The sequence below is a fragment of the Mesoplodon bidens genome (genome assembly GCF_964165515.1).
Source record: "Mesoplodon bidens genome assembly, chromosome: X".
In the NCBI taxonomy this organism is placed as follows: domain Eukaryota; kingdom Metazoa; phylum Chordata; class Mammalia; order Artiodactyla; family Ziphiidae; genus Mesoplodon; species Mesoplodon bidens.
The window spans coordinates 60,733,574-60,805,662 of NC_138163.1; the positions used below are offsets into that span (position 1 = coordinate 60,733,574).

General features: G+C 33.4%; 1 pseudogene across 1 annotated transcript; it reads left to right on the forward strand.

Moving 5' to 3' along the window:
* Positions 1-14,523: 14,523 nt before the first annotated feature.
* On the forward strand, positions 14,524-36,036 carry LOC308609346 (annotated as a pseudogene). Its single transcript has 2 exons — positions 14,524-14,554; positions 35,710-36,036. The product of its transcript is annotated as an uncharacterized misc_RNA (transcript).
* Positions 36,037-72,089: the final 36,053 nt, after the last annotated feature.

Below are 72,089 nucleotides of genomic sequence, written 5' to 3' on the forward strand. Positions count from 1 at the left end.
TTACATCAACCAAGTATTCTTTTCCTTTTCTAATTGTTGCCTTAACAGTCACTAAGTGGCCTTGACTAAAGATTTATAAACATCTTTTATTACCTAAAAGAAGGCATCAGCACTGAGCTCCCTTTCATCTTTTTAACATTTTCCCCAAAAGACAAGTCAGAGTGCCTCTGAAATCCTATCTATCTTGGATGCTTACAACATAAGCATTCATTTAAAAAATATAGTCTTTACAGATAAAGGTGATTCATTGGAACTTTCTTTAATTTCAGATTATTTCTTTAACAATCCAGAGATGATGATACATGTTCAATTTCATATATTTCCTTTCAAATTGCATTTTCTAGATATGTTTGCTATCAAATGATATAAATCTTTAATAAAGCTTTTTCATTCTAAATGACAATTCTTGGTTAGTTGGGAGTACTTCTTTACTTTTAAAGGTCACGTCATGTTCAAAATGGGCCAGAACTGTACTTACTATCTCATTCTGACAAGTCCGACATGCATATATTTGCTTTGGCAAAGATAACCCACAGCTCATGTCATTGATGTGGATGATAGAAATGAAGATAAAAAGAATAAAGGGAGTAATATCAAGAGGTTGCTGATTTTATTTCTTTTCATTACAATATGAATAAAATTATGCATTGTACTTAACAGTGTTACAAAACATTTTTAAAATAGATTTTGCTCCTAGACTGTTAACTTTTTATTTCACAATCCCATTTCAAATGAATATCCCTTTTTATTAAGGGTTTGTATGACACTAAAATAATTAAAGGATTAGTTTAGATGAAGGATTAGTTTCTCTTAAATCCAAAGTGCACTGCATGTATTTGTACATAATAAATTGGCCAATCATTTTCAAACATGGTTTTCAAAAACATACATGTTCATTGAAGACAACTAGAAATACATAAAAACATAAAGAGGAAATTAATAATCACCCATAAACCCAACCCCCAGAGATAATCATCAGTAACATTTTGATGCATTTCCTCCCAATGTCTACATAATCTTTTTTTTTTCAGTTGATGTGTTATTGACCTGAATCGCTATATTAGTTCTAGGTGCCCAATATTGTAATTTGATATTTCTATAAATTACAAACTGATCACTATAACATGACTAGTTACTATCTGTCACCATGCAAATATATTGCAATATAATTGATGATATTCCTCATGCTGTACATTTCATCCTCATGACTCATTTATTTTTTAACTGGAAGTTTGTACTTCTTAATATCCCTCACCTTTTTCGCCCATCCCCCAACATCTCTCCCCTATGGTAACCAACTCTTTGTTCCCTATATCTATAGTCTGTTCTGTTTTGTTATATTTGTTCCTTTGTTTTGTGTTTTAGATTCCACATGTAAGTGAAATCATATCATATTTTTTCTCTGTCTGACTTATTTCACTTAGTATAATACTCTTAAAGTCCATCCAGTATAATACTCTTAAAGTCCATCCATGTTGTCACAAATGGCAAGATTTCATTCATTTTTATTGCTGAGTAATATTCTATCATATATATATATATATATAATATTATTTCATATATATAATATTCTATCATATATATATAATATTATTTCATATATATAATATTCTATCATATATATATACACACACCACATCTTTATCCATTTATATATTGTAAATAATGCTGCAATGAACATAGGAGTGCATATATATTTTTGTTTTGTTTGTTGGTTTGTTGTTAACATATTTATTGGAGTATAATTGCTTTACAATGGTGTGTTAGTTTCTGCTTTATAACAAAGTGAATCAGTTATACATATACATATGTCCCCATATCTCTTCCCTCTTGCATCTCCCTCCCTCCCATCCTCCCTATCCCACCCCTCTAGGTGGTCACAAAGCACTGATCTTATCCCTGTGTTCTATGCAGCTGCTTCCCACTAGCTATCTAGTTTATGTTTGATAGTGTATATATGTCCATGCCACTCTCTCACTTTGTCTCAGCTTACCCTTCCCCCTCCCTGTACCCTCAAGCCCATTCTCTAGTAGGTCTGTATCTTTATTTCCGTCTTGTTCCAGGTTCTTCTGGCCATTTATTTTTTCTTTTCTTTCTTTTTTTTAGATTCCATATATATGTGTTAGCATATGTTATTTGTTTTTCTCTTTCTGACTTACTTCACTCTGTATGACAGTCTCTGGGTCCATCTACCTCACTACAAATAACTCAGTTTTGTTCTCTTTCATGGCTGAGTAATATTCCATTATATATATGTGCCACATCTTCTTTATTCATTCATCTGTTGATGGACACTTAGGTTGCTTCCATGTCCTGGCTATTGTAAACAGAGCTGCAATGAACATTTTGGTACGTGACTCTTTTTGAATTATGGTTTTCTCAGGGTATATGCCCAGTAGTGGGACTGCTGGGTTGTATGGTAGTTCTATTTTTAGGTTTTTAAGGAACCTCCATACTGTTCTCCATAGTGGCTGTATCAATTTGCTTTCCCACCAACAGTGTAAAACCAAACAACCCAATCCAAAAATGGGCAGAAGACCTAAATAGACATTTCTCCAAAGAAGATATACAGATGGCCAACAAGCACATGAAAGAATGCTCAACATCATTAATCATTAGAGAAATGCAAATCAAAACTACAATGAGATATCATCTCACACCGGTCAGAATGGCTATCATCAAAAAATCTGCATATATATTTTTGAATTTGTTTTTTTTTGTTTGTTTGTTTTCTTTGGAAAAATACTCAGAAGTAGAATTACTGGATCATATGATGTTTATTTAATTTTTCACCAAAAGATCACTTCCATCACTCATCAATTCAATTTTTAACCTTTATAGAATAACTAATACATACTATTTTGTATAGAGACATTATCTCATCTTTCAAAGAATGTTTAAATGCTACATATTTTAATAAACAATTGAGTGGATTCTACAAAGAGAAAATGTTTTCTGTTGCTGTATTACTGTTATTAATGCCAATTATAATTTATAATATGAAATAATGGAATAAAATTAAAAGTGGCAATAGAATTAACAAAAATAAAACCATGAAAAATAACAACAATAGGAAAAACAGTAATAGCTTTTGGAATATGACTGAAATAAAAACATATGTATGTTGTAAAAAAAAAGAATTACTGGATTATATGGTAGTTAAAGTTTTAAGTTTTGAGGAAACTCCATACAGTTTTCCTTAGTGGCCCTACCAATTTACATCCCCAACAACAGTGAACTAGTGTCCCCTTTTCTCCACATCCTCACCAACACTTGTTATTTGTTGTATTTTTGATAATAGCCATTCTGCCAGGTGTGAGGTAATAGCTTATTGTGGTTTTGATTTGCATTTCCTTGATGATTAGTGATGTTGAACATCTTTACATGGACTTTTTGAATACCTATATGTCTTCTTTGGAAAAATGTTTATTCAGGCACTCTGCCCATTTTTAATTGGGTTTGTGTGTGTGTGTGTTTTTTTTTTTTGTGTGTGTGTGTGTGATACTGAGTTGTATGAGATCTTTGTATATTTTGGCTATTAACTCTGCATTAGATATACGGTTTGCAAATATCTTCTCCTATTCAGTAGGTTGCCCTTTCATTTTTTTGGTCATTTCCTTTGCTGTACAAAAGCTTTTTAGTTTGATGTAGTCCCATTTGTCTACTTTGCTTTTATTTCCCTCACCTGAGAAAACATACCCAAAAAGCTATTGCTAAAGCCAGTGTCAATGAGTGTATTGCCTATTTTCTCTTCTAGGAGTTTTGGTTTCAAGTCTTACAGTTAAGTCTTTAATCCAGTTTGAGTTAAGTCATAGGTTAATTAATCATAAAATTGTGGGTTCATTCCTGGGCTCTCTAGGCTATCCCATTGTTCTCTATATCTGATTTTGTGTCAAGACCATACTGTTTTGATTACTGTAGCTTTGTAGTATATTTTGAAATCAGGGAACATGATAACTTCAGCTTTGTTTTTCTTTCTCAAGATTGTTTGGCTCTTCGAGATCTTTTGTTTTTCCATATAAATTTTAGAAATAATTTTTCTAGTTTTGTGAGATATACCACTGATATTTTGATTGAAATTGCATTGAACCTGCAGATTGCCTTGGATACTATAGTAACTTTAACAATATTAATTCTTCCAATCTATGAGCACAGTTTATTTTTCTATTTGTTATGTCATCTTCAATTTCTTTCATCAGTGTCTTATAGCTTTCTTAGTAGAAGCCTTTAACTTCCTTTGGTTAAATTTATTCCTAGGTATTTTATTCTTTATCATACAATTGTAAATGAGATGGTTTTCTTAATTTCTCTCTCTGATAGTTCATTTTTACTCTATAGAAGCAACAGATTTCTATATATTAATTTTGTATCTTGCAACTTTACAGAATTCATTGATGAGTTTTAACAGTTTTTTGGTGGTGTATTCAGGATTTTCTATATATAGTATCATATCATCTGCAAACTGAAAGTTTTATTTTTTCCTTTTTAATTTGGATGTCTTTTTTTCCTGTCTGATAGCTGTGCTATGACTTCCAATACTTAAGAATTTCTGTTTGGTGTTTTTTGGAGTTTCAATCTCTTTGGTAAATTATTCCTTCTGTTCAATAATTTTATTCCTGAGTTCATTGAACTGCCTTTTTTGAGTTTTCTTGTAGCTCATTGAGTTTCTTCAGGACAGCTATTTTGAATTCTCTATCAGTTAAATAGCAATATTCCATAACTTCAAATTTGGTTTCTGGAGAATTGTCATTTTCTTTTTGTGGTACAGTGTTACTGTGGTTCTGCATGGTTCTTGATTACTTGTTCCTTTGCTGGTGCATTTGAAATAGCAAGCACCTTTTTGTTTGATTCTAATGATTCAACAGACTAGAAATTATAGGTCTTTCTTTTATTTTTCAGTAGGTGGTGCTAGAGCACAAGTTTTTGGTTTCTTTTTAACCTGGTCTGTCTCTAGTTATATTTGAGAATTTGTACTTCCCACCCTTCCATTTCCTCTGTCAAACGTGTGACCCTATGCCCTTGTTATAGCTACATGTATCACTGGGATCAGTGATGTTTTGTTTCTGCCAGTGTCTCTGACATCACCACCTGGTGCACAGGGGTGATGGGCTGTTCTGCATCTGAGATCCCTGTCACAAGCTCTACCCCTGTAGGGGGAAGGGGAATTACACAGGTGCCTCTGCCATGTCCAGTGTTATAAGGTTTGTGGGCTCCACCTCTGCGAGTAAGGACAGCAGGCCAGAGTTGTGGGCACCTCAGCAGTTGGGTGGACAACTTCCCAGGCCAATGGCAGAATTCGTAAGCTTTTATGTCTTCTCTGGTTCTTACAGCTCACCATGGTGACTACTGGAAACCTCTCTTTTGTTTTCCTGAGGTGGATTTATAGGTCAAGTTTGTGGTTTCTCACTTGCCCACACATCCTGGCCTGTGTACTTCCTATCTGCTTGTTCTTGCTCTTGCTGCCACAATTGGGAGTGTGCACAAAGAGCCAACCACAGATTGGAGAGAGACGTGGGTTTAGAGCTTGGGACTCTGGGGGTGCCCAGGAACCTGGAAGGGAAATCCCTACATGTAGTATTACCAGAGGGTCATGATTAGACTTCCTGCTGAGCAGTTATCAGGAACTGTGTCCCTTCAATGCCCTTTGATATTCTTATTCACCTCTTTCCTGATCTCCTGCCTCTGCCCAGTCATAGAGGTCCCACCTTAGTACTCTGGGTGGTGCTGGAAAGGAATGGGTTTACTCCTGCTCTGTCCCACATCACTGAGGTAGCCAGACATTCACTCACTGCTCTCCTTTTCCTCAGCGGGAAAGATAGATGCCACCTGATAGTTGAGATCCATGCAGTTTCGCTTTGGTTGGGTGGGGGATGGTACTGGTAATGTTCTTCTTCTTTTTTTTTTTTTTTTTCGGTATGCGGGCCTCTCACTGTTGTGGCCTCTCTCCTTGCAGAGCACAGGCTCCGGACGCGCAGCTCAGCAGCCATGGCTGACGGGCCCAGCCGCTCTGCGGCATGTGGGATCTTCCAGGACCGGGGCACGAACCTGCGTCCCCAACATCGGCAGGCAGACTCTCAACCACTGCACCACCAGGGAAGCCCATAATGTTCTTCTTATAGTCATCTCTGTTGCATCCAAACTTTAAAATCTCCCCACAGGAAGACTTATTTCTGCATACTATTTCTTTGGTATCTGCTCAACTCAGCACTCTCCAGGTTTTTTTCCAGCCTTGACAAGAGAGGTTAGAGTAGGTTCATTGCTTGGCTTGGCCCCATAATGAGGTCTGCTTGTCTATTACTGGACTCACAGGTAGATGAGATTACTCCTGGGCCCCTTGGCATATGGTGTTGGATCCCATAGCTCCCATAAAGGTGCTTTTGTTAGTGGATGAATGTCTAATTCTTTGTTGAAAAGGGGGGACAAAAAAGAGGAATGTCTTATTCCACCATGATGCTGAAGTCACTCTCAGAGTCTCAAAACTATTTTCGATTCTATTATTTCATCCATAAAAAGCTCTATAAAGGCAGGAAGGCTGTATTATTTCTACTCTTACACATGATATAAGAAAGCTTTAGAGACTTGGTGGTAAGTATTACCTGATCTGATTTTTCCAGGGTCATACTCAGTAACTAGGAATTAGAATTAGAGCTCACATCTCCAAAGCAATATATTTCACTCCATTTTATTTGCTAGATGTGTAGTAGTCTAGTCTTTTATGTATTTATAAATAAAAAAATATTTATAAAAATGTATTTTCTTTTCTTTTTTACTTAATTTTTATTGGAGTATAGTTGACTTACAGTGTTGTGTTAGTTTCTGCTGTACAGCAAAGTGAATCAGTTATACATATACATATATCCATTCTTTTTAAGACTCTATTCCCATATAGGTCATTACAGAATATTGAGTAGAGTTTCCTGTGCTATACAGTAGGTACTTATTAGTAATCTATTTTATATATAGTAGTGTGTATATATCAATCCCAATCTCCTGATTTATCCCTCCCTCCAAAAATGTATTTTATAAATGAATGGAATGAATATTTATTTGTTTTCCCAAGGAACTGCCTCAAATTCCCCCAAAATAAACATAACAGATTTTAAAACATCAAGTTTCATTTTGCTCAGGTTTTGAGCTAAATGTGGTCAAACAGCAAGGTGAACATAAGTTCTGGTTTTCCCAGTATGTCTTGATTTTTACCTGTTTCCTTTATTTAATTAGCAACAGTACTCCTTCACTCTGAAAAGTGTCTCAATTTTGATAAGAAATAAGGTGGTTATCCTATAAATATCAGAAACCTCTTATGCTCTGGTGGGAAGAATCTAAAATTAATCTTGATGCCCAAAAGTCAGTAGTTAGTCTGCTCGAAGTAGGAGCTAGATGCTGTATTTCCATAAAGATCTAGCTTTCCCCTCATCTTCATTAGGCTCCTTAATCCATATTCTAATTTCACTTCCCTTTCAGAATCTTGTCAGTTTGACTATGAAACTCATCACAGCAAGATAGCCTTACCTCTCTGACCCAAGGTAGACCTTTTATCATGCCCAGTGACCCAATCAACATATGTTCAGTGTGGGGTGCTGATAAACTGTATCAATAGCCTCATTGCCTACTCAGTCTCTAATTTCTCCCCCATATCAATTCAAATACAGTGCTACTGTTCTTACGTTTCTGAAACACGTCATAAAACAACCCTCATGCTTGAAATAGTGAATGCTTCTAAATTGCATTTATAATGTATTCTTAAATGTCTCTCTGATTCAGCCTCTCCTTGTATTTAAAAATTATTTTTTATTTACCTCATTTCCACTCTCATTCTATATTCTTTTATATCACCATACATATCACCATACATATAATCTTAATTATAACCCTGAAAGATAAAAATTGTTATTGCTATTTTACAGATAAAGACATTTAAAGTGGATAAATCTCTTGTCCAAGTTAAAAACAAAGAAGAACAAACACAAAAATCCCTCACAGTTAATATAGAAGATTTGAACACTTATCTGACAAACTACTAGGACTCTGCTCTTTCTATTAATCTATGCTTTATATATTTCCTTGTGAAAATATTACTATTGTTAAGATAGACAATCTGTAGATAAAATTCCTCATATGTCACTGCTTTTTGTCATATACAGAGAATGCCTGATGCCAAATCTCTGATTTGTGCTCTGTGTGGGAGTTGAAAGATGGAACAAAATTAAAAGACTCAGACAGTGATTTTAACCTTGTAATCTTAGTACCACAACATGAGAGCTGAGAATGACTATAGAATGATGAGGTAAAAGAGAAGTCAGAATTTCACACACATGAAGAGATACTGAGTCAGGCTTTTTGAGTCCCTGGTTGACACTGTATCAATTAACAGATATTTTATTTCCAAATCTACTTTTTGGTCTTATTTTACACTCTTGTATAAGTTAGGACAGTCTCAAAATACTATTCAAGAATGTTTTGGTCAGAACTAAGAGTAAATATTACTGCAGGACTGTAATTGAGAAAGTACCATAGAAAATGCTAGTCTGGAACTTAAGCATTTAAGATTAACTGTTCCAAACTGTTCATTGAGGAGATAGAACATGAAATCTTTTGACTTTTGTATAGTCTAATGCCCTTTCTACAGAAACTGATTGGCTTTTTATTTACTGAAACCTTATCTTTCAGTGCCAGGTAGTCCCTTCTTAAGTCCTTGCATTCAACATCATCAGACAATCATCAAACTGGATAAAGGGCAGTTTGGGGTTCTCTGTTATGTTTTCTGCCTGTGTCCAAAGTAGCAATTGCAATTTCAGCCAACTCGGTGTGAAAAGCTCAACTAAATATACAGCAGCCTTGATGAATCTTCAAATTATTTTTACAATGCCACTGTCACATTATAACCCACAAAGGGTAGTGTCAATGAGATTTTTCATTGATAAAATATGCATTCACATTAGAGAATATTTCAAGCTTACCTTGATAGAAAAAGTTTGATGGAGAATCTTGCACCCGTATGGTTATGAAAAGAGGTAAGGAATACCATTCTTAGAAGACATTCTTTTAAGCTAGGAAAGTTTTTCTGACAAGCTGTCAGGATAAATAGATCACTGATATTCTTCACTGTATTCATGGTCCTTTTACTTAAGAAGGTGAATTTCCTCGTATTTTGAGTACTATTTTCCTATTTAAACTGTGGGGAATAGATTTTATTCAGTTTTAAAATTTGTTGAAAACTATAAGAAATTTGGTTAAGGTATTTGTCAGTGATGATTGAGGAGACTTTTAAAATGAAATAAAATTTTGTCATGAAAGAGAAATCACCTCCATTGAGGCATGTCATATTTTTACCTCGAGATATTTGGCATCGTTACCATCATTTAGTCTAACTTAACTTAAAAAAAAATGAACAAGAAAGTGTTTTCCATTGAGCCTCTGATATTGCCTAATAACCTTAATATAACTTCGCTATATCTTTGACATCATTTCTGAGAGTGCCCCCTCTCCTGCATAACATTTTTTAAGATATGACTTTATTTCCCTACAGTCAAAATTTCTCAGGATCAGGGGGGAAAATTATGTGCATATTATCTCCTTATTCTCTATTGCCCTTTCTTTTCCAGTGTATTAGCTTCTATCTCTTCTGAGAAAAAAGTATACATATGATATATTAATGTTATTTATTAATATTAATATTATATACTATATACTATATTATATAATGTGTATATATATAATCTCCCTGCTTCTTTAAGGGACATACCTTTTCAGTATATCAAGCTCTTCTCTTCCTTGTCATTATCATCTACAGACAATTCACCTATCTTCTTTTATTAAAAGCTCTGTCACTATGCTGTCTTCCTCACTATCTTACTTCTTAGCATCACTGAGGATCAATTCAATGTCTATGTGCACATACCATTCAACATCTTTGCCTCACTGTTCTCTTACTTCTAGTCAGTAATTACCTTCTGCTTCACCCTACATGAGTCAGCCTCTCCTATGATCACTCTCTGATTTTGTCATCACCAAAAACATTCTACCTACAGGCTCACGAATTCAAGCATCTTAGTCTTTTACCATAATCTTTTTTTGTAAACCATGTTTTTCAGCTACAACTTTTGCAATTTATTTTTTTACTTTACATTATGTCCAGTACATAGAAATATCTTACCATCTCCACTCCCTTTTATGCATGTGTCATTATGCTGTATTACTCACTGCACTTACATGATTCTGTCATTTTTAGAATTTGAGGTCTCTCACTTTTATTCATTGGAGATTTTAGCTTATGGCTCATTAGTATTGTCTCTTATATTATGTTTACCAAAATATTAGGTGACTTTAATATAAATTCAGATGATCCATACAACACTCCAGTCTCTTGGTTCACTTCCTTTTTTATTTTTTTGTCTTTTATACCACTTAAACCATCCATTCCCATGGTTATATGCTAGTCTAGTCATTACCAGTAATGTGTCCTCTCCAAAATCTCAGTTTCAATCATCCTTCCCACTGAACACAAGCTTCTGACTTTCCTGCTCACATCTTCTAGAAGAACCACCACAATTTTTCCACCCCATTATGACTATGAATTTCTTGATCCAATCAACTTTGCTGCCTAACATCACCACACATCCTTGCTTTCTTTGTTACCCAGCTTTGTTAGTATAGTATCTGATTATAGTCACTCTCTTGGATATATACTCACATATCTTGCTCTCTTTCCCTCATCCTATTTGAAAATATCCCACCTATAATTAAATCCAATTTTGCACTGACTCCACATCTACATCAAAGCTGGTAAGGGAAAAACACACAACCATGCTGATTATACTCCCTGATTATAAAGTTAAGACCGCAATGTTAAATGGCCATCAGTGATGCTCAGAAATTCTATTACATTTCTGTGTTTATTTAATTCACTCTCTTAATTTATCAGTCACATATTTTACAGTTTCTCATTTCTTTCCAAATTCCAACATTACTGTCACTCCCCCATATGCACTCAATAATCATGCTTATTAGCTCACTGAGAAAAATAAGAACCATCAGAGAAATTCTATGTTCTTGCACTACCAGATCTTCTACCAAACTCATATAACCTTATTTATCTTTCTATTACAATGGATGAACTCTCTGTTCACCCCAAACCAACACTTTCTCACATGCACTGGATTCCATCCCCACCCCACTCCCATCAATTCAATGACTGTGCTTTGGAAGTCATCTTTTCTCTCTTGCAACGTTAGTATTTTTTCTTTTTTTTTCTCAGTGGTTCATTTTCAGCAGCCTATAACCATCTTTTTAAAATCCCTAATTTTCCCCCAAGTCTCCTGAACTACTGCTCAAATCTATGTTCCCTTTTCATAAGAATCCCTCAAATAAAGTAGTATATCCTCACCTTCTGCAATTCTGGTCCTCCTACTCTGCTTTGAATACATTATGATTTGGCTTTTCTCCATATCACTCCAGTGAAATAGAACTGTTGATTTGAAGACCACTAGTGGCCTTCACATTGCAAAATCCAATAGTCACATCTCCATCTTCCCATTATTTGAGCTTCAAAGAGCATTGGACATAGTTATCACTCCCTGCTGTAGATTACATATTTGTGTCTCCCCAAAATTCATATGTTGAAACCTAATGCCCAATATGACAGTATTGGGAGGTGGAGCCTTTGGGAGGTTCTTAGGTCATGAGGGTAGAGACATCCTGGATGAGATTAGTGCCCTTTATAAGAGACTCCACAGAATGTCTAATCCCTTTCACCACATGAGGACACAGCGAGAAGTTGATAGTCTCAGAAGAGGGCGTTCACCAGAATTCAACCATTCTAGCATCCTGATATTGGACTTCTAGCCTCCTGAACTGTGAGAAATAAATTTCCATATTTTATAAGCCCCCCAAAGGAATTTTGGCATAGCAGCTTGAACGGACTAAGACTAAGATAACCCTTACTTCTTGAAAGCCTTTCTTCTCTTGACTCTAGGTACTATGCACTGCTTTCCTTCATGTGTCACTTGATACTCAACCTCATCCTTCTTTTTTTAAAATTTATTTGTTTAATTTATTTATTTTTAGCTGCATTGGTATCTTTGTTGTTGCGTGCAGGCTTTCCCTAGTTGTGGCGAGCGGGGCTACTCTTCATTGCAGTGCGAGGGCTTCTCATTGCAGTGGTTTCTCTTGTTGCAGAGCACGGGCTAGAGCCAGAACGGACTTCTAGAATAATTATATTGGCATTTATACGAGTCACTGAATGACACGCTTGGATTAATCAAGAACATTTCCTTTACACAATTTGAATAATAAAAATAAGTCCAGGGCTTCCTTGATGGCACAGTGGTTGGGAGTCCTCCTGCCAATGCAGGAGACGCGGGTTTGAGCCCTGGTCCGGGAAGGTCCCAAATGCCGCGGAGCAACTAAGCCGGTGCGCTACAATTACTGAGCCTGCACTCTAGAGCACACGAGCCACAACTACTGAGCCTGTGTACCACAACTACTGAGCCCGTGTGTCACAACTACTGAAGCCCGCACGCCTAGAGCCAGTGCTCCACAACAAGAGAAGCCCACACACTGCAATGAAGAATAGTCCCTGCTTGCCGCAACTAGAGAAAGCCTGCAGGCAGCAGTGAAGACCCAACAAAGCCAAAAATAAATAAGTAAGTAAGTAAATAAATAAATAAATGAATAAATGAATAAATAGATTGAGGATTGACTTCACTAAGTTGCCGTTATTAAAAAAATAAGTCCAATATCCACTTTATTAAGTTGTAAGTGGTTGAACATTTATGGGAAACAAATATATTTTTTCTCCTTTCTCATTACCAATTCCACTCTAATGGGGAAGGCACTTAAAGATATGAAACATATTTTATACTGAAAATAAATTAGTATTAGACTTTCAGTTAAGACAGATATATTGCCTTGAGCCAGGGAGGGTGTGGAATAAAGTTTCTGAAACTCTATTAAACATAAGTCTGGCTGTGCTTTCATGTCTCTAGGCCAATAGTCATTCAAATTTAAGTTAAAGACTGAATTAAAGATAAGCAACTTGAGATAGAACTGGCAATTCATTCTTTTTGGGTAATTTCTGTAATTAGCAATTACAGTAAAGTACTATCATCTACTTCAATTTCAAAAGATTATGTTGTAGATAACGTAAGTAAAGAAAGGAGAGGTGATACATTTCCTAAATTCTGAATTTCAGGGAATATTGCCAAGGTGATTATGTTTTAGATATTTGGCAGGGGATATCTAGACTAAATCCTAAATGGGAAATCATTTAAGAGAAGCAGATGCTTTACGATTCTCTTGGTGATATGTGTTTTTACTCTTTCTGTTTATAGTTTGAGAAGTAATGTGAGTCAGTAAAATTCACATCAAGGCTACGAGAAACCATAGAAAGATATTTTGAGGAACTAAGAGGCAGAAAAATTGGTCCCAGTTGAATTACTGTGAAACTGATGAAAGAACCATGCTGAGTTGCAATGTTAATTTGACTTAATCCTCCTTTTCTTTTATAACATCTCTATTGGAGTATAATTACTTTACAATGGTGTGTTAGTTTCTGCTTTATAACAAAGTGAATCAGCTATACATATACATATATCCCTATATCTCCTCCCTCTTGTGTCTCTCTCCCACCATCACTATCCCACTGCTCTAGGTGATCACAGTATCCTTTCATGTGTTTGTTTTCAATCTGCCTATCTTCTTTGGAGAAATGTCTATTTAGGTCTTCTGCTCATTTTTCTATTGGGTTGTTTGTTTTTTTGATATTGAGCTGCATGAGCTTCTTGTACATTTTGGAGTTTAATCCTTTGTCAGTTGCTTCATTTGCAAATATTTTCTCCTGTTCTGAGGGTTGAATTTGACCTAATTCTAAGGAAACAGGTAATACTCAAGTTGATTGATTGTTTTTGCTAAGCTAACTGTTCCAAGCTCTGTTGGCACAGACCTGAGATAATTTCAGCATCTATAAACTCCTTCATGTCAGGGATTGGGCTGTTCATCTCTTTTATATTTATCTATAGTCACACAGTAGAATTAGTTAGTATTGGCAGGCTGACAGTAGGAATGCTTAAAATTTTCTCATATGATTAATATTGCATTACATTATTTGGAATATTTCCAGTACCTCTAAGATATAATGATTTGAAAATAGAGAGGAATAAATGAAAAGGGTTTAGCACTCAAGCTTATCTATATTAATCAAGAATTCTAAGAATAGAAACCTCATTGAGGAAAAGCAAAATACTTTTATTTGGGGTTTGTTAGGACTGCAGACTGGAAGAACATATCCAAGAAAACACTTCAGCTGTGTTCCACTGGACTACAAAATGGGGGAAGCTTATAAAGGCAAAAACTGCAAGGTTACACAAATTGTCAACAATTAGGATTGGAGCTGGCAAGAAATAAGGGTGCTTGTTAAGCAAGTATTGGTTGGGGTTCAAAGTGATTACATATTTGTGAAGGGAAGGGGACTTTGAAACTACAAGGTTGTAGCTAGCAACTGCTAGCATATATTGTTTTGAAAACATGGGTGTTGTTGACCTTGAGTTTGATACAGGTCAGAGAGTTCAAGTTCTCAGTGATGCAGAGATATGTCTGAAACCTTATCCACAATGACCTCTCAGCTCCATTTTAGATGCCTGAACCATTGTTACTTCATTTTAATTCTTTAATGATCTTAAATATGTCATCACCTAAAATATATTAAAATATATGTTGTTATTCAGGCCATAACTCTTATTCTCATTTATTATTAAAGTTAATTGAATATATCTTAATAGTGAGGAAAATTGAAATCCAGTTCAACCCCACAATTTAATTCCTTACGGTAGTAAAGTCCATGGTATTCCTTTATGAGGTCACTGGCCATATTTTATCCATATGCATGTAAAGCACACATGAATCAATCAGCTAAGTGTATTGAGTACAAACTTTACGATGGATAGAGTAAGTGATTAAAGAAAGCTCTAATGAAAACTGAAATCTAACTGGAGTACAAAAACTAAATCATGTGACATGATTAGAGAATAAGAAATTACTAAACTTTATGGTATTGACAACTATTAACTCTCTAAGAGTCAAGGATTGTAACTTTCTTTCATTGTTGATGAAAGGATTTCTGCCCTAGAGTTATGGGAATGACCAGACACATGACACCAGAACCTGGACAAACGTACGGACAGCAGTTTATTAGTTACATATATTTACAGTCAAAATGGTGGTTGCACTCAGGATCAGAGTAAATCATCAAGGTTTGTCATAGGTAAGGTTTATAGTATCAAAATGATGAGGTATCCCCTGGTCCCCCTGGAAGATGTGACTGGCTTCTTGAATTCCACAGGCTGGCAAGGACCTGAAACCCACTACTCATGGATAAACTGGAACTGCACTTAGTCCTTTTGATAAGGAGCGTTGTTTGACTGAGAGATCTTATCTGTGGGAGAAGAGTGGGGGAGCACATATTGAGCCTTAATTTTAGGCCTTGCACCACAGTCATTCTCTCAGCTTAAATGAAGAGCTGTCATTGTTGCTTTATTACTTTAGGTCTCTCCAACCTAACAAGGAGATATTTCTCTAATAGTTTTTGCTATTAAAATAGGTTTATGGCTATTCACTGAGGTGGGAGAACATTTGCATATTTTGACTTTCCATGTGTGTTTCCATCAGGAAAATGATTATGTTTGCTTCACCCTAGTTTTTTTTAATTATTTTGTGGCTATGACCAGAAGTAGTTCATAACCTAGAAACTTGTAGACCTCTTGTTACCATATTGTTTAACTTCCTACTGAATCAGCTGCCATCGCAAAGTTAATTTCAACACCTCGCCAAAATGAGGCTAGCTGGGAATTAACAGAATTCATTCTGAATTCAGATCTACTTTTTATCAAGCTCTGTACCACTGAACAAGGAATTTAGCCTGGACCTCAGACAAAATTAGAATAATACCTATAAAGTTATTTTGAAAATTAAATAATTTAAAATAATCAAAGTATTTAGCCAGGACTTACCATGATGGAATTGCTCACTAAATGTTAATCTTCTCTAGTCACACTCTTCCAATGCTATTTAGAAGATTCTTGCATGAAATCAAACTACCTTTTGCTTTTTGAAATATCTCATCTGCTTTCTCATTAACAATATATATAGGTCTTGCACCAATATTTTATATGATGAGGTTTGTTTTCCCCTAACTCACCGTTCCAGAATTGAATGCTCTCTAGTTGTAAATACAGGATATGTTCTCAAACCCTCTGGCACAGAATAAAAGAATAAACATGTGGTTCACATGCAGGAAAACTTGTAACCTTTTTTCCTGATTTGTAAAACTTAGATGTTTTAAGACCCATTACAAAACATATGAGCTTTCTTACCTTCCTTTCAACCATTATACTCTACTATACCAGGATTTTCTTCAGGCTTACTTTCTGTGGCTGTGTTTAGACTTATTTTTTTGACTTTAGGAGATGCTAAAAGTGAAAGTGTGAGATTTTATCTGAGATGCAGTTGTTCTAGACCCAAGTTTAGCTTTTGATTATCCTAGAATATTAAAGATATGTTTTAAAAAATAAGATTGTCAGCAATAATCATGACTCTTACAAAAAAGAAGAATGAGACAGTTCTACAAGGCTATAGCTTTATTTCCAATGTGGGTCTTTTTAGGAAAGTTGTAGCTATAAAGGATATAGGTGAAAAAATAGATTACAGAATTTTCAATGAAACAAAACTCAAAATTCCATATGAATTAAATAAAAGATCTTAATAAAATAACGTGTCATATTTTTAAAGTAAGTGTAAAAGTCTTGAATGTCCTTTGTTATTTATATATGATGTTGAAAAACTTATCTTGACTGCTGATGTTTCATCTTTACCACAATACTACTTATGAAAAACTATTATTGCATTCTGTAGTAATGGCCCAAAGCAATATTGTAAATTAATGATACTGTAGCAATCCCTACTTTTACAGACCATTACTGCATAGTTGAATCATCTGTATTACTAGCAATGTGTGACTAGCCTGAATGAAAGCTAAACATTCATGTCATGATTCTACTAACTGCTTACACTATTTATTGATTCCAAGATACCAGTTTCGAAATATGTGAGGAAACACTGCATCATCTGATTCTTTTCTTTTTTCCAGAACAATTACAGAAATATTATGAGTCATTTAAAAATAACATACTAATGTTAATTTTAATTAGTGCCACAAAACTTGAGCATAATCAAGATGTAAGTCATTCATACTTGAATTATATTTTAAAAGATTAATAGAAAGACTGCAAAAAAAGACTCTATTGCCTTATAGATTTTTTTCTTAGATTTTATAAGAGCCAGTAAGCCTAAGTTAGTTTCAAATCTACTGTCAAATCAGTGACAACTGCAAAGAAATCATGTTATATTATTTCTGATCAGAGACATCATGCCCAACATTCTTTACCTTAATTTTGTTTATGAAATTGTTCAACCATAGGGAAAATTACAAAAGATAACATAACAAACACCTACACATCTGCAATTACTTTAAAATATATATTAACATTATTCCATATTTGCTTTAGATTTTTTTGAGATTCATGGAAGCAAACCATCGTAACACATCTAGAGTCCCATATGCCCATCCCTCTCACTTTCTTCTTTCCCCAACCATTTATCTTGAATATGGTGCATATTATTCTAATGCATGCATGGTTATATACTGTATATATTTCTGTGTGTATTATTCATGCGTTTACTCTAGGACTGTGGGTGTGCATGTGTGTGTGTGTGTGATAACAGACACATATTTTATTATTTTAAATGGAAAATAGTGTTTTCCCAACTCATTAAAAACTTAACCAGTTTTCCCCGCCATCATTAAAACACATTTAAATGCCTGTATAACAATCCAGAAAAAATTTACATAATATAAAGCATGCACAACAGAAATTACCTAATTATTTAATGCTTAGTCAACCATTTAGTATGTTTGTGTGCAGTTAATCAACAATAATATGTCCTTTTGCATTGCAACAAACATGATATAACATGTTGAAAGGCTAAGAGTAGTTTCTAAACTAAAACTGTGTTTGTAGTGACCACAGATCTTAGAAAAAGTGAAGACTTGGGTTCATAAAGGGCCAAAATATCAGGGAAAGTTTGGGGAAGATAACTGTGATAACACGCAACACATTTAAACCATGTGAGCACAGACATAATGCTATCTGTAGAAGAGCTGCAATACAACTGCCGTACTTTGTATACTCTCAAGAGTACCCATGCACAACTTAAATGTTTTCACCAGTACACACGAGATGATATAATATATATTTTTTTAATTTAGATAGTGAATTTGGGAAAATATTACAAGTTGTTATGGTGAATATCTGATAGCAAAAATCTGAAGGTAAAAAGATATAGCTGTATGTGTGGAAAGCTATGAACAGTACTGAATATATCTATTTATGCTATCTGCACATATATGTACCTATATAAGTTTTATTAATATAATAAACGCTTTGTGTGTCTTTGTAAAATTTAAACAAATGATATCTTACAGCACACACAATATGGACAAAACTTCAAAAGAGTATGTGAAAAAAGTAAGTAAGTCCCAAAGATTTTATACTGAATAGTACCTGTTTTTAAAAACTTAAAATAAAATAAAATTTAACATTAAGGGGTATTATATACATTCAATAAAACTGTATAAGAAGAAAAACAAGGAAATGATAAACATGGATTTCAGGCTTATGGTTACCTTACAATAATTCAGAAGATGCTCTGGGACCATGTATTTAGACAAGGGTTTTCTCAAAGTGTTAGATTTTGGTGTTGGTAGATGGGTACATTGGTACTTATTGCATTATTAAAAGCAAATAAAGAAATGAAAAAAGGAGACAATCCATGAACTAATGATGAGAATGTGTAATGAACCAAAGATTTTGATTCTAATTGTATGCATCTGAGGTAGAAAGAAAGAATAGAAAGGAAGAGACAGGAAGGACACAATAAAAGAGAGAGAGACAGAGAAAAGAGAGCAAAGAAGAATCTTACCACTGATGACAGTTATCAGGTATGTGGGATGCCAGTTTTGTTTATTCAAATGAACACTTCACTCTTTGCCATGTATTTGCAATACACCAAGGAGAAATAGACCTGAAGATTTTCATTTGGTTAACAGTGGAGCATTGGTTTATTAGATAACTCTTATAATGTCAGAACACAATTGACTTTCCTAGAGCTAATTTTCTATGGATGCAGGAATCATTCAGTTTAAATTGTGAACTTAAAGACACACATACACAAATTTATTTTTTTGTGTGCCTATAGAAACTACTCTATAAAACTATGAATACTGCTGGGATTTTTATGCATTCCAGAAATGAACACATAAAATAATCCACACTAATTATAGTGTAACTCAGGTTGACCAGAGTATACATTATACTATATAATTACTTTTTTTAATTTTCAGAATACACTCTAATGTGATTCTAAGGTTATATGTTAACCATCCAGAAACACAACCCAAGTAGATGCGATTATGATGCATGAAATCCTACCCACCATTGTCTTATCACCAACTTCTAACCTAGAGACTATATCCTGAACATGTGTTACTTTCTGTGAAAGAACATAGATCTGGATACCATTTGATATTTTCTTTTGTTGGTTCTTAAATTCAGATTGTGCTGCAGTCTAGTAGGTGTGAGTGGCTCTTACAAAACTTAAATCATGTAAACACTCTCTCTATATCCTCACAGTTCCATCTTCCGTTGGTGAAAAAATGAAGAAAGGAATAACATTTGCAAAATCAAAGACAGGTTAAATGAGGTGATCTTTGAAGAGTCAGCCTAAAAAGCAAAGTACTACCCAAGAAAAGGCACGCTTTACCATGAAGGTTTTCCTAACCACCCTATGCAGAGTAGATGAGCCTCAGAGTTCTTATACTCACTATGAATACTTCCATTATGGCATTTATCCAGTTATCCTGTTATTTTGTTATCATTCATTTGTGTGTCTGTCTCCTTGTGTACTCTATGTTCTCCTCAAAGGCAAGGGTTATATTTTACTTACATTTACATCAAACTAAATTTTTCTCCTAGTGCTTGGCACATAGCAGGAATTTAAAAGAATGTGTTTTTAATGAATGATTACTAACTTACTATAAATAACTGTATCAAACTTTTCTAATTGTTATACAGCCTGCTTTTTTCACCCATAATTTATTTTTGTACCAATCAAGGTTGAGATAATTAACTCAATTTTTACTGCTGTGTGAATTATTATATTATTATATTTTTAGAATCTATCATATTCAGATGATCCAATTCCCTACTGATCAATATGTATCATTTCCAATTTTTGCCTATTCCAGTGTTTAGCTAAACATAATTGTACACATGTGAAAGTTTCTTTATGTATCAATAATATACCTAGAAAAAGTTAGCTTTTAAAAACTTTAAGCGGGCTTCCCTGGTGGTGCAGTGGTTAAGAGTCCGCCTGCTGATGCAGGGGACATGGGTTCGTGACCCGGTCCGGGAAGATCCCACATGCTGAGGAGTGGCTAGGCCCATGAGTCATGGCTGCTGAGCCTGTGCATCCGGAGCCTGTAAACTTTAAGCAATAGCTTTGCCAGTTCTTCTTTCAGTATCCTGACATATCAGTTCCTTGAATTCTTCTTCATCAATGATTTTATAGTCTACCCTACTTTGGTCACTCACTCCCACGGTCTCAATTTCAAGCATCCCTATGTCTGACCAACACCTCCAATATTTTCAGTTCCCTCATGGAAGAATTCCAAATTCAGCAATCCCTTCATCTCTCTAGGAATTATAATTCACTAATCCACCCCCTTTTTATTTTCACTTTCTTCCATACCCTCTTTAAACCAATGATCAGTCACTATATTTACTACTACGTTCTTTGTATTCTTCCTTAACTATCTTGCTCCTCCTTTGTTTCTGTATTCTCATGTAGCTAAACCAGACTCCTAACATCCAGCTCTATCTACCTGATACTTGCAACCGTATAACTGAATATGTCTGTAGAAAAGCACAAAAACATGTTGCTTGGTCTCATTTTATTTTTTTTAATTTTTATTGAGATGTAATTGATGTATAACATTATATTAGTTTCAGGTGTAGATTTGATATTTGTATACACTGCAAAATAATCACCACAATAAGTCTAGTTATCCTCTATCATCATACAAAGTTACAAAATGTGCAATATAATATTATCAACTGTGATCACCATGCCTATACATTACATCCCCATGACATTTATTTTATGACTGGAAATTTGTACCTCTTGAATTGGTCTCATTTTAAGTTGGAGATCATTAAACTATGGTCCAAAATGCCAAATAGGACTCATATTTCCCTAAACTATTTATTATCCTTGTTTCTCAGATGAGTTTTTCTTATACTCTCATATTTCCTTGACCTAAAATACCTATTTTTTCATCATTACTCTCTGTGGATGACTTCATTTCCTATTTTACTGAGAAAATGGAAGCAATTAGAAGAGAACTGTCACAAGCTCCCAGCTAAAGCTAAACACTATCTGTATCTGTTCTTTCCTATTGTACTATGTTTCCTATTATTTTGTGTTACCCCCTGAACTCATGGCTAAGGTAAATTTTTCTACTTGTGTACTAGATCCCATGCTCTCTCACCCACTGTAGCAGACATGGAGGTGTGCTGCTTGAATCTCCCTTCAAGAAAGAACATGATGTTTAACTGTGAGAAGTGCAGTCAGCTGACAGCCTCCAGGTGTTAACTACTTGAGGATTCACCTCAGGCTTTAAACCAAGTCCGTGGTCTTCCTGGGAAGCCCATAGCTAATGGCTGAGCTAGAGTATAAGAGAGGAGTTGGCCAATTCTGTCCAATTCAGAGGACTCATCTAGCACTCAGTATTTGCTATGGATTTTCCCATTTGACTGGGCAAGCCTTTATCAGATCAGCACAGCAATCTAATCCCTTCCAAGTCTCACATCCTCCTTCCTTTACTTTTATAAGTGTCAGTTCTTCATCATATTCTGAAGGAAGTCCCTGACCAATCCTGTTCCTTACCCCTTTTTTAACTTTCACAAGCATCACAGCCTCACCCACAACTGCTTCTGTTCCTATATCCAGCTCAATATCTGCTTACTGGAGCACCCAAAAGACACACTTACTCAAATAAATTGCCCCAATAATTCTTCCCTTCATACATGACCATATGTGTCAGTTTGCTCAGAACAGTTCTGGCTTATACCTGCTGTGCAGTTTTAATTAGTTATATCTGCACTTTCACTCACACAAGTGTCTTAGTTTGGTAGATACATTATTTGGCCACCTTACAGAAAATACTTCTTAACCCTTTGGACTTCTTTTCCTTCCTATTTATGCTCATCCCCTTTGTGATGTCATCCATTCTTATGTTTTGATTACCATTTACATGCTGATGACCCCCATATTTAGTTCTTAAAGCAGGACCAATTATATGGACTCCGGACAGATATCTGATATTTCATCATTTTCACTTAGATGTCCAATAAATATCTCAAATTTTTAAAATTGAAATATTGATCCCAAATCCTCTCATTTCATCACACACCACATCTTTGATGTTTACATGATCTACCTTCAAATATATATCCAGAATCTGACCACTTCTCACCATATCTGAATGTAATAAACCGTTAAGACCTCTCATTTTGATTATTGCAAAAGCATCCTACAAAGTCTCTCTGCTCCTTCCTTTTTCTGCTTCTGTTTTCAATGTAGCAGCCAGAGTGACCCTATTAACATAAAGCAGATGATGTAACAAATCGAATGTTCAAAGCCCTCTGATGTTACCAATCTCGATCAGAAAAAAATTTTTCTTTACCATGCCATATGTCATGACTCTGTGTCATCTATCCCCCACTTCCTCTTAGTATCCTTCCCCCAACTCACTCTCCTACAGCCTAGTTAATCTTAGGCATTAATTTCTGTCCAGTGAGAATTAGGCAAGACAGGAGTAGAGGTACAAGACATTTATTGGAGGAAGGAGCAGAAGAAGTCAGGAGAGCCATCAGACCATGATGCAGATCTGACACCTGTGAGAACATGGGTTTGGTACAAACACCCTGGAGGATATAGAGGGTTAGTAGCTGGAGTCATATGACAAGTATAAGCAGCATATTTTCCTGACCACCACAAAGTACTTTGCAGGATCCCATGTCATGGTTTTGCATTAACTAACTATTCTTTCTACCTGGAATGATCTTCTCTTCTATATCTACAAAGTTTGCTGCCTCATCTCCTCTAAAACCTTACTCAAATGTCACTTTCTGAACTAGGGTTAACCTGTCTGAATATTTTTATTGAAGTGTAGTTGATTTGTAATATTATATCAGTTTAAGGTGTACAGCACAGTGATTCAGTATTTTTACAGATAATACTCCATTAGAAGTTATATAAGAAAATGTATATAATTCCCTGTGTTATACAATATATGCTTGCTGCTTATCTATTTTATACACAGTAGATTGTATCTCTTATCCCATACCCCTCTGCTGCCCCTCCATCTTTACCTCTCCCCACTGGTAACTACTAATTTGTTTTCTATATCTGTGAGTCTGTTTCTGTTTTGTTATATATATTTGTTGGTATTATTTTTTAAATTCCACATATAGGTGGTATCATATAGTATTTGTCTTTCTCTGTCTGACTTATTTCACTAAGCATAATATTCTCTAAGTCCATCCATGCTGCTGCAAATGGCAGAATTTCATTCTTTTTTTGTAGCTGAGTAATATTCCATTATACATATATAGACATATATATATATACATATATATATATATATGTATATATATGCACCACATCTTCTTTATCTGTTCATCTGCTGGTGGACACTTGGGTTGCTTCCATATCTCAGCTATTGTAAATAGTGTTGCTATAAACATTAAAGTGCATGTATCTTTTTAAACCATTTTTTAAAAAGAAATATAGTTAATTTACAATGTTGTATTAGTTTCAGGTGTGCAGCAAATTGATTCAGTTATACATATATATATATTTTTTCAGATTATTTTCCATTATAGTTTACTACAAAATATTGAATATAGTTCCCTGTGCTACACAGTAGGTCCTTGTTGTTTATCTATTTTATATTTAGTAGAGTTTATATGTTAATCCCAAACTCTTAATCCACCCCCTCCCTACTATCCACTTTGGTAACCATAAGTTTGCTTTCTATGTCTGTGAGTCTCCTTCTGATTTGTAAATAAGTTCATTTGTACCATTTTTTAAAGATTCCACATATAAGTGATATCACGTAATATTTTTCTTTCTCTTACTTCACTTAATGTGATAATCTCTAGGTCCATCCATGTTGTTGCAAATGACATTGTTTCATTCTTTTCTATGGCTGAGTAACATTCCATTGTATATATGCATATATTTTTTTGAATTACTGTTTTCATTTTTTTCCGGATATATACCCTGGAGTGGAATTGCAGGATCATATGGTGGTTCTATTTTTAGTTTTTTTCAGGAACCTCCATAGAGTTTTCATAGTGGCTGCACCAATTTGGATTCCCACCAACAGTGCACAAGACTTCCTATTTCTCTACATCCTTGCCAAATTTTATTATCTGTAGACTTTTTATGATAGCCATTCTGACAGATATGAGGTGATATCTCATTGTTGTTTTGAGTTGCATTTCTCTAATAATTAGTGATGTTGAGCATCTTTTCATGTGCCTGTTAGCCATCTGTATGTCTTCTTTGGAAAAATGTCTATTCAGGTCTTCCACCCACTTTTGATCTTTTTTTTTTAATATTGAGTTGTATGAGCTGTTCAAATATTTTGCATATTAACCCCCATCAGTCACATCATTTGCAAATATTTTCTCCCATTCAGTAGGTTACAATTTTGTTTTGTCAATGGTTTCCTTTGCTGTGCAAAAGCTGAAGTGTAATTAGATCCCATTTTTTTTTTTTATTTTTGCTTGTATTTCTTTTGCCTTAGGAAACAGATCCCCCCAAAAATATTGCTACAATTTGTGTCAAAGAGTGTTATGCCTATGTTCTCTTCTAGGAGCTTTATGGTTTTAGATCTTACATTTAGGTCATTAATTCCTTTTGTGTTTATTTTTGTATATGCTGTTAGGAAATGTTCTAATCTATTGTTTTACATGTAGCTGTCCAGTTTTATCAGCACCATTTGTTGAAGAGATTCTCTTCTTTATTGTATATTCTTGCCTCCATTGTTGTAGAATAATTGGCCATAGTTGTGTGGGTTTAGTTCTGAGTTCTCTATTCTCTTCCATTGATCTATGTGTCTGTTTTTTTGCCAGTACCATACTGTTTTGATTGCTGAAGCTTTGTAGTATAGCCTGAAGTCTGGGAGGGTGATACCTCCAGCTTTGTTCTTTTTTCTCAAGATTGCTTTGGCAATTTGGGGTCTTTTGCTGTTCCAAGTGAATTGTAGGATTCTTTGTTCTACTTCTGTGAAATACGTCATGTGTATTTTGATAGAGCTTGCATTAAATTTGTAGAATGTTTGGGTAGTATGGACATTTTAACAATATTAATTATTCCAATACAAGAGCACAACTATCTTTCAATCAGTTTGTGTCATCTTCAATTTCTTTCATCAACGTTTTATAGTTTTCAGAGTATAGGGTTTTCACCTCCTTGGTTAAGTTTATTCCTGGGTATTCTTTTCATTTTGATGAAATTTTAAAAGTGATTTTTGTTTTTGCTATCCCTTTCTGATAGTTCATTATTAGTGTACAGAAAAACAACAAATTTCTGTATATTAACCTTGTATGCTGCAACTTGGCAGAATTCATTTATTAGTTCTAATAGTTTTTGGGTGGAGACGTTAGAGTTTTCTATGTAAAGTATCACGTCATCTGGAAAAAAGTGACAGTTTTACTTCTCCCTTCCAAATTAGATGCCTTCTATTTCTTTTTCTTCTCTGATATCTGTGGCTAGGACTACATTACATAAAAGTGGTGAAAGTGAGTATCCTTTTCTTGTTCCTGAAATTAGAGGAAAGGCTCTCAGCTTTTCACTATTGAGTATGATGTTGGTTGTGTGTTGGTCATAAATGACCTTTATTATGTTGAGATGTATTACCTGTATACCCACTTTGATGATAGTTTTTGTCATAAATAGATGTTGAATTTTGTCAAATGCTTTTTCTTCATCTACTGAGATGATCATGTTATTATCCTTCCTTTGGTTAATGTAGTGTATCACACTAATTGATTTGCAAATGTTGAACCATCCTTGTGTCGCTGGAATAAGTCTAACCCAATCATGGTGTATGACACTTTTTTTATATTGTTGGATTCCATTTGCTGATATTATTTTAAGGATTTTTGCATCTATGTTCATCAAAGATATTGCCCTATAATTTTCTTTTTTGTAGTGTCTTTGGTTTTGCTATCAGAGTAATGGTTGCCTCATAGAATGAATTTGGAATTATTCCATCCATCTTCAAATTTTTGGAACAGTTTGAGAAGGATAGGCATTAGTTCTTCTTTATATGCTTGTTAGAATTCCCTTGTGAGCCATCTGGTTCTGCACTTTTGGTTGCTGGGAGTTGTTTTTGTTTGTTTTTTTTTTTTTTTTTTTTTACTAATTCAATTTCACTGCTAGTGATTGGTCTATTCAGATTGTCTGTTTCTTCATGATTTAGTTCTGGCAGGTTGTATACTTCTAGAAATTTGTCCATTTCTTCTAAGTTGTCCAATTTTTGCCATATAACTGCCCTACCCTGTCTAAATTTTAACTTTATCATCACTACCATTATTACCTCCATTGCTAATATAATTCCAGATTCAATTTTTTCCTTTATTTTCTTCTTTAGCAGTTATTCAGTTCTAATGTACTATATATATTTTATTATTTGCTTTATTTCTTTTCTACCTTTCTCACTAGGTAGAATATAAGCTCCTTGAGGGCTGTAACTTTTTGTCTTTTTCATTCAATGCTGTTTCTGTAGCGCTTAGAATATTTCCTTGTACATAGTAGGCATTCAGTAAATATGTATTGAATGAATAACTAAAATCCCTCTGTTTAAAACTGTCAAATGACTTCCCATTACATGTGGAATAATATTTGAACTCTTCACTATAGTCTTCAAGACCTCATATTATCTTTCTCACTTTATGTCTTAGCATTTTTCCCTCAGTTACTGTGCACCAGCCAGATGATCTTCCTTTATTTACACCTCAAATATTCCAATTCTTCCATATTTTACTGCATCTGGCAATACTTTTGCCTCTTCCTGCAATTCTCCCTTCTCACTCTCCAACAACTTCTATTCATGTGACTGATTTGTATTCAAATTTTGGCCTTAATTTAAATGCTACCTCTTCAGAGGGGATTTCAGGACTGCTATCATGTATGTTTTTCTCTCCCTTGTTTTTTTTCTTTAATCATAACACCTTGTTAATTTCCTTCAAAATAAATATCAAAATGTCTAGGTTGTTTTTTTAAATTGTCTTTGCACTTATTTACTTGCATCTTGAATAATTTTCTGTGTGAGAAGAAGTAAGTTCCATGAGGACAGGGATTGATCTTGTCTATCTTGTTACTAAAGTGTATACCTAGAAGTTAGCACAGTGACTGATACCTATTGATAACTCTTTCAGTACAGTTATTTACTAGAAATAGAAGTGCTTAAGAACATGGGGCTTTAGGTCAGATGAGAACAGGTTCTCCTCACAACCGTATCACTAGCTATATATATGAGGTTAAACAAGTCACTTAACCTCATTTTATAATGATAAATTCACTTTACAGGGCTGGGATGAGGATTAAGAGATAATTATGGAAATCACTTACCCAGAGCCTACCACATGATCTATACTGAACTTGTTAACTGTTATTGTTCATTAATTGTGTTACTATTGTCATCATTATTATCTACCTTCACAATTCAAAGGATTAAATAAAGTCTCCCTTGGTAAGAAGGACAAATGTAGGAAAATAAATGCTTCTGTAACTGCAAGAAAATGAAAGAGAGACTCGAAAATTAAGTTATAATTGGAATCATTCTCTCTGTCCCTTTCCTACTTTTACTTTGTATGTACATATTTCATAATATATGCTTATTATGTTAAAAATAATTATTCATTAATAAACATCATCCATAATTTTGTTGAGGATTCTCAATTTTTTAATAGTTTCTGAAAACTTAAGAATACCAGTTTTAGCAAAACACAAGAAAATATATGAAAATAGATCTCTCCTGTGGAAGTGTATTTGACATTAAAGTCATTCATGATTTGGAGAAAGCAATGGTTAACATGTAATATTCACTTTAGTATCTGTACATTCCATACTTAGCCTTAAAAAAAAATCTGTCCCCTCACAGCTTCTTCACAATTTGTCATCACTGGGCTTGCTACAGCCACCACATGCTTGTATTCATCCACTTTACCTTGTCAAGATTTACGGACACATTAAAAGACTCATTCAAATTCCTGTAAACCATATTTTAGAAATTGTTGTTAAATGGAAACAACTTTAACAGGATACATTCATTTTCATTAAAATGAAATATGATTTCACAGAAACTGATACTACCATTTCTTTATTGTCTCAAAATAAACCAAAATACTAAACAGCACAAGATGAATAAAATATTCCTTAGCTATAGAGTAGACATTGGAGAATGAATATTAATGCTTAATTGTAGTAGTCCTTTTTGGATAATATTTGCTAATATTGGATCTTTTCCTTGGGTTTTGTTTCACATAAGGAGTTCCCCAGAAGAACTTCACCTGGACTATTTATTATAGTTTCTATATTTCATTTTATATTAACAGAAATATTTTTGTTTATTTATTTGTGAAAACATAACGTTAATACAAATTGTTTTGCCTGTCACACAACAGGTGCTCTAGTTCTTCAAGAGTATCTATTAAATGACAAATTAAGTAATAATACATATAAATATAAAAATTAAATATAACCCCAAAATAGAAATGAAAATAATAAAATGAAAATAAACAATCCCCCAAATCCAAGAGAAAACCAATCAAAGGTATATATATCTTAGGTTGTTTTCCACACATATGTGATATAAATAAATACACATATGCACTATGTATATTCTCTTCTATAACCTAGTTTTGCTTAACATGACTTTAAATTTATGTGGCTTTTTAAAAATATTAACACAGTGATAGTCACCTAATTTCTTCCATTAAAAGGATGTAACATGAATTAATCATTATAATATTATTGGGCATAATCTCATTCTAAAGGTGGTAGTTGCTACTCAATTCCACATATTAATGCCATGCAGAAATGCTGGCTCAATATTAAGGGGTCTTCTGATGTTTTGAGAGAAACCAGATATCTGTTTTGTTTTGTTTTCTCTTATTGTCATAACAGCCTATCCCCATTTCATGGGATAATACATTCTCATCCCTCTAAGGAGAATACATTACTTTTTATTGAAATATATTTGACATATAATATTGTATAAATTTAATATGTACATGTTAATTTGATACATTCATATATTGTACTATGATTGCCATTGTAGTGATAATTAGTATAGATAAAACAGTGCATTTTATGCTAGTAGCAAAGCTACTAGCATCTTTGTTCATCTATAAAGGCTCCACCCTTTTACTCCTCCCCTTTTATATTTTTGATATCACAATTTACTTCTTTTTATGCTGTGTATTTGTTAAAAATTATAGTAGCTATATTTATTTTTAATACTCATTTTCTTTAAACTTTATGCTATAGTTAAGTGGTTAACACATCCTCCTAATACAGAGTTACAATTTTCAAATTCTGACTTTATTTTTCACCTTTACCTGTGTTGTGTACTTTCATGTTTTCATGTTGCTGATAAGCATCTTTTCATTTCTGCTTGAAGAACTCCTTTCAGCATTTCTTGTAAGACACATCCAGTAGTGGTGAACACTCTCAGCTTTTGTTTGTCTGAAGGATAGCTTTACCACATAAAGTATTCTTGCCTGGAAATTGTTATCTTTCCACAGTTTTTATATATCATCCTGCCCTCCAGGGCTGTAGAGTTTCTGCTGAGAAATCCACTAATAGCCTAATGGAGGTTCCTTTGTAGGCTACTTTATTTTCTCCTGTGGCTGCCTTTAAGATTCTTTATTTATCATTAATTTTTGACAGTTTCATTATAATGTGTCTCGGAGAAGGACTCTTTGCATTGAGATAATAGAGTGTTCTATTAGGTTCATGGACTTGTATGTTGTATGTCTAAGTCATTCCCCAAGTTTGGGAAGTTCTAAGCTATTATTTCTTTAAATACAACCTCTGCCACCTTCTCCCTCTCTTCTCCTTCTGGAATACCAATTATTGTAATATTTTCCTTTATGATTGATTCCAATAGCTCTCCTATGGTTTCTTCACTTTTAAAATCTTAGTTCTCTCTTGTCTTATAACTGAATTATTTCTGTATTCCTATTCTCCATGTTATGTATTCTTTCTTCCAACTTGTTTACCCAGTTACTGATGCTCTCTATTTCATTCTTTGTTTCATTCATTAAATTCTTCAGCTACAGAATTTTGTTTGGTTCTTTTTTATAATTTCAACCTCTTTGTAAAGAACTTCCTCTGTTCATTAATTTTATTCCTGATCTTGTTTAATTGTGTTTCTGAGTTTTCTTGCAGGTCATTGGGGAATGATCATTTTTTTATGTGATACCATATTTCCTTGATTTTTCATAGTGTTTGTAGGTATGTACTTCTGCTTTCACATTTGAAGTTGCAGATATTCCTTATTTAAGGTTTTATGTCTTATTTAGTTCTTAAATTCAATAGGCTGGCTATTAGAAACCTTTCCAGAAAGTGGCATTATAGCTGAAGTTTGTGGTTTCTCACTTGCCCACTGACCTTGGCTTATTATCCAAGTACCCTCTGAACCTACCTAAGATGGCTCTCCCAGATGCACTCCAGAGAAAGCACAAGTAGCTGGCAGCAGTGTGGGAGGAGGTGTGGGTTTCACACTTGGAGTTCTGGGGTGCCTATGGACCTGGTGGGCAAATCCTCCAGTGGGGTACTTCTGGAGGTTTATGGGTGGACTTCCTCATGAAGTCCAGAAGTAGACAGCAAGAAATGCATTCTGTGAATGCCCTTTGATATTCTTACCTGTTTCCTTCTCTTTCATCTCCCTCCTTCCAGTCATGGAAGTCCCTCCTCAGAAATACAGATAGTGTTGGGGAGAAATGAATTTCTCTAGTTGCAACCCACATAACTAAGATAGTCAGGTGGTCAGTTACCATTTTTGCTTTCCCCCTTCTCCATGGAAGAGGTCACTGCTTTTCACCTCGTCTGCCATAGAAGTTTTTGCTGCTGCCATCAAAAGCTTAGCTCCTTGCGGTATCACCCTGGGAAAGGGGACAGCCCTGGTGAATCCCTTCTTTTCCTTTATGTCCAGACTCATCTCTATCCTGCTCTGATTACATGCTGAAATCTCCCCTCAGGTAGGCTGGACCTCTACAAATTCTCTCTTGTCCATGGGTAACTGCTCAGTTTTGCACTTTTCAGGTTTCCTCCAACCTCCATTCTGGTGAGTGGGGGTGAGGCACGTTCATCAGCTCCTGCGGATCCACATCCCTCACCAAGTTTTATTTTTTGTTTATTTTCTAATGCACAGGTGGGCTAGAAACCTCCCAGGTCCCTTGGAGTAAGGTGCAGATGCACTTTTGTTCAGTTATGGAAGTCTAATAAGTTGTTCCAAAATAGGGTAGGAGCCAAAAAAGGAATGACTTATGCTGCCATGATGCTGACACCACTCTCTGATATAACATTACTTTTAATAAGTTCTCTTTTTAATTGCATATTTAATTTTTGTTTAAAATGTTTGCTTGGCCAAAAAGTTTATTTGGTTTTAAGTAAAAATAAAAGACATATTTTTCATTTTCACCAAGAACTTTATTGAACAACGTATTCAGTAACCAAAGGAACTTTTTGGCCAAGCCAATACTTATGTGAACAAAAACTAATATGTTTAAGTGTTGCTTTTTCTGGGATCTGAACTTAATTCTAACTGATTCAGGTACATATTACCAGATGGTAATCACGAAAATTTGTACCAATTTATTTGCCCAGAAACATTGTTTGTGTCCATTTCCCTACATCTCAAATCAACACTGGACACTGCTAATTTTTTTTTATCTTTGCAAACATGATATTATTTTATATTACATTTCATTCATAGGAAATAAGAAATATTTTCAGGAATATTTTCTCTTTCACATTTCCTTTTTATAACCTTACAATTTTTGTATTTTGGTGTTTGCCATTTTCTATGGATTTTATGGTATTTTTGTATTGAGGCTACTAAATTTTAGCTACAAGTGTATGTTGCAAATGTACTTTCCTAATTTACTACAGTTGACCCTTGAACAGCATAGGTTTGAACTGAGTAGGTCCACTTATATGTGGATTTTTTTCAATTAATATGTACTAAGTACTACACAATCCATGGTTGGTTGCATCTGCAGATGGGGAACTGTAAATATGGAACTACAGATACGGAGGGTGGACTATAAAGTTATATGCAGATTTTTGATGGTGCGAGGGTCAGTACCCCTAACCCCCTGTGTTGTTCAAGGGTTAGCTGTATTTGTTAGTTATTATAAAATATATATTTTTATAAAGGAATTGTGAATTTTTTATGTAGTCAAGACAAATTCTTGATGAGTCAGTTGAGCCACTGCAACCTCATTTTCTTCCAAATAAGGAGTTTTCAAGATATTTATCCCCCATGTGGGAACAAAGCAAGAGTATGCAGCCCAAGGAAGCAGGGAAAATGTCATGGTTAGCTGTTGACACTCACAAAGAATGTTGAAGAACCATACACCAAATGTTAGTCGCTGGTACTTACCTAGCCAAATGCATTTCTCACCGTTCCAGATGGACACTACAGTAAAAGAACAGCTTTCACAAAGCAGCAAAGGGGGAATACAAAAACAAAAATAAAAAAGAATGAGCACACCATCAAGAATCTCTCAAGACTACAGAAAAGCTGACACCATGAAAGTGAAGCAGGGAAGAGAGGCAGCATCCTATGGTAGCTAAGAACAAGAACTCTGGGAGCCAGACTACCTGGATTCAAATCCTGGCTCTGGAACTTGCTGTGTGACCTTGTGTAAATTTCACATCATCCTTGTCCCAGTATCCTCATTTATAAAATGGGATTAATAATAATAACTACCTGTTAAGGTGGCTATGAGGAATACATATATGCATGCATATATATTACATATATCTTGTGATTATTAGTCAATATGTATAAAACACTTAGAATAGCACTTAACATGTAATGATTCTTAAATAAAAATACATAAGCCTCAGAACTAAAGAGTAACAACAGAAGAAACATAAATAACAATAAATGAATGTTATAAAAATAAATGTAATAACCTTAGAGAGATGAGAGTATATCTGTCACATCAAACAGGGACAGGCTGTAATGAATATGAATATATATATATATATATATATATATATATATATATATATATATACACATATTCTTGAAAATGAATTCCCATTGACACTTGTTGTGGTCCCTTAATCACTTCTAGAGAAATCTAGATCTCTAGGTAACAGATTTGAAAGCTCTTGGTTTAGAATAAATCCCAGAGGGCTTCTAGTTTTATGCTGGTAAAGATATGTATTTTTTCCTCTTCTACACAACCAACTTTGCTGTTATTTTCTGCCCCTATGCAAATATATGTAGATTTCCCTAGTCTCTCTCTTAATCTGCTCTACCTCCAAATCTTATTTGGATAGATTAGTAAATTTCTTCCCCAGCTCAGAGATGCTCATACCACTTTTAAGATGATGAGTCAGAGAAAAATAACAAAATAATTACATACTTTCTACTCCACTTCTTTTGCTGCTAAATCTCAGGTTGTTTTCATCTGCAGCAGTGAAAAGGGCTATATGTGTCACTGTTTCCATGTCTCTCAAGAGCCCAGCTATCCTTCTAGATCTCCATCCAAGTTAAGGGAAATTACTGGGTTAGCAGGTTTTGCCTAAATATTTTCCATTTACTTCTAAAAATTTTGTACTACTCTCTTGATGAAGCTGAATATTGGTTCTCTTTGCTCTCAATAATTTTTTTCCAAATTATACTATATATGACAAAAATTACTCAATGCCATGGTGAAAATGTTTTCATCATTCTCTAGCTATAGTATGAAAGGAGATAATTTCCTTTGTTTCCCTTTCTTTGTATCTATCAGTACTTGAGATATTTTGAGAGTTGCAAACCAGCTTTCTCATAGCTATCTTTCTAAGATATTCCATTTGACAGACTCACATGATGAACTATTGTAATGCATTTCCTAATAGTCAGCTATTTTTGCATTTTCTTAATAAATAAAAATTTTCAGGATAAATCATTATTCATTAGAATGTTAGGCTTAATTTTCTGGTAATAATTTCACATTTTGTAAATGCATTCAGTAATATAAAATCCCAATATGCCCTACACCTCACTCTAAAACACATTTTGTATATCACAATATAATGCTCTAATCATTCAGTGAGAATTCTAATTCTCAAAAATGTAAAACAAAATAGAACTTGTGTATTAATTTTTTATCCTGCAACTTTACCAAATTCATTAATGAGCTCTAGCAGTTTTCTGGTAGTGTCTTTAGGATTTTCTATGTATAGTATCATGTCATCTGCAAACACTGACAGTTACTTATTTTCCAATTTGGATTCCTCTTATTTATTTTTCTTCACTGATTGCTGTGGCTACGTTGAATAAAATTGGTGAGAGTGGACATCTTTGTCTTGTCCCTGATCTTAGAGGAAACACTTTCAGTTTTTCACCATTGAGTAAGATGTTAGCTGTGGGTTTGTCATATATGGCCTTTATTGTGTTGAGGTATGTTCCCTCTATGCTCACTTTTGGAGAGTGTTTATCATAAATGCATGTTGAGTTTTATCAAAAGCTTTTCCTGCATCTATTGAGATGGTCACATGGTTTTATTCTTCAATTTTTTAATGTGGTGTATCACACTGATTAATTTGAGGATATTGAAAAATCCTAGCATCCCTGGAATAAATCCCGCTTGATTATGATGTATGACCCTTTTAATGCATTGCTGGATTCAGTTTGCTAGTAGTTTATTGAGGATTTTTACATCTATGTTCATCAATGATATTGACCTGTAATTTTCTTTTTTTGTGGTATCTTTGTCTGGTTTTGGTATCAGGATGATGGTGGCCTCATAAAAGGAGTTTGGAAGGCTTCCTTCCTCTGCAATTTTTTGGAATAGTTTCAGAAGGATTGGTGTTAACTCTTTTGTAAATGTTTGATAGAATTTGCCTGTGAGGCCATCTACTCCTGAACTTTTGTTTGTTGGAAGTTTTTTAATCACAGATTCAATTTCAGTACCTGTAATTGGTCTGTTCATATTTTCTATTTCTTCCTTGTTCAGTCTTGGGAGATTGTACCTTTCTAAGAATTTGTCCATTTGTTACAGGTTGTCCATTTGATTGGCATATAGTTGCTTGTAGTAGTCTCTTATGGTCCTTTGTATTTCTGTGGTGTTGTATGTAACTTCACCCTTTTAGTTTTTAATGTTAATGATTTGGGCAATCTCCCTTTTTTTCTTGATGAGTCTGGCTAAAGGATAGTACATTAAATAAAATACACCAATTATAATACATAAGTCATACTTACATTTGTTCTGAGTGAATGAAAGAAGAATTAAGAAGAAGAAGAAGATGAAGAAGAAGAAGAAGAAGAAGAAAGAAGAAGAAGAAGAAGAAGAAGAAGAAGAAGAAGAAGAAGATGAAGAAGAAGATGAAGACGAAGAAGAAGAAAAGAAGAAGGAGGAGAAAGAAGAAGAAGAAGAAGAAGAAGAAGATGATGAAGAAGAAGAAGAAGAAAAGAAGGAGAAAGAAGAAGAAGAAGAAGAAGAAGAAGAAGAAGAAGAAGAAGAAGAAGAAGAAGAAGAAGAAGAAGAAGAAGGAGAAGAAGAAGAAGGAGAAGAAGAAGAGGAGGAGGAGGAAGGGCAGGAGGAGGAGGAGGAGGGGTAGGTCGAGGAAGGAGGTATACAACCTTTACTGAACACCTACAAGTGCCAAGAATGGTGCTAAAGGATTGATATGCATTAGTACATTTAATCCTCACAGCAACCATATTTGGAAGTAAGTACTATTCCTTTTTTAATATATGAGAAAACTGGGGCACTGAAGTTCAAATTATTTCCCCAAGGTCATTTAGGTAGTAAGGAGTAAGCTAGAAAATGTTCTTCGAAGAAGAAAAAAATTCAAGTTAAAAAATGGGTACCATCTCATAGTGAGAACTACTGCTGCCATTTAGATTATATTATTCTTAATATGATGTATCTGTTTATGATTTGCATCAAGGAATTATATTAATAGTGGGGAAGGGAGGGGAATGTGATGAGCCTCATGATGGTGCACTAGACAGTTTTAGGCATTTAACAAAAAATCTTAAGGTCTCAATGTCCTACAACAAACACATTTTATTTTCATGCCCATGGGCTTGGCCAGGCCAGGCTGGACTCCAAGCTTATGGCTGGGTTTAGGTTGGCTCAAAGCAGATTAAAACTCTCTTCTTCTTCATGCCTTTGACCCAAGAAACTCACATGGCGCAGCCTAACATCAGTGGGATGGGAAAATATAATACACATACTTTAATATAATGTACTGGTTGCTATGAGGATTAAATCACATGGCAAAGGCCATAGATGTATAATTTCATAACAGGGAGGGACTGAATTATTAGAAGTAACAATCCAATCTACCACAGTTATGCTGCACATTCATCAGTGATTTTCAGTTTTGTTGTATATTGTGTTTTTTTAGTATATAGATTTTTTTTGAATTTCAGGGTTAGAATTCTATTATATTCAAAGCATAAACAAGAAGCATTCCTTTTCCTGTACTGTGAAAATGTTTCAGTAACATAAGATTGATCTATTCCTTTAATATTTGAAAGAACTTAGGTGTAAAACTGTCTTAGCCAAATGCCTTTATTGGAAATTGTTATTAGATAAAAATTATTTTTCCTTAAGTAAATTCATTAAGACTTTTTTTGTGTGTGTGTGGTATGCAGGTCTCTCACTTTTGTGGCCTCTCCCGTTGCAGAGCACAGGTTCCGGATGCGCAGGCTCAGCAGCCATGGCTCACGGGCCTAGCTGCTCTGCGGCATGTGGTATCCTCCCAGACCAGGGCATGAACCCGTGTCCCCTGCATCAGCAGGTGGACTCTCAACAACTGTGCTACGAGGGAAGCCCAGGACTTTTAATTTTTGAGCCTTGGTAATTTATAAAGTCATAAAATATCATATAGTTCATGTACATGTTCAAAAGTTATCATATAACTGTATACCACAATATATATATGTATATATAAAAGTATGTATATATCTTCCTAACCTTGATTATACTAGTCTTTTAAAATTATTCACTTCCTGAATATTATTTACAATTATATTCGTAAACTATGAATATATTTCCCTTTACTTTATTGATTACTTAATCTTAATTATCTTAAATTTATATTATGGTTTATTTTCTAAGTAGAAATTTCCTCTCTTTTATTTAATTTTCTGTTATTCAATGAGCTAAAATGTAAGGGAATATTTTGATACATATTGATATTATTGCTATATATTTAAAATAATATTTCATGGATTGGTTTATATTCCCAATTCTTCATTCTGCTATAATAGGATTACAAATCCATACTCTTTGCCATTAAATGTTTTCTTGCCTTTCTCTGTGAATAACACATGCTTCCCCATTCCACTGATATTGTCTCAGTCACAAGACTTCCTATAACCAATGGAATAATAGTACGTATGACATGAGCAGAGGCTTTAAATGTACTGACCTGATTTGCTTGGCCATCTTGCACTGCAGATATCCCATCAGAAAGGTGTATTACAATTAACCCCTTATCCCAGAATAATGAAGACATTTGGAGAAAACCCAAACCTGATGTGAAGCTTGGGACCAGCTGCTATCATACAAACTTTATTCATTATTAAATATTTGTTTTATAAATTGCTGATTTTTGAGGTAGTTTGTTACACAGCAAAAACTATTTACACAATACTATGTCTTTGATTTCTTTTTCATCCCAAGAACTATTTATGAGAATTATTTCTTTACTTTTAGATCACTGAATATTTAATTTTACTTTGTTTATTTTATCTCTTTTCCATAAGGATCTGAATAATTCTTGTATTTTTTAATGTACTGATATATTTCTGTCATTATATAATCAGTTTGTAAATCTTTCATAAATGCTAACAAAAATAATCTTTTAGTCAACAGAGAATATTTTATATACTTTATCATATTATTCAAATAGTCTAAAGTGTCACTTATTTCACCACATGTTTTAAAGATTTAGGATGTTGATCAAAAGTCTTTTTCTACTATTGTTTTTCTGTCAACTACCCTTATATTTCACAGAGATTTTTGCCTATACAGTTCATGATGGTTATATGACATTTTGATATAACAGTTTTGACACAGGTATTTTGCAGTAGCTGTTTTGATTTTGCCTTTTGACATCAAGAATTTTTTACCAAGGTCCTTTAGACATAGGAACATTTTGACACAGTCCATATAAACAAACAATTTACCTTTCAACTTTTCATATTATAAAATAATGTATCAAACACACTTTCTTAAGGATCACCTCAGACATGACTGTCTCCTTCACTGAGTGTCAAGAATGGGATTTGGCCCAAGAATCAAGCAAGGTTTAGATACATGACTAAGTAGAGGATGGGTTTAAGGTGTGGGTTTCCTGTTGCTCATATTACCTAAACATACCTAATGCAATTTTACATCTTTTCTTGGACAATTTGAGATTTAAGAGTGTCCTACATTGTTTTTCATTGTGAATTAAAACACAATTTCTTTATTTTAGTGATATTTTGGCCTTGAATTCTACTTTCTGATACTGACAGCCTGTTTTCTTTTAGTTTGTGTTTATCTGGTATGTACTGTCCAAGGTCTTACTTTTAACTGCATTTTGTCCTATATGGTCTCATAAACAACATGTAACTGATTTGTTTCCTTTGATACTAGAATGACTGTTTTCTTTTAACTGGACTTTTAAAATAATTTACATTTATTTTCATAATTGATGTCTTTGGTTTTATGTTTACAACATGAATGACATTCTACATGTGTATATTTTCTTACAGCTTCAGTTTTTTGTTTTATTATCTTTCTTTAATTTTTAATGATTGGATGGTATATCAGTCAGGATAAGCTAGATTATACTGATGCAAAAAACAACCACAGAATTTCAGAGACATTAGCAACAAAGGTTTATTTTTTGTTCAAAATACAAATCTGTTGCTGGTTGGCTGCATCACTTCTCCATGTCCTATTCATTCCAAGGCCATCAGAGTAGTGTACAACCAGTCTAGAGACAAAAGAAACTGAGTACATAGGGAACCATGCACTGATTCTTAAAGCTTTTAAAGCACATTTTACAACCACAGGAAATCAAACGTCTGAGCTTAATATCCAGAATGGAGGTAAGGCAAGGAATTCCCTGGCAGTCCAGTGGCCCCACGCTTCTACTGCAGGGGGCACAATTCTATCCCTGGTCAGGGAACTAAGATCCCACAAGCCACGTGGTGTGGCCAAAACAAAAAATGGGGGTAATATAATCCTTGCCCAGAGAGGCCCATTGAATGTTTGTAGTAAATAAACTATCTACTGCAAAAGTTATATGTCCGGATTTTTAAAATTCTACCAATGGTTTCCGTATTTCAAAAACATACTTGAATTCATATTTCTATAATTATCAAAAGTCAAAGATGAAATAATTCTCCACTTTATGAGAAAGGTAACTTGCTCTAACTCTTCCTTCCCTCTCTGATTTGTTTAATTAATCTGGTGTTTTAAACCCAAATGAAAAATTTTACAGGTATTTTTCTGATCCATTTTCTATTTCTGCTTTGTGATCTTATTTATAACAATATTTTCTGTCTTTTCAGGTTTTTCTGTTTTACCATATTACCCTCATGTCACTTAATTTTGTATTAGGATTTTTTAAGATTATCATATATGTCTGTTTTTAGTAATTTATTATTTTTATTATTTTTATTATTTTTCAGTTAAAGTACAATATAATTAAATGAAAGTTTTATTTTTATTTTTAGGATTATTTTTTCCAGGTTTATTGAGATATAACAGACATATAACATTGTGTAAGTTTAAGATGTACAATGTGATGATTTGATACCCATATATATTGCAAAATAATGATCACAATAGGTTAATTAACACCTACATCATCTCATATAATTACCTTTTCATGGATATGGGTGATGAGAACATTTAAGATTTACTCTCTTATCTACTTTCAAGTATATAATACAGCATTATTAACTATAGTCACCATGCTGTATATTAGATCCCCAGAATATATACGCCTTATAACTGGAAGTTTGTACCTTTGATTACTCATCTCCCCATTTCCCCCACCTCCAACTCCTGACAACCACCATTCCAGTCTCTGTTTCTAATAGTTTGACTTTTTTAGATTGCACATATAAGTGAGATGATTCAATTTTGTCTTTACCTGACTTATCTCACTTATCATAATGCCCTTAAGTTCCATCCATGTTGTTGCAAATGCTAGAATTTCCTTCTTTCTCATGGCTGAATTATATATATTAGTGGTGGTATCTCTAGTCAGCATTCAATGTTTTTGTTTTTGTTGTTTAATTTCATTTGCTGTGTCTTGAGAACCATTATTAGAGAAAAGCACACTGACATAAAGTATAAATGAGTATCTCAAAACACTGGAAGAATGTGAAGGGCAAACATGATTTTTCTTATTTTCTCTAAATAATCTTTAAGAAAACAAAAGGCAATTTTTGGCTATATATATATATATATATATACTTGTTTATCCATTCATCCATAGATGCACACTTAGATTGTTTCCATATCTTGGCTGTTGTGAATGATGGTGCAATGAACATGGAAGTGCAGATATTTCTTTGAGATCCTGATTTCGCTTCCTTTAAAAATATACCCAGAAGTGGGATTGCTGGATCATATGGTACTTCTATTTTTAATCTTTAAATTTTGATTTAAATTAATTCCTTAAATAGAGAATATTTTCTTTTTGTTGTTTTTATTCAAAGTTATTATTCAATAAATGTTAAATAATTTTGTATAACAGATATGGTTTACTGCTTTAACTAAAGAACAAGTGTCTGGCTGATTATCAAATTCTTGTTTTGTAATTTTATTTTTTCCTTTAGAAGTCGAGATATTTTGTGCTATGATTAATTGGATGGTAGTGTTCTGAAGGGTAGTCCGAATGAAAGCCTATTTTGTTTTTCGTTTGTAAATATATATGGTTGTATAGTTTTTTCTTCAGCTTTGAAATTTAAATGTTTTACCCCCATTATGTGTAAATGTATTTTTTTTCATTTACTTTGCCTGATATTCGTTGAGCTTTTTTTGATCTACAAGCACAGGACTTCATTTAGTTTATGCAGGTTTATTTTAATACTATATATTTTACTGTTAGTACTGCTGATTTTGTCCTGGTCTCTTGTTCAGAAATCCAACTATCTATAGGTTACATTAATTAATTCATTTACTTAGTCAACAGATGATGGATTTTTTTATCCATTATGGATTACACTAAGTATAGTTCTAATGTCAGTTCATATTTTGAGCTTTTAAGTTTAGATTTTTTTACCCTCTTGCCTGAGTTCATCATATTCCTTTTATATGTGTTTATTGGTTTCAACAAGCTAGCTCCTTTTTCATATTATTCTTTTTCCCCTAATATTTTGTCTCTTGTGTCATAGAGTCCATAATTCTATAATTTACTGAACAAACATACATCAGTTTTACTTATACTTTCTTCCTGAAAAGTATTTTGAGTGCAATGATCCTTATTTTACATTCCCAAATGATTTTATAAACCTGCTTTTTATTTTTATTCTTTTTCTTTAATACTACTAAATTAGTAGAAATTTAAATTTATTCAGGCTTGTAGTTACATATAAATTTAATAGGTAAGTTACCTTTTTACCTATCACTCTCCAAATGGTTGCTATTAGAATCCTAAAATCTTAACTTGTCAGGACATTGGTCATATACATCACCTTTGACCAGAATTTCTATATCTAGCATATCTAGTAGCCATACATCTAATTTGGATGATGAACAGTGAAGGTATTTCATGTTCCTGCTGGCTACATGGACTACATGGAACAGAAATTATTCTGAATAATTTCCATGATTCAGTGGTTCTCACTTTGCTTGGTATAAAGTATGAAAATATGTAATAACAAATATTCAATATACCAAAAGATGTTGTTTTCTTTCTCCTTTCTATCAGCTTTGTTTTTGTGATAAAATGTGCTACTTCTAGTTCACTTTTCCCCTTTGTTATAGTATATTATTGTGAGTACAATTGCATTACTGCATTTATATAATCCTGTGTATAAAAAAGAGATGGATCTTTGGGATTGACATGTAGACACTGCTATATTTAAAATGGATAACCAACAAGGACCTACTATATAACACAGGGAACTCTGCTCAATATTATGTAACAACCTAAATGGGAAAAAAAATGTGAAAAAGAATAGATACATGTATATGGATAACTGAATCACTTTGCTGTACACCTGAAACTATTGCAACATTGTTAATCAACTATACTCCAACATTAAATAAAAAGTTTTTTTTAAAAAAGAGATGGATCAAGCTTGGTAAAAGCATAAATTATGTAATAGGCAGAAAGACTTGCTTTTATCATTCAGGTTGGTGTGTGAAATTTCCATGTAAGAGGTGCTATGGGAATCTGTCTGTCTGTTCCCATCTGAACAGAGTCTGAGAGTTCTTTAACCATTTTTCCTAATTTCTAATTCTTCTTGTTTTCTAATTATTTGTGATAGTCCCTTTATTTCTGAATCTCTTCACTCTCTATTGCATTCAACTCTTGTTTTCCTATAGTTTCAGGGAAAATGTTCATTAGAATCAGTAAATTATAAGAGAGGAAGCCAGAAACTAAGCATTTTAATATGGGACTTCATAAGAAAAATGCCTTAGTTGTTGGAAAAATTGGATAATCAAGATGAGAGTAATATAAAAATCAATGAACTGGTGACCAGAAAAAAAATATGGTGTCATATCATTCTTATTGAGTATACTCTGAACTTACAGTTTTGGAAAATCATAATTTTCTATCTTTATTATAAAGCAATTATGATGATGGTGACAAGTTGGGTTAATCTTTGTGCACAAAGATATTTAGGCAAGTCCATTAGAATAATAAGCAACGTATTCTTAGGGTTAAAGGATCTTTGACTACTGTGTGATACAAAGTGCATAATTCATCAAATGTAATTATCAGCATTGTCATTATCACTGTTATTTAGGTAAAATAAAATATATTGTTTACAATCATATAGTGTGCAAGATAACCCATCTAGCAATATTAAGATATCAATAATAACTGTCAAAAATATTATTTCAGGTTGTAAATGTGGAATGAATTGTTCCCATACTCCTATCCATCTTCATTGCATGAGTAAGTGAAAAGAAACAAGTAGTCATAGAACCTGCGTGAAATATAATATGCTGAGTTTTGATGAATATTGTATAATAGAACTTGAAAAGCAATTAAGTGCAAAATGAATGGATTTAACATATTTTTAAAAGTCATTTTTACCCTCTCAAAATGAAATGCATATAGAACAACTAGACAGATGATCAATGAGGAAATAAAGAACTTGAACAACATTACAAAACAAATGAACTGAACAGACATATACAGAACAACAGGAACAGAATGTTCATTTTTCGCAAGTGCACATGGAACATTCTCCAGGATAGATAATTTGTTTGGTCATGAAACAATTCTCTTTTTTATCAACATTAAGAATTTTAATAAAAGGAAGTTGAAGGTTTCAAAATTTTATATTCTATTTTACATATCACAAGCTACACAAAATATCAGGAAATAATGTAGAAAAATAAAATTATACTGGGATGATTTCTCTTATGACCCTCGCTGTCATTTATTCAATATGTAGGTGTCTGTATGTGCCAATTTACTCAACATTTATTGAGCATAATAAATGTTCATAAATTGTTTCTCTGGACAGTCCAGTTAGTCAGGGCTGTCCAGAGAAACAAAACCAATATAAACAGAATACATATGTACATGCATACTTGCATACATCATCCATACATATATACATAGGTCACGTAATCTTTATGGTATCCTTTACAGTGAATCAGCAAAACATTCCCATTGAAATTGTTAACTCTGTAATTATTAGCTTAAATGTCCCACTCAGAAATGGGGCATACAGATGTTGAAAATCTTTGTAGCCACATATTGACTCCTTTTCCTCCATCAAAATATATTTGTGCAGAAATCATTTGTCTTACCCCTGCAAATTAAAATGTACTTGACTTTGACTACAGACCTTGTTCTTCATATATGTGATTTAATTGAATGCTCAAATTTGAACCAGTTATGTTTGTGTTGTATAGACCTTTCCAAAGTAATTTAATTTTTAAACAGTGATAGATACCTGTGAAGGAAACTGAGTGCTCAGACAGCGATTCCTCATGTAACAGTCTTTTGTTAGCATTCCAATCACCTGGATTAGTGTTTTGTAGAGCTAGAAACTTGAGTCAGTCTATTAAGAGTCTTTCATTTGTTCGTGTCCGGGAGAAGGGAAGTGAAAGTAATACTTCACACTGACTGAGTTTATAAGAGATCAATGTGTTTATCAGCATGCTAATTGATTCATTTACATTTGGGAAATACATTTGCAGTAATCAGAATACCATGGACAGGGTACAAAGATCCCTGTATCAAGGTTAACTAGACAACAGAGTTAGTAATAAGAAGAGAGATTAATGATAATTAATCAGAGCAAAGGATATTACCCTTGAGAAGCAATTTATTCACATTCTGGTTAACTTGCTTATAAGCCACATAGAGTGCTGAGCCACATAGAGTGGGTCCTAAACCACATAGAGTGGGTCCTAAACCTGGAGTTGTAAAGATAGAGTGTCACTTCATTAAAGAATAATGATTAAAAGCTTATAACTTATTATTTTTTCCATTTTCTCTGTCTAAACTTCAAGACACTTCTCTTGCCAAACATTTTTCAGAGAGATGATGATATGTTTGATTATATTGTAATTTTATTCATTTGTTTACTAGCTTAGTCTCAGTCCTAATAATAATCTTTGATCATCTGATTGGAGTTAAGCAATTTACAAATCTTCATAAATAACACATTTTAAGCTATTTCACAGTTATATCTATAAGAAAGGGATTGTGTCTTCATCATTCTACTCATTACTGACTGACATCAATGTGTGCCTCCCAGTGAGTACTCAATAAATATTTTCTCAATAATTTTTTTTTTGAATTAGATTCTGAACTACTGCTGTCAGATTCATTCTCAGAGGTAGACTTTAGCTCTGTTCCTATATATAGATATTATTCTGCTCATTTGGATATATCTTTGGCATGTTCTTTAAAAGTTTAATTTGTATTTCAGTTGAAATTTTATCAGCTCATTTGGCAGTATTCTGTTACTGGCGGACAAAGCAATATATGCCCCTATAATTCCTGTTGTATTATACTGCAAAGATGTTTTTTCGAATTTTTTATTGTTTAGTTTTAAAGAAGTATGAATATCAGTTAAGATCAGGAAATTAAGTGTTCCAGAAGCAAAGTAACTCAATAAATAAAATAAAAATAAAAAGTATTTCAAAAAGCCTGAATTATTCAGTGTAAGTTTTTTTCTATTCCTTCTGAGTTCACTATGGAATGGGAAAAATCTTGAAAATAAGAGAACGTATTAAAACATTTAGTCAAGTATGTATCATTTTGAATGCAATCCTCTGAAGTGTCAGCTTATGTTCTTTGTTTTTGATATAGTATATAGTTTCCCAAACAATTTTTTAAAAGTCATCTTCCAATAAACATAGAAATCTTGCATTTACTTTTTCATTTTCAACTTTACTGATATATAATTCACATACCATACAATATATCCATTTAAAATGTATAATTTGATGGTTTTAATATATACAGAACTGTGAAACCATCACTAAGACCTAACATTAGAATATTTTCATCACCCCATTAGCACTCACAACCTATTCACTCCTGCTCCATCCCTAGGCAACCACTAATCTACTTTCTGTCTCTAAGGATTTTCCTATTATTGAAATTTCATACAAAAGGAATAATACAATACGTGTTTTTTTGTGACTAGCTTCTTTCACTAAGTTTTCAAAGTTTATCCATTTTTGAAGCTTGTATTAGTGCTTCATTTCTTTTAATGGTTGAGTAATATTCCATTTTATGTATATACCATAACTATTTATCCATTCCTCAGTTGATAGACATTTCTATTGTTTCTACTTCTTTGGCATTATTAATAATTCTGCTAAAACATTTGTATGTAAGTTTTCATGTGGACTTACATTTTCATTCCTCTTGGGCATATACCTAATTTCAATCCACTTTTAATATTATTTAAAATTTCAAATTAATTAAATATCAAAATAAAATAATTATTTCTGAAATTATGACTGCTTCCATGCACAACCTTGATATTCTTATGTGTCTTCTTGAAGGGTGATATGTTTTTCCCAGTTTGAGGATGACTATCTTAGAATCTGAGAGTCAATTACTATGCTAAGCACACAGAAGTGTTGGAGAAAAACATATTTTGACTCAATTGATCTTGCATCTATTCATTTGCTTATACATGTCATCATTCATTTATTGAGTGCTTAATATGAATCAGACATGTGCTGGAGACTTTTGTATCCACAGGTACATAGTAAGCTCAACCATCATTTGTGCATTAAAAATTTATGCAGATGAGTTTCAGAAAAATACGTTTGGGATAATATAGTTAGCTTTGCCAATCATGTTATGGTTTAAGCAATGTTTACAGCGTCTGACACTTTTTTCTCCTCCAGCATGAAAGTAATTGTGTTCATGAAAAAAGAAGAGACAGGGAGTATCTGAAATTAACTTTCTGTAGGAAAGTTGTCATCATTGAGAAATCACCTTTAAGTGCATTCATTAATAGAAATATAGTTTTTCCCCCATATTACAGCAGAAACTGACTGCAACTGAAAAATGTTAGTATTAAAGGGAGAAGGGCAGTGTAGAGGTTATAAAAGGCAAAAACAAAGTTTGGGAAGAGGAGAAAACATCATCTCACATCTTATACATTCCAAGATCTCCCTAAGATTCAGATTTCAGCTGGATCCTGTCCTGAAAATTCATCTTCTTAGTTCTAAGCTCCATGAAGACATGAAATAAGTCTGGCTTTCTTATTCACAAGTCTTCTCCTTCTTCAGGTGGTTTCCAGTTCAAATCTTTCATGTTTTACCTCAAATGTCACCTCTTCAGAGGGTCCTTTTTTAATTTTTTTTCCAAAGTAACCTTGTCCTTCCCCATCCATTACTCTTTATAACATCACTCCATTTATTAGGTTCTTTATAACATGTTAAAACCAGGAATAATTTTGCTAATGTGTTTATTGTATCTTTCCCTTCTAGCATATAAGCTCCGTGAGAGTGGAAATGTTTTGTCTGTTTTGCTTATCATTACATTTTCAGCCCCTGTGATGCCTGAAAAAGTGATGTGTCTTACTAAACCTCTTATATAAATAAGTTCAAATAAAAAGAAAACAAAAATCAGGAATTCAAATATGCTTTTGCTAAGATTGGTTACAGAGAGAAATACTTTTGATGCTCATATCATCACCTTGACCCTAGTTCTTCAGTTTGTGTAATGTATATCTTTGAAGTATTTTGACTGAGAGGATAGAATTTATTCTTATGAAAACATCATCTATGCCCTTAGTTCAGTAGTGTTACTTATTAGAAATTAGAAAAATCATTAGAAAAATGATTCCACTTAAATATTCTTTTATCTTAAAGTTGTTTTATAGAAAAATGGTTCAATTACATCAACTTTTGAAGTGAGTTAAGGTAACTTAACTTTGGGAAGCAATCACTTTCTCTACTGTTCTTCTAATGATCCTGACCACACGATCCAAGTGGCATACTAGAATACCACTACCTAGTTAAAAATATAATGAATATAGATGAAAAAAAAAAAGTCAAGAGTTTTAGAATGTGCATCTGACCACCATCTGTTTTAACCAGCTCAAGTCTTGAATTCTGGTGCCTTATAACTTTTAAACTTTTAAAGAATGTTAAAGTAATTGTGATAACTTTAAAATATAAAATAAAAAGAAATTCTAATAGGACATTAATAATGGGGAATAATCTTTTCATCTCAGTCAATTAGATCAATTCTATGATAACATTTAATGTAAAGTATATGAAGAATAACAATGCATTTCCATTGAATATGTAAAAATTTTACACGTTCAGTAACTTTTAATCCACTAACATGATTTGGTACACATTTACTCAAAATGTGAGTAGAAAAGTACTTAACACATTTAGCCAAATGGAAATAAAGAGGTTAGGCTTTCTTTTTAGCTTATAGATTTATATGATTCTATGGGACATTTTTAATTGAGTAGGAAAATTTCAGGTACTTAAAAATGAACAAATGCCGTATTGTATCAAATGAGGCAGCAAATCCATCCATATACAAAAAGTTTTCATGGGGAAGGGGAAGGAGTCTGTCATACTGTATGCTGGCATCATTTTATTTGCTTGATGCAGTTTTTTCTAGACTAATGTTGAAAATTTTGTTCCTTTAACTCACTCATTTGATAATAAAAAAGGCTATCATGTTCATGTGTATTGAATAGTGGTAAGGATATCAGAAAGAAGATGGGTTTGAAAGAGGCTCTTTATATCTTATAAAGATATAGTACAATATTCATGTAATATATGTCCCCAAATGGACCTTAATTCCCACAACTTTGCTTTCATTTGGTTTATATTTCATGCTAAACCAAGTTTAATATGTGGTCAGGCCTGCATAGAGAGACACAATTAGAAACAAGTCTCACTCTTTTGCTAATAACCCTCTTAATGGCATACCAATAAGAAATTCTGGCTCCTAGAATCAATATGTAAGATCAGCAGTTAATTGTGCTACAAAGTTTAACAGGACTTGTAAAGAGCCAATAGTGTCATCTGCTTCATTTGTCCCTTCACCTTTATAATTTGTATTTACTTAAACCTGTATCAGGTAGCTAATTAACTACTACTTTATCTATATTCTTTATAATTTTTGGCATAAAATATGTTAAAATGGCATTACTACTTGTTTCTATTTTAGCAGCACATGCAAAAAAAAACAAAGAGCATCAATATATATAATATGATATGATATATGATACAATATGATATAGTATAATGTAATGTAATATAACATAATACTATTTTCTTTCAAACAAATAATGACTTTTATATTGAAATCAAGATGTATTGACATTTTTATACTGGGAAATTCTGACTATGTAAAAAACATTTTAATCATTCTGAAAATTAGATAAAGGGAATTTTTGCCTCCACATAAGAGAAACAATCTTTAACATAAATTATAACAATATTTTCTTGGATCTCTCTCCTAAAGCAAAATGAATAAAAGCAAAAATAAACAAATAGGCCTAATTAAATTTTAATACTTTTTCTCAGCAAAGGAAGCCATCTTCAAGGCAAAAATACAACTTACCAAATGGAAGAAAATATTTGCACATGATATTGCCAACAATGGGTTAATATAAAAAATATATAAACCGTTCATAAAACTCAATATCAAAAAAACAAACAACCCAATCAAAAAATGGGCAGAAGTCCTAGATAGACATTTATCCAAAGGAGACAAACAGATGGTTAACAGGCACATGAAAAGATACTTAACATCACTATTTGAAAAATGCAAATCAACGTGACAATGAGATATCACTTCACACCTATCAGAATGGCTATCATCAAAAAGTCTACATGGGCTTCCCTGGTGGCGCAGTGGTTGAGAGTCTGCCTGCCGATGCAGGGGACACGGGTTTGTGCCCCGGTATGGGAAGATCCCACATGCCGTGGAGCGGCTAGGTCCGTGAGCCATGGCCACTGAGCTTGCGTGTCCGGAGCCTGTGCTACGCAATGGGAGAGGCCACAACGGTGAGAGGCCCGTGTACCCAAAAAAAAAAAAAAAGTCTACAAATAACAAATGTTGGCAAGGTTGTGGAAAAAAGGGAATCCTTGTACATTGTTGGTGGGAATGTAAATTGTTGCAGCCTTATGGTGAACAGTATGGTGGTTTCTCAAAAAACTAAAAATAGGACTACCATATGATCCAGCAATTCCACTCCAGCATATTCATCCAGAAAAACTGAAAACACTACTTTGAAAAGATACATGCACTTCGATGCTCATAGCAGCACTATTTACAATAGCCAAGCTATGGAAGCAACCCAAGTGTCCATCAACAGAGAAATGGATAAAGAAGACGTTCTACACATACTTATATATATAGTGGAATATTATTCAGCCATAAAAAGAATGAAATTCTGCCATTTGCAGCAACATGGATGTACCTAGAGAATATAATGCTTAGGGAAATGTCAAACAGAGAAAGACAAATACTGTATGATATCACTTATATGTGGAATCTAAAAAATAATACCAACTAATGTATATAGCAAAACAGGAACAGAATCACAGATATTGAAACAAACTAGTGGTTACCAATGGGGAGAAGGAAAGAGGGACGGGCAAGTTTGGGCTATGGGATTAGACATACAAACTACTATGTATAAAATAGATAAGTATCAAGCATATACTGTACAGGACAGGGAATTATAGCCCTTTATACTGTAATAACCTTTAAAGGTGTTTAATCTGTAAAAATACTGAACCACTATGCTGTACACTTGAAAGTAATACAATATTATAAATCAGTTATACCTCAATTAAAAAAAAAAAACTCTTACTGCTAAATTCTTTTTATGCACTGTTCTGGAGTTAGGCCCTTAAACATCAGAATTTATAGCATCCGGCTACACAGAGCACTTGATTTCAAATAGGACTACTGCCTCAAAACATATCAAAGCCACAAAATGGGAATTACAGAGCAATTACACTCAAGAGCTATGACCAATCTGTCATCGAAGGCATTGGATATTTGAACTCCATTCTCTCCTTCCTCGATATTCTTTAATTTTGACCTGACTAGCACTTAAACTTTAATCTACTTGACTTTATAAAAAGATCACCTTAATAGATATTCTCTTGTTTAAGCTCTTTCATCATATTTTGGTGAATCCTCAATTGTATTTCTAAGCTCAATTCTGATATAGATTTCTAGTATTAGTTTATGTTTATTTTGTTTGTGTCATCTGACTCCCTCAAAACAAACCTTCATGGACTCTGCTACTTTTCTGTTGATGTTTAATAGTTAGAAAATATCACTTCAGTAATTTTTATTATGAAAAATATATAATGTCAGTATAAGTACCATTTCAATCAATATTCCACCAGGCCAAAGGGACTCTAGTTTAGTGTATACCACTTGAATCACGTTATAATTAACTAATGCATATATGCTATTTAAAGATAAGTAGGTATTCTAAATAAATGTTTTATAATACTAATTAATATTTAAGATTATTCAAAATAAATATGAATGTGCCATTTAAAAGATTTCTTTATCCTATGAATTGAAACTTTTAAAAATATGATCATGATACCTACTTACAGTTTATTCAAGCATTCATTTTATTTTTGGTCATTATTCTCAATTTTAATTTAAATAAAATATCGAATATTAATAGAACTTGAAGCACCCGTGGAGCATTTGAAATTGATTTTGGATATATTAAAACTGTTTTTTGAGAGCCAGGTTTTTACGAAAATTTTGACATTATTTTCTTGAACTGCTTTGGCAACAAAGGTGTGTGTATTTTAAGTGGCAATGAAAAATAATATATTTTAATAGATGGCAGTGTCCAAAGTACTCATTCTTGAAAATAAAAGTTACGTCTAGCATTCCAGAATGTGATTTCCCAGAATCTGCTCCAGGATTGTAGTTTGTTTTCTAATTTTGGAAAAAGTTGCTCTTAATTTCATGGTCATTTACTCAAAGAAGGTGACAACAAATTGAAACCTATGTTAACACTATGAAAGTTGATTGCTACAAGGAACCATTCACCTTTTGTTCTGCTATGTCCATCACAGAACATTCTACTTTTATGTTCTTTGCTTTTAAGACTAGTTTCTTACTGTGAGATTAAAGGCATCCATTAAACTCAACAAGAATAAGTGATTTTTAAAAAAAGTTCACTCTTTACTTCCAAGCAGCTATGGTGAAAATCTATCTGAGCAAACACCTCTGTTTCCTATGACAAAACAGCCACATGTAGGGAAACGAAAATCCAAGACCTTGTACATATATAAATATAAATGCAAGTGAATAAAGACAAGAGAAACAGATACCATAAATTAATCTTTGGAACTTTGTAATAAATCACACAAATAAGAGACAAGGAGAGAAATAAAATCTGATCATGGCTAGAACATGCTGAGTTCTAGACATTTCTCTAAGAAAGTACGTGAATACATAGGTTATCTTTCCCATATTTGGGTTCTTGGGGATTTTCAGATCACCAAAGTAGAGAACACATGTTTATTAACATTACAGTGATGCTTGGTGGTCAGGAACCTCCTCTCCCTTGGCCTCATATTTCCATGTAGAGGCTTTTTGGTTGGAATAATCCTATTGGCCTCTATCCCCATGCATCAGTCACTTAGAAAGAGGACAGGGACAAAGGAATGATTTACCTGATTATTTAGTTTGGACAAAGGAACTGAGCTCGATCCCTTTCTCTTTCTTATGTGCCTGATTGCAGATAAGGTGCAATCTTTACTATGTGGGAAACTCAGTAGGGTAAACTTTGTCCTAAAGTTCAGCATTTCCTGTTCCTGATTCTACTAGGGTGAGGGGTAGAGAGGAGAATATTAGAAAACTAATTTGACTGTACATCCAAAACCATATTGTCTTATTTACTCATTAATAATGTTAAGATTTTAATCTCTGTCTGACTCCTGTATCTTTCAAATGGTATTGAAATTTGGTGGGAAATAGAGGAAATACTTGTTAATACCTCTATAAAGCTATCATTAATTGGGTAGTTACTATGTTTCACTCATTATGCTCAGTGGTTTATAGAAATTCTCTCATTTATACTCCAAAAATATAGTTCTTAGGTAAACTATAATTTTCCTTGTTTCACATATCAGAAACTTGAGACTCAAAGAGATTAAATAGTATACTCAAAGTTGCATGGCTAGAAAGTGACTGCCTCCAAAGCCCACACTGTTATTTACCATAGTGTAGATGTCAGGAGATGTGTAAAATTATTAATATTTTTTGGAGGCAGAGAAAGTGGAAAATTTCATTATTCTATTTAATATTTTATATGCAATAAACTTTCTTTTCTCTTTCTAAGTCAAATTATACTAGCTATGTGGTTTCCTAATAAGAAGAAGAGAGGCCTTCCTTCAGTTCCATTTATCCTCTTGTTATAGAACACCTCACCTAGTCTCGTCTTCTACCTGACAGAAGTGATACTTAGAGTAGCCTGTAGAGATTGTTTCAAAGAATGAAAGCAATACTTAAGGACAGCAATAGTCATTGTAGGTGAGAATGATTTCTTATCCTCTGTGTATGAAAGGCTATCAAGAATGTAAAGGGCAGCCTGTCCTTTTATTACAAAAGCAGGGAAAGAGCTGACATTAGGTGATATTATTTATCAAATCACAGACAAGGGCACCAGACTGAAAAAGGATTTTTTCATGAAATTCTTAAACTGAAGTGCCATCCCAATTCTTCTACATAAGATATGCATATAAAAGCAGTACTGTAATCCTTCCTGACAAATCAAATGAACTACGTGATAGTCTTCATATCTTTACAAGAAGCAAGACTTAGTCATTAGCTTCCTGCTATTGTACTAGCCAGACAATTTATTGTCAAGCACTTGTCAGTAGAAAAAAAAATACATTTTCTAAGCACTCAGCAATGGCACTGACATTTACTCAGAGTAAATCTAACATGGATTGGCTCAGTACAGCTCAGGATGACAGACATGACATTTACTGCTGCCATACTTTAACCAATATTGTGGTGATAAGGTCTTAGATGTCCCATGGAATTGATGAAATATAATATCAAAGCTAATGGATAGTCTATTTACTTCTTTGCTAAGTTCTAAGAAGAAATAAATTAAGGGTCTGTCTGTTGATATACTAAAGGAGAGAAAACTAAGTGAATAGAAATATACTTTTGTCCGATTTCCCCAGATATTTCTACTCATAGGTATATTTATATTTCCTTTCATGTCTGTATATTTGTTAGTCTGAAGCAAGCTGTTTCTCACTTCCATGGGTTCTTCAAACATTCTTTACTGTTTCATAATTAGTAGTGAAAGGAAAAAATTAAATATGCCTACATAAGAATGAAGTTCTCTTTCTTTTACTATAGTTTTCTCACTCTCTCTCCCCCCATAAAAACACAAATTTCCATAATATGGTATGTATTTTAAATAAGCATGCTTATTTGTAAAATAAATATGATCTGAAGTTTCCTTTACAGCTATTATGCAAAATTCTATTGATAATAGCATTCACTTCATTTCAAAAGATATTTCTGTATATATACATTTATTTTTCATTTTAAGAATTAAACTCTTTTGCTGAAAACATCATTGACTTAAATTGTAGTGTGGGTTACATGTTGGATAATACTTAAACGATAATCTTAGTCAATGGATAAGAGAGTAAATGAAACTCTGATCTCTCCTTCCTACTTAAATCTCATTAAAATTGATGAAACTATTTTATACCTTTTAATAAAGAATTTTTTCATTTTTCTCACAATTGAGGTCATAGTATGTTTATCATCCTGCAGTTACCTCTGAAAATTCCCTCTCTCATTGTCATTGATGATGTATATTTACTTCTGCTTCTCATTTCTTACTCAAATAAAACCAATATAAGTGCCTTTCATCCAAAGTATTTTGAAGCCATAGACTCATCTCCATGAGAATATCAGCAGACTAAGCCATTACCCCAGTGATCTTGAACATGTTAACTGAATAAGAGTGACTTTCTGTCCAGATCCATTACATGTGTTAACGTTAGTCCTTGAAATATTTTCTTGAATATTTAAGGCCGATGACAAATCTACACAAGTCAGGAAATAAGTAATAAGTTATTCCCATGGGAAGATGACTTTAGTAGGTTCAATGAGGAGGGAAGACATTGTTCTCAATTATTAAGGAGATTCTTTGGCCAAGAGAAATTTATTTTGTAGTCTTTGGATGTTCATGTCTATTTTGTGTTGTAATCATAGCTTTAAAATATAAGGATTAGCTAAGATGTTCTGGAAAAAATTGGGAGTTACCTTTATTAACATATTTATCTTGGAATAACTGAAGAAAGACTCTCTATGTGTTATCAGTGTTGCTCCTTAATCTTTCATCCTGTATATAGGATTATTTAGCTTTACATTTTTCTGCAATAAACTTGTAAAGAGCACAGAAAAAAAAATAAACAAACTAGGATTTATATCTGTTGATTTAACCTCATCTTTCTTTAAGTACATTTCAGCTTTATCCTCCCCAACACACAGGAGTCCAGATTTGTGATTCAACTTTATCTCTAAGTCTGCCTTGTAAAAGTAATATATTTTTCTGTCATTTACTTTACCTATCTTTTCTTAATTCTTAAATCATTTCATTGTTTCAGTTAATAGGGGAGTCAAATTATTTATACATGTGATTTGCTAATAATATAACGAAACACACCAAAAGCACAAATTAGTATTCTATGACACCTAAACAGATGGTGCCTAAAAAGCAAACACCTGCAAGCAATCTGCACCACAGTGACTCCAGTGACTGAAGTGGAAACTAGGAATAATCTGAGCCAAAATATCTGCACTCCAAACTGGTTGGCTGAAGATGATAGATTGAAGATAGTAAATATACTTCACCTTACATGCCAACTCTGATCACCTGGTTGTGGTTGCCTGGCATGCTGTGCAGAGAAGAAATGTGAAACCATACCAATTCTCACCAGGAAAGAATATCATAATAGAGTTGATGGGGCTATGGCCCTGGGTATGAAGTGTTAAGAAATCTGAAAAATACTTGCTATTTCTGAGCCAGGCATAAGTTACAGATAAAAAAGTTGCTTTATATAAGTAAAGTCAAAGTCATGACTTCTGATACTGTGTGTGTATGTGTGTGTGTGTGTGTGTTGTGTGTGTGGGTGTATGTGTGGGTGTTCTACCGTTTTGAAGTTTAAGAAAAAGTTTTATTTTTTATTTTACATTGATTCTGTTTGATCATTGGAAATAATCTTGCCTTTGAATCTTTGAGTCACATATATGTGCATGCACACACATGTGTTGCATGGCAATGGAAAATTAATCACAAATGTGTTCAGTTTACATCCTTAAAACCTATGCAGGAATGAGGCAACTATCATGTAACAGCAAGTTTACTAAGTCTAGGCATTTTGTTCTTTAACCAGGCAGCTCCATCCAATAACTATGATCCTTCTTCTGCTCCACCCCACCCCCACTTCATAGCCAAAGAAGAAACCCCTAGATTGGGAGGGGGTAAGAGAAATAGAGATCCAGGAGGATGAGATGAGATGAAAAAAAGGGTACTCTAGGAAGAAAAACAGGAAGAGTTAAATAATGTGTGGGATATGTGGGAGACTTTTTGAAGACTCAGTTAGTGTTTACATGAAACTACCTTCCAGAAAGAATGAAGAGAAGTTTAATTACTCATGGAAGACAAGGGAAAGACATAGAAACTTCTAAATAATGGTTGTAAGCACAGGGTAAAGTTGCTTATAGCACGCAAAGCTATATATTTATGCCTACATATGTGGCTACAGAACCGATGTTCTTCCTGTGTGTCTCAGAGAATTATGAGAAACATTTTTTTTTTACATTTTATCTTGATGTGAAGCTGTCCCCTCAAGGTAACTTCATGAGATGTTTACAACAGTTTAAAGACTGTAAGACATCACATCTAGCACTAGTGTACTACTTGGTCCAAAATCATTTCTTCATGGTTTCATTTCAACCAGACTTTGCTTGGGTCATTCTGATTCTACCTTCCTATTTCTGTAGTAGTAGAATAGAGTTCTAACCTTGCCAGACAATTTCATTTGGGATCAAGAATTTGTTTTTCTCTGTATCTTAACTATTTTTTTCCTAATGGAATTTTAATGAATGATACTTTTAAGATCTCTCTGTCTTTGCTCTTTTAAAGTTTCACTATGATGTATGGAGATGTGAATTTGTTTTTACTTAACTTACTTAATATACTTTGGGCTTACTATAATTGTGAATTCATGTCATTTAATTCCAGAAAATTCTCAGTAATTGACTATCTTATCTCTTCCATGTTTCCTACTCTCTCTTTCAGGAACCCTGATTAAATGTATGTATATATTAGAGTTTCTCATTCTATCTTCCAAGTCTCTCAGCCTCTTTTTCACACTTTCCATGGCCTTGTCTTTATCCCTGATACATTCTGGATATTTTCTTCTGATCTATTTCCCATCTCCCAAATTCCCTCTTCAGTTGTTTTCAAATCACACACACACAAACAGTGTTGTATTGTCATAGACACATAGACCTATAAAGTGAAAGAAACCCTCACATGTATCACCAAAAGATTCTTGACAAGGATACCTCAAAAAATTAAATACAAAATCACCATTTCATCCCAAAATTTCACTTTGGGTATATACACAAAAGAACTGAAAGCAGACACTAGAAAATGTATTTTTAAACCAAAGTTACTAGCATTATTCACAAAAGCCAAAAGGTAGAAACAATTCAACAGTCTATCACAGAATAAATAGATTAAAATGTGATTTATACATAAAATGGAATATTATTCAGACTTTTAAAAGAAAAGAATTCTGACACATGCTACAGTATAGATGAACTTTGAACACATTTTATGCTACATGAAATAAACCATACACAAATGGACAAATATTGTATTAATCCACTTATATGAGGTACATAAAATAGTCAAATTTACAGAGGCAGAAAGTAGAATGGAGGGAACCAACAAGTGGGGGCAAGAGGGAAAGAGGAGTTGTTCAATGGATACAGAGTTTCGACTTGCAAAAATGAAAACGTTCTGGAAATGGATGGTGGTGGTTGTTGTGCAGCAACGTGAATGTACACAATGCCACAAACTATACAATTAAAAAGGTTAAAATGTAAATTTTAAGTTATATATATTTTACTACAAAAAAGTAAAATGATAACAGGATATCTTTATCTGTATTTAAGATTATTTATTAGATTTTTATGTGCACATATACTTAGTTCTCATCACAGAATTTCCCCATTTTTCTACAAGTGAATTGGAACTACAAGAAAACCAGTTCTAAAACTCAGTAGTTAAATTTAAACCTTGAATATTAATTCCTACTACACTTTAATTCTATCTTTAGACTTTAAATGTTGAGGCAGATGATAAAGGGAAGAGTCAGAAAAAAGAATTTTTTTTCTATCTTACTTGGGTGAAAAACAAGTGCAGATCTGAGGATATCATGGTCTCTTATTGCTCACACACACATAGAATTTTAATCTCCTTCACTTGAGATAAACTATATGGAGTAGAAAATCATTTGCCATAGAAAGTGGGTTGTTTTACCCCCTAGAGAAGGGAAAGAAATGGCAGAAGAAAAAAAAAGTACTCCTAATTGGTCTTGTTATGACTTCTATACATTTTATTGTGTGAAGTATGATCCTCTTAAAATTTAGAAAAGATTGTAATATTTTTTATTCAGCGAGCTTCTCTAAAGTTCTGAATTTCTGGAAGCAGAAACTGGAGCTTGTTTAAATTTAATGAAACTTTTCAGATAATTTTAGGATTCAATTTATAAAACAAAATCAGATTTAGATTAAAAAGAGATAAATATTTAAAAATTATGAATATGAACCTAATTGAAATGAGTGGCTCTAAATTGTGACATTCTAAATGTTTATGTAAATATTAGTGATTTGTTAAAGTTACTTGTTCAAATGTATTGATACTAAAATCATAAAAAATATAAGTATCTTTGACTTGCATAATGTATTTTCCATACTTCTAGAGTTTTCTTTGAGAATCTGCAACACACAAAAAAAATCTAAAACAAACGAGCAGAATAATTACTACATTGCTTTGCTTAAAGGCTCTGAACCTAAAGTAGGAAAGGATATGTTAGTGTGTTCCTTTGTAAGTTAATTTTGATATTTCTCTTTGTTTTAACATTTAGCATACTGCATTTACAAGACTGGTTACAAATTACATAATGGAACCCTTATAGTGACATAAATTCCATTACATAGTTCCCAAAACCCAAAGGCAAGACTCTAGCCACAGGCTTGCAAAAGTGTAATAGCATATGTCTTTTGTTGCTGTATTTTGCAAGATCATGGAATATTTTACTCCAAAAATAAAGTAATGCACGCATTGAAATTCTGCTAAAAGTTCACAGAAAACAAATGAGGAGAGCATCTCAGGGGTCTCGTGTGTTCAGCAGCTCTACATTATCTATAACTTGGTTTTCATATCATTATTATAAAATGCTTTATATAATATGTACTTGACATTTATGAAAATACTGTAGTAAATTTATTTTAAAAATAAGAAAGATAGACACCATTGTTGGAGCTGTCAAATAAATGTATTGTATTGTGTATGGAGGTAGACATATTATCAAGGTATAATTTTTATAGTTCATGTATATTCCCACTTTGATAATTTTTGAAAAGATTTAATCAGATAACTATGGCTCACTCATTCATATACACATTTATCATAGAACTAAAATTGTAGCAACTAATTTCAGACGACTCACAGAACAATTGCTTTATTACCAGGATGGCTCTTGAAATGTTGTCTCACTTTTTAGTCAGCAAGTACTTTCTGAGTTGACATAACTTTTTTTCATACCAAATAAATAATGCTATAAGAAGTCATATTTCAAATTTTTTTCAGACAAAGACGCACTCACCACTTTACTTGACACAAAACTTCTAGTAAATTCTTATAATATGTAACAACTTTGAACTGCATGTCATGTAGTGCCCTCATGTTTTGCCTTTATTTTGCCCTAAAGGATATTTTGTACTTCAGTGAATTTTGAATGCAATGTAGGTGTTTGAAAGCAAATTTTCATTTCGAGGTTTTTTTCAGTCCAAGGATTTTACATCCTCTATGAAATTCCAACGTCAAGTCTCAAGGAAAAGAAAATTATCATCAAGCCATATCTGATTCTTGTATTAAATGCCTGACTATAATTTGGTTACTTGACTCTACTACCTTACAAAGAATGAATCGCATCTTTTTCCACCTACAAAAACCTCCTTTGACAAGTACAAATAATTTAACATACTATGCTTTATGCAAAAAGGTCATTATTTTCAAGAGTTTCTTATTATTATATAAATGATTTTCATTGTCTAGTTGGTAGATTTTTCTATATTTGAAAATTGTCTTGATTTGGGATGGAACACATAACACATTTCCCATAAAATTAGTGAAAACATTTTTCCAACCAACAGCTTTCTATTCAATGGCAGGAAATTAAAGATGCAATTAAAGTTGTTAATTAAAGAGAGAAACACTTTTCTCTTTCTCTTATTACATCATCTTTGAGTGTATTTTCAGTTAAAATATATCTGATGAATGTAAACATCAACCTTTAAAACAATTTTATAGTCTTCATGAAGAAGGGATGATGACAGCTTGGTTTTCTGCCAGCTAAAGATCTGAAATAATTGTCTCTCAAAACCAGTACTCTCAATTTATGACTTTCATAACTGAAATAACAAATTACAATATTCCTACATATTATCACCCAATTAAATTTTTTATTATGATTTTTATTTATTTCATGTAAAGCAAGGTGTACATGCTTTTCTTACTTTTTGGCCACTGCAAGTGATTCAAATAGGATCTTTATACCTTGCAGATACTTACTGCTGAATAATAGTTTCCACAAAGTGAGATTGATGAATCAGAGTACATGCATTTTTACCTTCTTAGTAAACATAGCATAAAGATTGTAGCAAATCACGTTCTAAGCAATGGGTGATTGTAGTCATTTCCACATAGCCACATCAATATTTGATATTATCAAACTATTTAAATATCTGTGTATCTCATGGATTATCAAAACATAAATGAATGTTGTTATTTCAAATTTCAATACCCTGACTACTAATAAGAGTCAGAAACTATTCCATTGTATATATGTGCCACATCTTCTTTATCCATTCATCTGTCAATGGACACCTAGAGGTGTGAGACAGGGAGGTTGGGAGGGAGATGCAAGTGGGAAGGGATATGGGGATATATGTATACATATAGCTGATTCACTGTTATACTGCAGAAACTAACACAACATTGTAAAGCAATTATACTCCAATAAAGATGGACAAAAAAAAAAGTGAGCATCTAATCTTAAGTTATTGGACATTTGAAATCACCCTCAAATGGATTTCAGGTTTACCTTCTTTACCTATTTTACTACTGGGTTTTAAATTTTTTTCTTATCAATTTGTAAAGCCCATCCTATACTGATAAAATTATTCTTGTCAGTCAAATGGGTTTCAAATATTTTCATCCAATTTGTAGTTTGTGTTTTTATTCTGCTTGTGGTGATCTATTTGTCATAAATTTAAAAACAAATTTTGTGCTGTAAAATGTGTCTATCTTTTCTTTAATAGTTTCTAGATTTCTTGTGTTCTCCAACTTCAGATTAAAAAAAGGGTTTTAAATTTTCTTTATATATGTGTATGTGTGTGTTTTGTTAAATTATTTGAAGCGGGAATGTCTTTGTTTTCTTTACACAGGTGTATAGTCAATTATGAAATTGTGAATTATTAAATAAATTATTTTTTAAGAAATAACTTGAAATGTCTGCTAAATCATACACTAGGTTCCCATAATACTTAGAACATTTTCTGGTTTCCACATTCTGTTCTACTGATCAGTTTATCTATTTGTATTTTGATATAAGTAGATTTATGGGAAGTGTTCGTATTTAGTGGATCAAGTTTTCCCTTACTATTTTCCTTTCTCAAAAAGTACTTTGCGGGCTTCCCTGGTGGCACATTGGTTGAGAGTCCACCTGTCAATGCAGGGGATGCGAGTTCGTGCCCCGGTACAGGAAGATCCCACATGCCATGGAGCGGCTGGGCCCATGACCCATGGTCACTGAGCCTGTGCATCTGGGAGCCTGTGTTCTGCAATGGGAGAGGCCACAACAGTGAGAGGTCCACGTACCACAAAAAAAAAAAAAAAAGTCCTTTGCATATTTATTCATCAAGATTAACTTCAGTTACAGAAAGTAATTTAAAAGTTCACAGTCATAAACTCAGGATTCTAGTAGGATTTGCATTACATTTTAAGTTAATTTGAGAGTCTAACCTTTCATGACATTAAATCCTTTTGTAAAATATATATTGTACCACAGGCATGTAATTTGATTAAAAATGCAAAGTTAATGTTTTTGTTATCTAAATTTTTAGTTCTACATTATTATTTAGAAGCTGTATGACATTATTTTTATTTTTTAACTATCAGTATATACATGGTGTTAACAAGAAGCTTCCAAATATCATTCCTCACTTTGCACCTTGTGTCTCACTGATTTCTTCTTGAATTCATATTATTCTTGCTGAACTATTCAGCCTAATAATTCTTTCAGAGTGGATCTATGGGGGGATATTTTTCATTTTGCAATCTGGAGGGGTTTTTTGACTAGTTCTGGCCAATGAGCTGTGAGCAGAAATGACTGAAGAAGTTAAAAACTCCTACATGATTTTCAAGGTCTCTCCCTTTTGTATTAAGATAGCAAGATTAAAGCAGCCTGATGCACTGTGTCATTATCCAGAAGAAAGTTGCCTTGGAAAGCCACCTAACCTATACCAGCTTGAGTGTAAAAAATACATTTTTGCCTGTTAATACTCTGATGTTTATGGATTACTTTATTACTGCAGTATTAGCCTCATCTACCTTAACTATATATATATATATATATATATATATATATATATATATATATACACACACATATATATATGTATATATATATACAGCAACTATATATATTATAGTTATATAATATATAACTATATTTTATATTATATATATATATATACCTTAACTATATATATACCTACCTAAACTATATATATATATATATTAATATATATAATATATACTAACTTCAAGATGTCTGTTATTCATTCAAGTGTAGACACTGGAGTCATTTGGATATGAAAGTATGGGGTTTAGCCTACTGATATAAGTTGTAGTTATAAATCTGAAAAACATCTGTGTGCAGATGTCTGTTAAAGCCTTGAGGCTGATCACTAAGAGAGTTAGTACAGAAAGGAGAGAAGAGTTCCAAGGACTGAATTCAAATAACTAATTCTCTTTTAAGTCTATTTAATTTGCTGTTTAACTGATTTTTTAGATTTTTAATTTTAATGAGTAAATTTTTGAATTTCCATTTAGCTCTTTATCAAAGCTTATTCTCTTTGGTTAATTGTGTTTTGTTATCTTCTTATGTTTTCTATTCCAACTTTTATTTACTTAGTAAATGATTTTAACTATTTGATAGCTTTCAAGTTAGAAAAATAATAAATGCCTCGTGTGAGAAGCAAAATATTATGCTACAAAAATGTGTAAAGACAAGGACAATGATCTTTCCAGAGAACTTCTACTCTCATTTCCTCCTATGTTACCTGAATGGTGTTTATACTTTTTAACTTTTATTCTTCTTCATAGATGTATACTGAAATATACACGTTTACACTGAGGGTTTTTTTTTTAAGTTTAGTTTTGTTTATTTTAAAATGCATTTATTTATTTATTTTTGGCTGTGTTGGGTCTTCATTGCTGTGCACGGGCTTTCTCTAGTTGCAGCAAGTGCAGGCTTCTCACTGCGGTGGCTTCTCTTGTTGTGGAGCACAGTCTCTAGGTGTGTGGGCTTCAGTAGTTGTAGCACACAGGCTCAGTAGTTGTGGCTCAGGGGCTCTAGAGCACAGGCTCAGCAGTTGTGGCACATGGGCTTAGTTGCTCCATGGCATGTGGGATCTTCCCTCACCAGGGCTCAAACCCTTGTCCCCTGCAGTGGCAGACATATTCTTAACCACTGCACAACCAGGGAAGTCCTCAAGTTTTGTTTTTAGTTGATAGCTTTTCACCAAAAAGAGAATATGCTGCCCACAAGGAACTCACTTTAATTTTAAGTATACACATAGACTGAAAGTGAATGGATTGAATAAGATATGCTGTGCAAATGGTAACCAAATATATCAAGAGTAGTAATATTGAGACAAAATAGTTTTAAGTCAAAAACTGTAACAAGAAAGAAAGAAGGTTATTAAGTCATGATAAGGGATAAATTCATCAAGAAGATATCAAAATTGTAAATAGATATGAACCCAACATAGAAGCATCTAAGTATATCAAGCAAATACTAACAGATTTGAAAGGAGAAATAGACAATAAAATATGAGTAAGGGACTTCAATATTTTACTGTCAACTATTGATAGATTATCCAGACAGAAATTCAGTAAGGAAATTTTATTCTTGAACTATGTTTTAGACGAAATGAACCTAACATACGTATATAGAACATACCATCCAACAGTAGCAGAATACATTCTTCCCAAGTGCACATGGAATATTCTCCAGGATAGACCACATGTTAGGCTACAAGACAAGTTTTAACAAATTTAAGATTAAAATCATTTCAAGTATCTTTCCAACTAAAATAGTAAAAAAAAAAGAAATCAATAATATGAGACAAAACTGGAAAATTTAAAATTATGTAGAGATTATGCATGCTATTAAACAACTAATGGGACAAAGAAGAAATCAAGAGGGAAATCAAAAATTATCTTGAGACAAATGAAAATGGAAAAATAACATACCAAAACTCATGGGATGGAGCAAAAGCAGTACTAAAATGGAAGTTTATAGTGATAAACATGTACATCAAGAAAAAATAAAGATCTTGGGAATTCCCTGGCAGTCCAGTGGTTAGGACTGCACACTTTCACTGCCAAGGGCGTGGGTTTGACTCCTGGTCAAGGAACTAAGGTCCCACAAGCCACGCTGCACAGCCATATAAATAAAGATCTCAGATAAACAGTGTAAATTTACACTTCAATAGAAATGAACAGACTAAGCCCAAAGTTAGCAGAAGGAAGAAAACAACAAAAATTAGACCAGAAATAAATGAAATAGAGGACAGAAAAACAACAGAAAACAAAAATGAAAAAAGTATTGGATTTTTAAAAGGATAAGCAAAATTGATGAACCTTTAGCATGGCTAAGGAAAAGAGAAAGAAAACTCAAATAAAATCAGGAATGAAAGAAGAGACATTACAAATGATATTACAGAAATAAAAAGAATCATAAAAGACTAGTAATAACAATTCTCCAATAAACTGGATAACCTTAGAGCAAGTGGATAAATTCCTAGAAACATACAACCTACCAAGACTGAATTATGAATCAATAGAAAATTTGAAGAGACCAAAAGTGAGCAAGGAGATTGACTCAGTAATGAAAAACCTCCCTACAAAGAAAAGGTCAAGAACAGATTGCTTCACTGGTGCATTCTACAAAATATTCAGAGAAGAATTAACATAAATCCTTCTCATGCTTCCAAAAATTAAGAGGAGAGAGAACACCCAAAGTCATTTTACCAGGACAGCATTATCCTGATACCAAAGCCAGGTAAGGATACTATAAGAAAAAAAAAATAGGCCAATAACCTGATGAATATAGATGCAAAAATTCTCAATAAAATTGTAGCACTCTGAATTCAACAGCACATTAAAAGGATCATGCACCATAATCAAATGGGATTTATCCCTGAGATTCAAGGATGACTCACTATGTGAAAATCAATAAACATGATAGACCTCTTTAATACAATGAAAGATGACAATTATATGATTTTCTGAGTAGATTTAGAAAATGTGTTTGTCAAAAATGAATATCCTTTCATGATAATAGCTCTCAACAAATTTAGTATAGAAGGAAAATATCCAACAAAATAAGGGCCATCTATGATAAACCCATAGCTGACATCATATTCAACAATGAAAAGGTGAAAGATTCTCTTCTAATATCAAGAACAAGACACAATTTCCCATGCTCACCACTTCTATTCAACGTAGTACTGGAAGTCCTAGCCAGAGCAGTTAGGCAAGGAAAAGAAATAAATGTCATCCAAATCAGAAAGGAAGAAGTAAAATTGTCTCTATTTGCAGATGACATGATCTTATATATAGAAAACACTAAAGACTCCACAAAAAATAAAGACTGTTAGAACTGATAAACGAGTTTATGAAAGTCACAGGATATAATATTAACATGTAAAAATCAGTTGAATTTCTATACATTAAAAATAAACCATCCAGGGCTTCCCTGGTGGTGCAGTGGTTGAGAGTCCACCTGCCAATGCAGGGGACACAGGTTCGTGCCCCAGTCTGGGAAGATCCCACATGCTGTGGAGTGGCTGGGCCCATGAGCCGTGGCCACTGAGCCTGCACAGCCAGAGCCTGTGCTCCATGGCAGGAGAGGCCACAGCAGTGAGAGGCCCATGTACAGCAAAATAAATAAATAAATAAATAAACCATCCAAAAGATTTTTAAAAAAGCAATCCCATTTACAGTAGCATTAAAAAAAAAACACTTATGGGTAAATTTTACCAAGAAGATAAAAGATATATACACTGAAAACTATAAAACATTGATGAATAGAAGACATAAATAAATGGAAAGATAACCCATGTTCTTTGATTGGAAGAATTAATATGGTTAAAATGTCCATGGTACCCAAAGTAGTCCACAGATTGAATGTAATCGCTATCAAAATTCCAATGTCATTTTTACAGAAATAGGAAAAAGCAATCTTGCAATTTGCATGGGACTACAAAGTACCCAAATAGTTAATGTAATCTTGAGCAAGAACAAAGCTGGAGGCATCACACTTCTTGATTTCAAATTATATTGCAAAGCTATAGTAGTAAAAAGAGTGTGACAGACACATAGATCAATGGAACAGAATAAAGAGCCCAGACATCACAGATATATGGGAAACTAATTTTCAACAAACATGGCAAGAATATACAATGGGAAAAAGATAGTGCCTTCAACAGGTGTGTTAGAAAAACTGGACATCCACATTCAAAAGAAAGAAATTGGAGCCCTATATTGTACTACACATAAAAATCTATTCAAAACAGAATAAAGACTTAAATGTAAGACCTGAAATGATAAAACACTTGGAAATAAACATAGGAAAAAATCTCCTTGACATTGGTCTTGGCAGTGAGTTTTTGGATTTGACATGAAAAACAAAGGCAAAAAAGGCAAAAATAATCAAATGGCACTACATTAAACTCAATATTTTCTTCACAGCAAAGGAAATAACAAAATGAAAGGCAACTTACTAAATGGGAGAAAATATTATCAATATGTATATTCAATATGAAGTTAACATCAAAAAACATAAGGAACGCTTACAATTCAGTAGCAAAAAACAAATAACCCAATTAAAAATGGGCAAAGGACCTGGATAAACATTTTTTTCTAACGAAGATATGCAAATGGCTAATAGGCACATGAAAATGTGTTCAACATCACTAATCATTGGGGAAATGCAAATCAAAACCACAATGAGACATCACCTCACACCTGTCATAATGGAAATTATCAAAAATAATAATAATAAGTGCTAGAGAGGACATGGAGAAAGGGAATCCTGGTGCACTGTTGGTATGAATGTAAACAGGTACAGCCACTATGTAATCATTATGAAAATCCCTCAAAATATTACAAATAGAACTATCATATGATCCAGCAATATCACTTCTGGCTATATATCCCAAGGAAATGAAATAAATATCTCAAAGTGATGTCTGATAGTGTATTTATGTCAAACCTGATCTCACAACTCATCTCACTCTCCCCTTCCCTACCTGTGTCCACATGTCTATTGTCTACATCTGCCTTTCTATTCCTGCCCTGCAAATAGGTTCATCTGTACCATTTCTCTAGACTCCACATATATGTGTTAATATATGATATTTGTTTTTCTCTTCCTAACTTACTTCACTCTGTATGACAGACTCTAGGCCCATCCACATCTCTACAAATGACCCAATTTCATTTCTTTTTATGGCTGAGTAATATTCTATTATATATATGTACCACCTCTTCTTTATCCATTCATCTGACAATGGACATTTAGGTTGTTTCCATGTCCTGTCCATTACAAATAGTGCTGCAATGAATATTGGGGTACATGTGTCTTTTTAAATTATGTTTTTTTCAGGATATATGCCCAGTAGTGGGATTGCTGGGTCATATGCTAGTTCTATTTTTAGTTTTTTAAGGAACCTCCATACTGTTCTCCACAGTGGCTGTATCAATTTACATTCCCACCAACAGTGCAAGAGGGTTCCCTTTTCTCTGCACACTCTTCAGCATTTATTGTCCATAGATTTTCTGATGATGGCCATTCTGACACACTGTATAGCACAGTGAGCTCAGCTTGGTGCTCTGTGATGACTTAGTTGTGTGGGATGGCGGGGAGGAGGGAGGCCCAAGCGGGAGGGGATGTGTGTATACGTATGGCTGGTTCACTTCATTGTGCAGCAGAAACAAACACAACATTGTAATGCAATTATACTCCAATAAAAAAATAAATAAATAAGGAGATGTCTGGACTCCAATGTTCATTGCTGCATTATTCACAATAGCCAAGGTATAGAAACAACCTAAGTGTCTGTCATGAGATGAATGGATAAAGAAAATGTTGTATATACACACAGTGGAATATTATTCAGCCTTTAAAAAAAGGAAAACCTGTCATTTGCAACATGGTTGAACCTGGAGGGTGTTATGATAAGTGAAATAAGCCATGTATACACTATTATATTTAAAATAGATGACCAACAAGGACCTACTGTATAGCACAGGGAACTCTGCACAGTGTTGTGTAATAACCTAAATGGGAAAAGAACTTGAAAAAGAATAGACACATGTATATGTATAACTGAATCACTTTGCTGTACACCTGGAAATAACACAACATTGAACATTGTTAATCAACTATGCTCCAATATAAAATTAAAAATTAAAAAAAAAAGATTTGTGAAAAACTGAAAAAAAAAAAAGAAAGAAGCCAGACAATATCTCACTTCACTCTCCTCTTGCTAGTATAGTTTCTGAGGAAAAGTTGGATGTAATTCCTATCTTTGTTATTCTATAGGTATGTTGTTTGTTTCTTCTGGCTTCTTTAAAGATTTTTTCCTTTATTTTTGATTTTCTGTAACTTGAAAATAATATGCCATAGAGTAGTATTATTTTTTTGTCCATATTCTGTTTGGTGTTCTCTGACTTTCTGAATCTGTAGTTTGGTGTCTGGCATTAATTTGGGAAATTCTCAGTCATTATTTTTCAAATATTTCTTCTGTCATTTTCTCTTTTTCTTTTCTTCCAGTATTCCCATTGTGTATATATCACACCTTTTATTGTTGTCTCACAATTATTGGATATTCTGTTTTGGTTTTTTTCAGGCTTTGTTTTCTTTGCTTTTAGGTTTTCAAATGTTCTATTCATACATACCCTAGCTCAGAAATTCTTTCCTAAGCTGTGTCCAGTCTACTTATAAGCTCATCAAAGGCATTCTTCATTTCTGTTACAGTGGTTTTGATCTCTAGGATTTTTGGGGTCCTTTCTTAGGATTTCCATCTCTCTGCTTACATTGCCTATCTGTTTTTGCATGCTGTCTAGTTTATCCATTAGTACTCTTTGCATGTTAATTGTAATTGTTTAATTTCCAGCCTGATAATTCCAACATCCCTGCCATGTCTGGTTCTGTTGCTTGCTTTGTCTCTTCAAATTGTGTTGTATTTGTCTTTTGTAATTTTTTATTGATAGCTGGGCATGATGTACATGTAAAAGGAATTGCTGTAAATAGTCTTACTAATGTGTTGGTGAGCTGTGAGGGAAGAGGGAGCATTCTATAGTCCTATGATTTGGACCCAATCTTTTTGTGTGTTTATGCTGCTGGGCTGTGAACTTCACTAATGTTTCTCATTTTTTTTCTCCCCTCTTAGGTTGGACATAATAACTAGAGTACACTAGGGTAGGGCATTTCCCTTCTCCAGATGGAAGGCTAAAGCCTGAAGTTATTTCCTCTCCCCTAGTCAGTTAGGCTCTGATAATATGTTAGCTGATTAGGTTCTGTTTAACTAGTTTCCCTTGAGGGTAGGTCTTTTAAGAACAGAGAGATCTGGCATATTTCAAAATGGATTCTTTCTTCCTCCCCATGCCAGAAGCCTGAGGAGATTTTTTCTGCTATTTAATATGGGAACCTGTTTGAACCCCTGTAGGTTACTCTCAAAATGTTGTGTGAATCTCCCTATAACTGAGTCCTCCTGGAGGTTTTAACTCTCGAAGTTGTCCACACAATCTCCAGCAATTCATCAATTACAGTTCAGGTTTTCCCACTGGGGCACTGGTTCCCTTGGAGGTTTCCTCTCATGAGTCTGCTCTGGTAAGCTGCAATTCCCTATATTCACCTTTCTATGTCTTTGATTTGGGGGGACAGCAGTTTGCCCTGTATGCTTCCCTCTCTTATGGATCCAGATTTTTCAACCTGTTCAGCTTTTTAGTTGTTAGGACAGAGTGGTGACTTCCAAGCTCCTTACTTGTGGAATCAGAAACTGGAAGTCTTAGGCATATTTTTTGGTTAAAATTGCTTGTGAATATTCAAAAGTAACTCAAAATGCTTACAAAATTATAAAAAAAATATTATGTAGTATTTCATATTTTCAGAAAAGGACTGCTACCAAGGACATATTTCATGGATGATACAAAACAAGGATAAGAAAACCATAATTATATGTCACCTAGTGAAAAATAGAAGCTCAATAATAGATCAAGAGTAGACCAAAATCCATTCATTATACTTAAATGATCTAAGTCAATGTTGGATCTAAATATGAACAAGGTAAGGGCATATGTGAAGAAAAAGTGTCCTAGGTTTTTAGGAGAGGAAATATGAGGGCTTGGACTCAGGCACCATGCTTCCAATACTAAACATACTAAACATGCACAGTTTGTCTAAATCACTCTTTTCTCAGGTACAAATTCACGAACAGTAGTCAAATAGAAAAGATTGGTTAAAATAAGATTCTGATGAATAATTTCAACTGCATATAAGGAGTATTGGAAGGCAGAGAGTATATTTAAGACGTTAAAGAATCTTTTATCTTGTTCTTTGCCATTAAGACATGGACATGTAGCCTTACTAACTGAGAAAAGAGAGCAAGGCTTTCATTGGAAAAAGTATCAATGGGCACCAAGAGAGAACCTAGAAGTAGTCCAAAATCTGTTCCCAATTTTTAAAACAAAGCAATTAGAAACAATCTGTATTTCCACAGTCTTAAGCCACCATTAAAAATATTTTTTATTGTTAGCTATGCAATTCATACTATTTCTTGGAAATCCTTCAGTGTATATCTTAGAAACTATTTAAATTTTGGTCCTTTGGTGTAAGAATAGCTCTTATTAGCTGGCTTGAGACTTACCTCACCTAATTTCACATTGATAGGAGCAGGGCATTTGAACTGATATCTACAGAATTTATTCCATAGATAACCAAAAGAAGATTTTGTACAAAACAAGTGTATATTGGCAGATTTGAAATATCTGTGGAAATTGCTCAATTCAGAGGCAGAAATTACTGTAGGCATTAAGGGTTTCCTGTCAAAGGGAGTTTCTCTAAAAGAACTATACACCCCTAAATAGACCAGGAAGTCACCTCTTCCTACAAATGATCAGTAGACTGCCACACAGTAGTGTTAGTCCTAATGACGTCCATGTCTGTTTATTAATTATTTGTAGTGCATGGAATATTTCACACTTATTTAAAATAAAATAGTGAGAATTTTTCTTGTTTCTATAAGAAACAGATTACAGATTTTGTGAGGGGTAACACATT